This window comes from Piliocolobus tephrosceles, chromosome 1 (assembly GCF_002776525.5).
Source record: "Piliocolobus tephrosceles isolate RC106 chromosome 1, ASM277652v3, whole genome shotgun sequence".
In the NCBI taxonomy this organism is placed as follows: Eukaryota; Metazoa; Chordata; class Mammalia; order Primates; family Cercopithecidae; genus Piliocolobus; species Piliocolobus tephrosceles.
The window spans coordinates 180,989,652-181,060,477 of record NC_045434.1 but is presented as its reverse complement, the minus strand read 5'-3'; the positions used below and the strand labels follow the sequence as shown (position 1 = coordinate 181,060,477).

Sequence of the window (70,826 nt, the reverse complement as noted above, 5' to 3'; positions counted from 1 at the left end):
GTGTCTGTATGTAGGCAGGAGTCCATCGTGGGCGTGTGCTGATGGTACTGAGTGTAAACTGCGTGTGTCTGTGGGCAGGGAATCTGTGGTGGGTATGTGCTGATGGTATTGAGTGTGGGCTGTGTGTGTCTGTATGTGGGCAGGGAATCCATGGTGGGTGTGTGCTGATGGTATTGAGTGTGGGCTGTGTGTGTCTGTATGTGGGCAGGGAATCTGTGATGGACGTGTGCTGATGGTATAGAGTGTCTGTTGGAGCCCAGGCTCCCCTCCCTTCCCCCACTCTTCTGATGACCCAGGCTGCCAGTTTTGTTTATTTCCATATGTTGTCTGTCTCTTCCAGGCCTATGTCTAACTCTGACCAAGGGCTGTTATACGTGACCCTTGGAGGTGGAGATTGGGACAGGCAAAGTCCTTGCTCCCTTCCTCTCTAACCCTCCCAGGCTCTGGTCAGCCCTAGGCTACTAAGCCTCAGGATCCTACTTTCTGACCTGAGGAGGAAGAAGCCTTGTGGTTTAGGGATGGCCATTGCCAACCGATGCTCCCAGCTGACTTTGGTCCTGTAGAGGCTCTGCATGCCTCTCTGCATCCTTCCCATTCCCTGGCCCTGGCCAGCCTGTCTTTCAGCTTCCTCCTGGTCCCTGTCAGGAGGCTGGCATCAGCTTGTTTATCTCCAGCCTCCTCCATCATCCTTCCTGCCAGCCCCAGGCCCCTTCTCCAGCTTATTCAGATTTACAGATGTAAGTCTCTGGACCAGGCTGGCTCATGGGGAGCAAGTGTCTTCCCCAGTCCTGCCCTTGCCACAGGGGCCGCTTGTCCTCTGCCCAGGAGCCTGCTGAGGGAGTTCAATGGAGAAAAAGAAATGCGGTGGGGGTGAGATGGTGTGTATAATGTGAATAAGGGTTCTCCCGTGAGTGGGTGTTTGTGAGTCTCTGCAAGTTGGGGCATAAGGGGGGTGTCAGTGCTACCACCAGGGCTCATGCATGCAGCATGTGCAGACAGACTGGGTGGGGGTGGGGGCCTCACATTTATCCATTGCTCACTGCTCGCCTGTCAGGATGCTAAGTGCTTTACTCAGATTATCTCATTTAATAAGTGTGACAGTGTGTGAGAGGGTGACAGAGACCGGGCAGAGAAGGGCAGGTGGTCAGGAGGCGGCTGCTTGAAAGTCCCTGGCAGAGTATTTCCTTAATCCATCCCAACAGTGTGCCCCACTGGGTCTGACCCAGGCCTCAGGCTGGGGAGCAACCTGTTAGTCCCTCTCCATATGGAGACACAGAAGATGGGAGTAGGCTATGCCCCAAGTTCCCCCCACTCACCTCCCTGCCCTGCCCTCAGCCTGAGGCTGTACCCTCCCAGAACAGAGGGCTGCCTGCTCCTTCCCTTTTCTCCTGGGTGTGCTCAGTACAGGGCCCAGCACTGCAGGTGCCTAATCGGTCCCTACCCCTTAGCAGAGGCCAGGCTGACCCGAGGAGTTGTCTGTACATTCAATCAGCCCGGTCCCTACTCTGTAAATCTCACATGGAGGAAATAAGAACCCCCACAGTTCAGAGAAGCCAGGCCCCAGATATGAACGAAGCAAAGGGGTCCAAGCTAAGGCCAAGACAGCTGACGGGAGAGAGCAGGGCTGCAGCCCCACCAAGGTCTCAGAGTCCCACCTCTGACACCCACTGCTTTACCCATTCCAGTTCGTCACTGGCTTTTAGGTAAGCTAATATGTGCCTGAGGGTGCTTGGAAGTGAGGACTGGGGTCTCTTGTCACCCAGGTGGGATCGTCGCAGAGGTCTGATGGCAAGGATGCCATGGATTTCTAGAGGAAAAGGGACAAGGAAGGAAGGGAGGAGGGAGGGAGGGAGACCATGAACATGAATGGACTCCCTCCTATGCACAAACTACCCCAGGGGACCAAGCAGCTCCCCAGAGACACTCAGACAAGTATCAGAGGAGTAATCCTGAGCCGCAACAGAGGGAGGGCTTCCAGGAGGAAGTGGGCCTGGGACGGAAGCCTGGAGGGATTGCCATGGTGAGGAACACTGGGGGAGGAGCTCTGGGAGCGGCAAGCCCGGAGGAGAGCACAGCGCCCCCACCTTCTCCGGAGCTGCAATGATAACAGTAGCTATGAGCGCTGAATATTTTCAGGAAAACAAATATATTAGCCATTATTTCAGGAGTATTTTGGGAAAAATGCCATTATGATTCCCCCAAAGTCTGTGGCATCACCAGGTACTGAGGCTCAAAACCTCAGTCACTGTCCATGTCCCCCTCCACAACCCACTTCCACCCACTTCCAAGCAGTCACCAGATCCTGAGAATCCTCTTTCTCAGGGATTGGGTCAGACAGACCTGGGTTCCATCCCAACTCCATCACTAGTCTGCTGTGTGATCTTGGGCAAGTCACTTAACCTCTCTGTGCCCCAATTTTCTCTACTGTACTGGAAGGATAACAGTATTTACAGGATTGTTGTGAAAATTCAACAAGTTAATGCATGTAAAGAGCTTAGCACAATGTCTAGCAGAATAGACACTTAGGAAGTATGAGCTATTTTTATTTCCACTAAACTATATGTTTCCCCAGACCAAAACTGTGCTTATAACACTGTCCTGCTCAAGAACCTGCCAGTCCTGCCTTGTACCTTGCAGCCCAGTCAGGTGGAACAGCCAGGTCTTATTAAATGCATCATGCTACCTTTATTAATTAGTCTTCCATAATGAAATAACACAGGTTGAGTAGCTGACACAACAGAAATTTATTTTCTCACAATTCTGGAGAGGCTGGAAGGCCAAGATCAAGGTGTTGGCAGGTTTGGTTTCTCCTGAGGCCTCTCTCCTCGGCTTGCAGAGGGCTGCTTTCTCACTGTGTCCTCACATGATCTTCTTCTGTGCACACCGAGCCAGCCCTGGTATCTTTTTATGAGTCCACATTTCCTCCTTTTATAAAGACACTAGTCAAGGCCAGAGATGGTGGCTAATGCCTGTACTCCCAGCACTTTGGGAGACCAAGGTAGGTGGATCACCTGAGGCCAGGAATTTGAGGACCAGCCTGGCCAACATGGTGAAACCTTGTCTCTGCTAAAAATACAAAACTTAGCTGGGTATAGTGGTGCATGCCTGTAGTCTCAGCTACTTGGGAGGTTGAGGTACAAGAATCGCTTGAACCTGGGAGGTGGAGGTTGCAGTGAGCTGATATCGTGCCACTGCACTCCAGCCTGGGTAACAGAGCAAGACTCTGCCTCCTAAATAAATAAATAAATACACCAGTCAAACTGGATTGGGGCCCACCTTAGGGCTTAATTTAAATCAATCACCTCTTTAAATGCCGTATCTCCAAATATAGTCACATTCTGAGGAACTAGGGGTTAGGGCTTCAACAAATGATTTTTGGGGCTGGGCATGGCGGCTCACACCAGTAATCCCAGCACTTTGGGAGACCGAGGCAGGCAGATCACTTGAGGTCAGGAGTTCGAGACCAGCCTGGCCAACATGGTGAAACCCCACCTCTACAAAAAAATACAAAAATTAGCTGGGTGTGGTGGTGCACACCTGTAGTCCCAGCTACTGAGGAGGCTGAGGCAGAAGAATTGCTTGAACCTGGGAGATGGAAGTTGCAGTGAGCCAAGATTATGCCACTGCACTCCAGCCTGGGCAACAGAGCAAGACTCTGTCTCAAAAAAAAGATTTTTTGGGGAGTTACAATTCAGCCCATAATGCCACCTTCCTTCTCTGCATCTTTCTGCATGTTGCTGTTCTCTCTGCCTGAAACACTGTCCACATTTTCTCTTCTCCCATGAAGGTCTCCTACCCATCTCCTAAAACCTAGACAGCATCACTGCTTCCAGGAAGGCTTCCTGGCTAGACTGCTGCCTCCTCTGGGCTCCCACAGCCCACTGTGTTGACCTATATCATGGCATGTATCACACTCTAAGAACTGTCATTTGCTGGGGTGGATGCCTGTTGTTTTGATCTGTACAGCATTCCATCCCCCTCTGATAAGAGCATCTTCTTCTCTTTGAAGAAGTGACACCCCCTCACCTCCTCCACTCCTGTGGCTGTGGCTCAGATGACTCAGTAAATTACAGTTGCTGCTTCTTGCCACAGGAATGAGCATGTGATGAAGCAAAGCCAATCAGAGTCCTTCCTTGAGATTTTTATCTACAAACGCTGGGCAGGAAAATGCTAATCTTTCCTCTGGGGTCCAGAATGATGTAAGCTTAGAGCTTTGTGTGGTCATGGCCCAGTCTCATACTGCCATGAAGGACGTCTATCTTCAGGGGAAAGAATCAGGCCTGCGCCCAAGGGAGGCACCTATGAAGAGCTGGTCACTCTATGTAAATTTTAAGCTTTTAAAATTTAATATTTTTGTCGTTTTGGGTAATACATTTAAAAGGTTCAAAAATCAAAATAATACACAAAGATATACAATAAAATGTTTCAGTTTTATCCTTGTTCCTGTTAACTCACCTCCTATCACATGGGTAATCACTTTTTTAAATTTATTGTGAGTCCTTCCTATGGTTCTTTATGAAAATATAAGTGGCCGGGCATGGTGGCTCACACCTGTAATCTTAGCACTTTGGGAGGCTGAGGTGGGTGGATCACGAGGTTAGGAGATCGAGACCATCCTAGCCAACACAGTGAAACCCCGTCTCTGCTAAAATACAAAAAAAAAAAAAAAAAAAAAAAAAAAAAATTAGCCTGGTGTGGTGGTGCATGCCTGTAGTCCCAGCTACTCTGAAGGCTGAGGCAGGGGAATCACTTGAACCTGGAAAGTGGAGGTTGCAGTGAACCGAGATCACGCCACTACACTCTAGCCTGGTAACAGAGCTAGACTCCATCTCAAAAAGAAAAAAAAAAGCAAAGAAAATGTAAGCAAATAATAATACATTTTATTTTTCTCTCTTCTTAGAAAAAAGAATATTATACATTCTGTTCTACACCTTCCTTGTTTTTATTCATTTAGCAATATATTCTGGGGTACTTTCCATAAAGTACTCTGTGACCTTTCTCTCTCTTTTTCACAGCTGCATAATATTTCATCATATGGATAAACTACACAGTTTGCAGTGATGAAGACCAAGATTGTTCCCAATCTGTTCGCTATTACAAACAGTGTTGCAACAAACAGGCTTTGTATGTATCATTTAATATGAGTACAGGAGTTTCTGTAGACTTGACAATAAAAAGATAATCCAACTGAAAAATAGACAAAGGTTCAAAATGTTTTGAACAGACATTGCTCCAAAAAAGATATGATAAGCACACAAAAAAAGATGCTCACCATTGTTACCCATTAGGAAAATGCAAATCAAAACCACAGTGAGATACTGTACATTCACTAGGATGGCTATAATCAAAAAGACACGTAATAACAAGTGTCTTAGTTCATTTTAGCTGCTATAACAAAATATCACAGACCTGTTGGCTCAAACAACAGAAATGTTATTTCTCATGGTTCTGGAGGCTGAGAAGTCCTAGATCAAGGTGCTGGCTGATTTGGTTTCTGGTGAGGCCTCTCTTCCTGGCCTGTGGAAGACCACTATCACACTGAGTACCTGGGACCCTTTTTTCCTCTGCATGTGTAGAGAGAGAGGGAGACAGAGAGAGACAGAGAGAGAGCACATAAGTATATGCTGGTGTCTTTCTCTTTTATTTTTATCAACTTAATTTTTAGATTTCAAATTATGAAATATTTCAAGAATACAGTAAAGTACAGAAAAATATAATTGACCTCTATATAGCCCATTCACTTGATTTAACAAATGTGTGATATTTTGCCACATTAACTTCAGAACTCTCTCTTTTTGTAGAAAATAAAAACATTAAAAGCACAGCTAAAGCCCAATCTCATCCCTTCCTGCTCCTTCTCCTCAGGTTAACCACTAACCTGAAATTACGTTTTTATCCTTTTATTGTATATTTGAATGAGATCACAAATAATATATTGGCAGCTTTTTTCCAATATTTGTATTGTGCTAAAATACATACAACATAAAATTTACCATCTTAACCATTTTAAAGCATGTAATTCAGTGGCATTAAACACATTCATAATGTTGTATAACCATTACCCCCATTCATCTCCATAACTCTTTTCATCTTAAAAAATTGAAACTCCATTAAACAATAACTCCCCACTTCCACTTCCCCCTAGCCCCTGGAAACCACCATTATACTTTCTGTCATTATGATTTTGACCAGTCTAAGTACCTTATGTGAGTGGAATCATACAGAATTTGTCTTTTTGTGGCTGGCTTATTTCACTAGTATAATGTCCTCAGGGTTCATCCATGTTATAACATATTGCAGAATCACCTTCCTTTTTTAGGGCTGAGGAATATTCCATTGTATGGACATATCACCTTTTGCTTATCCATTCATCCACTGATGGACACCTGGGGTGCTTCCACACTGTAGCTATTGTGAGTAATACTGCTATGAACATGGGTTGATAAATATCTTCCTCTTCTTATAAGGGCACTTATAAGAGCCATATTACGGCCTTACCTTTATGATAAAGGTATAACCTTTATCACCTCCTTATAGGTCCCATCCCTAATACAATGACATAGAGCTTCAACATATACATTTTGAAGGGATACATACATTTAGTCCATGACAATGAATGAGAATATGGAGAAACTGGAACTCCAATACATTGCTGGTGGGAATGTAAAATGGTACAGCCACTTTGGAAAACAGTTTGGAAGTTCTTCAAAATGTTAACATGGAGTTATCATGTGACCCAGAAATTATCCTAGGTATACAACTAAGAGAATTAATAACATGTTCATAAAATTGCACGAAAGCTTGTACATTATTGTTCATAGCAGCATTATTCATAATAGCAAAAAAATAAAAATAATCGAAATGTCATCAACTGATGAATGGATAAACGTCATATATTCATACAATGAAATATTATTTGGCAATAAAAAGAAATGAGGTACTGATACATGCTACAACACAGACGAACCTTAAAAACATTACGCTAAGTGAAAGAAGCCAGTCATGAAGGATCGTGTATGATTCCATTTATATAACATGTCCAGAATAGGCAAATCTATATATAGAGAAAGTAGATTAGTGGTTGCCTAAGGCTGGAGAAAGTGATAGAAAATGGAAGTGACTCCTAATGGGTATGGAATTTTAGGGGAGAGATGAAAATGTTTTAAAATAAATTGTGGTAAAGGTTGCACAACTCTGAAAACAAACTAAAATTTGTTGACTTACACATTTTAAATGGGTGAGTTGTGTGGTACGGGAATTAGATCTTAGAAGAGCCGTTAAAGAAAAAAAGAGTTTCTTGCAGAATAAATTCCCAGAACTGGGACTGTTGGGTCAAAGGGAAAATGCATTTAAAATTTTTTACATTTTTACCCTCATCAGCAATGTATGAAATAGCAAGGCAGGTACATTTTATGCAGGAGGAAACCGAGGCATGGACAATCCAAAATCACATAATTAATAACACTCGAGCTGTAACTGAAATCTGGTCTGTTGGACTCCAAAACATGTGCTCTGCTACAGACAACTCACTTGGTATTTTTCCAATAGTCATTTGATCTTCTTTAAAAAAAAGAAAAGAAAAGAAAAGAAAATAAACCACATAGTTTTTGATTGCATTGATTTTCTTTATTGCTTTTTTGTTTTTCTATATCATTTATTTCTGCTTTGGTCTTTATTATTTCTGTTTTTCTGCTGATTTTGGTTAAATTCACTCTTCCTTTTTCTATTTCTTAAGATAGAAGCTGATAACACTATTTGAGACCTTTCTTCTTTTCTAATATAGGTGTTTAGTCCTATAAATTTCCCACTAAGTACTGCTTTAGTGGTATCCTACAAATTCTGATATGTTGCATTTTTATTTTCACTTGGATCAAAATACTTTCTAATGCCTCTTTTGATTTCTTTTATTTTTTTTAACTTGTAGGTTATTTAAAAGTATCTTATTTTATTCTCAACTATTTGGGGATTTTTCAGATACCTTTTTGTTATTGATTTGTAATTTAATTCCACTGTGGTCAGAGAACACACTTTGACTAATTTTAGATGTACTGAAATTTGTTTTATGGTCAGAATATGGTCTATCTTGATAAATGTTTTTACGTACACTGAAAACTTTGTATTCTTCAGTTGTTGGGCAAAGTGTTTTATAAATGTCAGTTAAGTTGGTTGATAGTGTTGTTCAAGTTTACTATACATTCTTGTTGATTTTCTGCCTGCTTGTTCTATCAATTATATCTCCAACTGTAATTGTAGATTTGTCCATCCATTTTTCCTTGTAATTATATCAGGTTTTACTTAATGTATTTTGAAACTCTGCTATTAGGTATATAAATGTTTGTTATATTTAGGAAAAAATATTTGTTATACATATTAGGTGTATAAATGTCTGTTATATTTTCTTGATGAACTAAACACTTTATCATTATGAAATGACTCTTTCATAATGACTGGTAATATTCTTTACTTGAAATCTACTTTGTATTACATTATATTAATATAGCCATTTCAGTTTTCTGTTGATTATTGTTAGCACAGTACATCTTTACTAATAATTTTTACTTTTAACTTATTTATTTCATTTTTAAAGTGGATTTCTTTCTTTCTTCTTCTTCTTCTTTTTTTTTTTTTTTGAGAGGGAGTCTCACTGTGTTGCCCAGGCTGAAGTGCAGTGGCACAATCTCGGCTCACTGCAACCTCTGCCTCATGGATTCAAGCGCTTCTCCTGCCTCAGCCTCACCACACCTGGCTAATTTTTGTATTTTTAGTAGAGACAGGGTTTTGCCATGTTGGCCAGGCTGGTCTTGAACTCCTGGCCTCAAGTGATCTGCCCAGCTCGGCCTCCCAAATTGCTGGAATCATAGGCATGAGCCGCTGTGCCCAGCCTAAAGTGGATTTCTTACACGCAACATAGAGTTAAATCTTGCTCGTATAAACAATCTGACAATTTGGTTTTTTAATTGTGGTATTTAGACCATTTATATGGAATGTGATTATTGATTTGATTAGGTTTAAATCTACCTTCTTGCTATTTGCTTGCTATTTGTCCCATATATTGTTTGTTCCCTTTTCCCTCTTTTTCTGCCTTTTTTGGATTGGATATTTTGTGATTTCATTTTATCTCCTTTATTAGCTTAATTAGATACAACTATTTTTTAGTGGTTACTTTTGGGTTTATAGTGTACATCCTCAATCCCAAACCACTTTGGGTAATATTATACCACTTCACACAGAGTACGAACCTTACAACAGCATGCTTCTCTTTCCTCCTTCACAACCTTTAGGCTATTATTGTCGTGTGCTTAATTTCTATATATGTTATAAACGCAGAATACTTATTGTTTTGCTTTAACCAATAAATTATCTTTTAAAGATACTTTTGAAATAAAAAAGTATTCGATGTTTTCTCACATAACTACTTTTCCACAGTCCCTTTGTTTCTTGGTGTAGATTAAAATTTCCATCTGGTGTCATTTTTCCTTCTGACTTGAGGACTTTCTTTAACATTTCTTGTAGATCAGGTCTGCCAGTGATGAACGTTTTCAACTTTTTATTTTGGAAAAAGTAATCATTTCTCCTCTGTTTTGAAATATATTTTCACAGGATACAGAATTCTGGGTTGACAGGTTTTTTTGTTATTTTTTTACCTTCTGTACTTTAATGATGTTATTCTACTGTCTTCTTGCTTGAAATATTTCCAATTAGAAGTCTGCTGTCATTCATTGTTCTTTTGTATAGAATGTGTCTCTTTCTCTGCTACTTTTCAGATTTTCTCTTTATTACTGGTTTTAAGCAATTTAATCATTACATTCCTTGGTGCTTGATGTTTGTTCGTACTTTTGAATCCATGGTTTATGGTTTGTATCAAATTTGGGAAATTATTGGTTATTTATTTAAATATTTTTATGCTCCTCTCCTCTTTGAGAGACTCTAACTACACATATGTTAGACTGCATAAAATTATACCACAGCTCATTGATGAGCTGTTCATTTTATATATATATATAGTATATATATCATTATATATATATTTCTGTATTTTATTTTAAATAGTTTCTATTGCTATGTCTTCAAATTTACTAGTCCTTTCTTCTGTGTTAATTCAAATCTGCTGTTAATGCCATCCAGTGTCATTTTTCATTGCAGACATTGTAATTTTTTTACATCTACACGTTTGATTTCAGTCTTTTCTCCCCTTTCTCTCTACTTAACAAGATCAGTCATTACTCTAGTTTTCTAAGCTTATGGAATATAGTTATTATAATTATTTTAATGTCTTGTATACTAATTCTATCTTCTGTGCTATTTGGGGGTTTCTTTCTTTTTTTTTTCTTTTTTTTAGATGAAGTCTTGCCCTCTAGCCCAGGCTGGAGTGCAGTGGCGTGATCAACCTTCACTGGGTTCAAGAGGAGGTTAAGCAATTCTGGGTTCAAGCAATTCTCCTGCATCAGCCTCCAGAATAGCTGGGATTACAGGCATGTGCCACTGCACCTGGCTAATTTTTTGTATTTTTAGTAGAGACAGGGTTTTACCCTGTTGTCCAGGCTGGTCTTGAACTCTCGACCTCAGGTAATCTGCTTGCCTCGGCCTCCCAAAGCGCTAGGATTACAGGCGTGAGCCACCACACCTGGCTGGGTATGTTTCTATTGCTTAATTTTTTTATCCTCATTATCAGTTATATTTTCCTGTTTCTTTGCATGCCTAGTAGTTTTTTGTTGGATGTTTTATGAACTTTACCTTGTGTGCTGACCATTTTAATATTCCTATAAATATTATTAAACTTTGTTCTGGGATGCAGTTAAGTTACTTGAAAAGTTTGATTTTTTGAGGCTCACTTCGCAGCGTTCTTAGGCAGGACCACTACGTTTCCTCCCACTGTTAAAGCAATGCCCTTTTAAGGAATCTACCTGATGCTTTGTGATTTATGAAGTTTTCCACTCTGGTTGATAGGGACGCAAACCACTCCAGGTCTTTGGAAACTGTTTCCTCTGCTCCTTTGGGATATTCTTTTCTTAAACCTAGGTATTTTTCTCACATACAAATACCGTTCAATATTCACCTGAAGGCTTGAAGAGGACTCTCTGCAGATCTTTGGAGCTCTCTCTCTGAGAAGCTCTCCTCTCCAGTTCTCTGCCCTGTGAACTCTAGTCACGTTGGCCTCTCAGCGTCTCTGTTCTGTCTCTTCCACTCAGGGAGCTATAATAGCTTGGATGCTACTCCTTGTGCTGCAGCCTGGAAACTCTCCCCAGGTAGAAGCTGGCAAGTGTAGGGCTTACCTCATTAGTTTCTTGTCTCGGAGGAATTGCTGTTTTGTACTGCCTTATGTTCAGTGTCTGAAAACTGTTGTTTCATATATTTTATCTAGGTTTTCAGTTGCTTTAGGAGAGAGGGTGAATCGACTCCCTGTTATTTCTTCTGTCCAGAAGCCCTGTAACTACATTTTCACACTTAATTATCACAAGTATTTTGTACATTAGGTATGATTATCCCCATTTTATAGATGAGGAAAGTTGAGTCTTAGGGATTAAGTTGTAGTATACTAGAGTTGAGAGGTAGAAGAATGCAACAGATAAAAAGATGGACTGTGTGGCCAATCAATCTGGGTTTAACTCTCAGATTTCCCACTTCTTAGTTATGTGACCTTGTGCAAATTAACCTCTCTGTGCCTCAGTTTCCCCACCTGTAAGAATTGAGATGCTAATGATAGAAATCACCTATAGGATTGCTGGGGGAATTAAATGAGTAAATATATAACTGGCTCATAATTACTATGTATTAGCTATTATTATCAGAGTGAGTAGTTAACAATCTTCAGCTGGGTGACAGAAACACCCATTTCGAACTCCAGCTCCATCACTATCTTACTCCGGAAACTTGGCCATGTGTATCAGTCAGGTTTCAATTAGAGAAACAGAACCACTAGGGGATTCTAACCTGAAACATACAGGAAAGGGAATTCTGGGAAACGTAGTTCAGCTGAGCCTAGTTGACACATTACAAAGACATCACACCATGCTACCTAGCTGCTCTGAGAGCCTACTTCCTCGTTGGTGAGATGGGACAGTAACACCCCTCTTTGGATTAAATGGGATAGAACACATGAAGCTTTTGGGTCTGGCACAGGGAAGTGTTCAGTAAATGGTTCTTAGCATAGCTGCTCGGGATCCCACAGATAATAACTGCCAGAGGAGAGATCTGAACTCACAGTTGTTGTCCCTAATGCCTAATGCTCCTCCCACTGCACCCTGCCACCTCCTGTGCTGGGTCTGAGAGTGTGGAAATGAGTAAGACAAGTCCCTGCTCACAGGATCCCATATTTCAGTAGGGGGTAAGCCAGGGACACAAATAGATACAGTATAGGTCAGGAAAAGGAAGGCAGATACCATGAATGGGGGATTTCTACAAGACTAGCTCTGAGCTGGATTCCCTATACAAGAGAAGGGAAGGATGCAAGGGTTGAGGGGTGAATGGTTTGCTGCATAAGTCCTCTGTGCCAGGCTCTGTAGTAGGTTTATGTGATGATCACATTTAGTCTTCACAATTAAAGAATGAGCTAGATATTATTATCCCCACAATACAGATAAGAGAACTGAGACCCTGAGAGATTAAATCATTTGCCCTAGGTCACAGAGTGACCAAATGACAGAATCCCTGCATCCCAGGAGATGGTTAGAATGCAGTGGAAGCTGCAGCTCAGAGTCTGTCCCCAGGTCACTGCCAAAGAAGGGTACTCCCGCTGAGCTCAGAAGTCAGGGCTGGCTCTTTAGCCCCCTCCCGGGTCTGCCCCTTGCACCTGTGTGTGCCCATGGGCGGTGGGCGTGGTGGTGGCTGCAGTGCCTTGATGGTGGCAGCAGCGGCGGGCGGCAGCAGGGAGACAGTCACACCTCGCTGTTTTGTAAACTGTTTCTCACAGCTTGTTTGTTCCGGGTTAGGGCTGGAGCGGCACCGTATGGAAGTGTGACTCATTGTTTAATGTGGCAGCTCATTAGCAGAGCTTGTTGCTGCCTCTGATTTCTCTGCTCTTGCTAATTGGAGAGCCCAGTGGGGCTCTGGCTTCCCATGAAGAACCAACCCAGCTTCCCCAGGGCTCTAGCTGGCCCTTGCCCCTCTAGGCTCCCTGAGGAGGTCACCCCATGCCTGTGGGCCCTGGGATCAGCCAGACTGGGTTCAAATCCCAGTTCATCCTGGCTGTGTAAGCTGGGATAAAGCATTCCTCCTCTCTGAGCCTCAGTTTCCTTCTCCACCTAATAATTGGAAAATAGTACCCACTTCCTCGGGGTAGGCAAGAGACACAGTAATCATATGTGTAAAGTCCCCTGGTATGTAATAGATGCTCAGTAAGCAGTTTTGTAGTGTTATTATTATTAGGCTGAAACCTCAGAGAGACCCTCTGTTTTGGCCTACCTGGGGCAGCCACCCAGCCCAGGGGTGCCCCAGAGGCCGAAGGTGTGAGGACGTTTTCCACTGCAGATAATCTAACACATTTCTTTCTTCCGTGCTTCACCCCTCCCAAGGCAAATCCGCCAAGGGACCCCAAATGCCATTCCCTCTCTGTGCCCCCAGAAAAGGAAGCACAGCCTGGCTTTGGAGGGCCCTGGGCCTTCCTTAGAGTGGAAGTCTGCTCCCTGGAGCTCTGCCTTGAATCTCAGCTCTCTTCTTTGAAGCCACACAGAACACATCTGTCCCCAGTGTCCCGTGACTGTCCTTTGCTATTTGAAGACAGTGATCACATCCCCTCTCCATGTCTTCTCTCCAGGTGGAACATGTCCAGTTTCTTCAACTGTCCCTTACATGACATAGCTCATATGCCTGCTGGACCATACCAAGGGTGGTGCCCTTAGAGCTGTGCAATACTGTGACCTCATTCTGAGTCCCTTCCCCACCCTCCTCATGCTCTGAATCTACTCCTCTTTGCCTAGGTGCCTCCTGAGATGTGCAGTCTAGAATTCAGCTCAGTCCTCTGAACAGGCGAGGACAGCCTCATCTCCTACTACAAGACCTGTGCTGTCCAATGATAATATAAGGTGAGCCACGTGTATAATTTTAAATTTTCTAGTGGCTGCCTTAATAAAAGGAGCTGGGCTTGGTGGCATGCGCCTATAATCCCAGTGCTTTGGGAGGTTGGGGTGGGAGGACTGCTGGCGCCCAGTAGTTCAAGGCTGCAGTGAGCTATGATTGTTCCACTGAACTCCAGCCTGGGCAACGGGGTGAGATCCCATCTCAATAAACAAATAATCAGTAAGCATCCATCTTTTTTAAAAAGTAAAAAGAAGTCGGTAACATTAACTTAAAAATATTTTCATTTAACCAAATACAGTCAAAATATTATTTCAGCATGTAATCAGGGTCAAAAATCATTCGTGAGATACTTGAAACCTTTTTTCCTACAAAATGTTCAAATCTGATGTGTTTTTATACTTAACAGAACATCTCACTTGGACTAGCCACGTTTCAAGTGCTCGAGGACTCTATGGAACTAGTGGCTCCAGTGCTGGGCAGTACAGTCCAGACTCTATGTTTGTTAACACGATCTGAACTGCTGTGGTGTTGCAACCACGTCCCTCTGGTTCAGGAGGAACGGTCATCAAGTGCCTAAGGGTTGGGGCCTGGGTAGCAGGCAGTCAGGATCCCAGTCTGGGTTTCATCACTAGTTCACTATGTATGTGATGTCACTCTTCCTTTCCAGGCCTCCGCCATCCTCATCTGACAAACACTAGGTGAGAAGAAGAAAGCAGCGCCTGCTCGGTACCAGGAACTCCCCAGGTCGTTCCCCATGTGCTGTTACATGCTTCTTGCAAAGCCCAGTGTTGCAGGTTTTCTTATCTCCGTTTCATTCCCACTTGACCCTGAGACTTCCTCCACGGCCTTGTGGACTCACAGCTGGTGTGTTGGTTGCTTCTGCTCTCCTGGCCACCATTGGATACCAGTGAGGCTCAATTTCAGGTACGCAGCCCTCAAACCTCTTCCCTTCCTTGTCGTGACTCCTTCACTAGGTCATAGAATAAGAACAGTAATGGCAGTGTTTTGATACGTGTCTGCAGGTGACGGGCTCCTGCTAGATGGAAACGCCTCTGCCTGCCCAGGTGTCTGGTCTGTCACTTGCAGAGCGGTCCCTTCATGGTGGTAGTCGTGAGGCCAGGTCCCAGCCCCTCCCTGTGTCTGGTACTGTTCTGCTAGAAAGTATTAAAGTGAAACCCAGACATCACGCTGCCCACAGCTTCCTCCCTCATTGGCTTCCTTCCCAGCTCCTCACATCCAGCTTACTTCTCCTTCCTGACCACAGGCACTCCTTCCCGTCCAAGAGCCACCTGTGTGACTTTGAGAATATCACTTCACTTGATAGACTCTCCGTGTCCATGTGTGAGATAGAGGAGAATTCCATCTTCCTCCTGAGGTTGGTGAGAGTGACAACTGAGACTGTGTGATATGTGATAGGTGACCGTGCCTGGCTCAGTACTTGGAGTAAATGTTAACTGTGACTGAATCTTTACCAGACATTTTAAGAACAACTTAGCCTGACTTTCCTAACCTGAACCCTCACTGGGGCTCCTCTGTGAGCTCTGCATGGCTTTCCTCTCATCCCCCAGCCATCTGGGTCTTTCTGGACTAGTGAGGAAAGCTCCCCATGACTTCCGAACAGGGAGCTAATCGGCAGATGCCCGTTTCCTTCTAGGAAAAGCCACTGAATCATGGTGCCTGGTGGTCATGCTGGGGGTACCCCATCACCAAGACCAACTATCTTCGAAAATAAGACAGATGTGACTTCTACTGTCAATCTTTCTAAAGTACATTACATCCTTCCCTGTGTTTCCAAAAGGAGGGCAATTGACCTGAATGTAACTTTTTCTTAGTGATTCAGGACCATCATTAGGGATCAATATTTTTATATTAAAATAGTAGAGAACACTAACCTTTGAGTGCCCATTGCATACTGGGTATCTTATGATGTCATCCAATTCTTATACAACCCTGATATAGTTTGGATATGATCTCCTTTTTACAGATGAGGAACCTGTCTCAGAGCTGCCTAGAGGTCTGCCAGGGTTTCACAGTCTCAGGCAGAGAGGTTGAGCCCCTCTCCTCCTCTACATTGCCTTTCAAGAGCCTTGAGGTTCCGTTTGGAGGGCCCCTGGCTGACTCACAGTTCTTACGTGAGCTTTACAGGTTGGCCTCACTTGGCTGGGAGCTGGTAGTGTATACTTAGGGCAGTCACTGCCTCACTCTTTGGCCTGCACTGGCCTGAGAAAGTATGTACTGTAACATGTGCTTTTAGGCCTTTGATTTCTTGGCCTGTCCATGACCTACGTGCTATTTACTAGTTCCTTCTTCTTTAACCACTCTCTTCCTGATTCTTTTGAGTTCACCCTTTCTGAGCTCACGGGCTGCTCCTTCCCAGAAGCTTCCAGTCTGCCCTGGCTCTGTTCCCCCTAACATCTTGGTGTTCCTCAGCAGCCCTCTTTGGCTCTCTGTTCTTTTCATATTCTGCTCCAGCATCACCCCTGGGGTCTTCACCCCCCACCAGTCATGGTTTCACCACCTCTGTGCCAAGGACTTCCAAATTTACATCTCCTGTCCAGACCTTTGCCCAGAGTTCCAGACTGTGGCCTCATGACCACCACTGTATCAACTGCCTGCCAAATGGACTTCTTCGCTGGCTGACCCACTGGCACACAAACTCAGCTCGCTCCAACTGAATCCATCATCTTTCTCTGAAACATCCACCCCTTCTTGTGATCTCTGTCTCATTAACCACCCCTCCCCTCTGCCTTATGCCTTATAATAATACGCGCTAATGTTTCTCAAGGGTTTATAAAAAGCAGCCTCCATGCTAAGTGATTCCATGGCTCTCACTTGATCCTTCATCAATCCGGAGAGGTTGGTATTATTTGATTGTCATTCCCATTTCACAGATGAAAAGAGGGAAACAGAAGTTCCAGGCACGTGGTAGGCACTTGGCAAGTGCTGGTTCTTTCTATGGCTTTTGGTTTCTCAACTATCTAAATTCATAAATTAAATCCACTATTCTCTTTTTTTTCCAGGTCTTTTTTTTTTTTTTAATTTTTATTTTTGGTTCTGGGGTACCTGTGTGGGATGTGCAGGTTTGTTACATGGGTAAACGTGTGCCACAGTGGTCTGCTGCACCTATCTAGGTATTAAGCCTGCATTAGCTGTTCTTCCTGATGCTCTCCTTCCTCCAACCCACCCCCCTACAGGCTCCAGTGTGTGTTGTTCCCCTCCCTGTGTCCATGTGTTCTCATTGTTCAGCTCCCACTTTTAAGTGAGAACATGCAGTGTTTGGTTTTCTGTTCCTGTGTTAGTTTGCTGAGGAAAATGACTTCCAGCTCCATCCATGTCCCTGCCAAGGAGATGATCTCATTCCCTTTTATGGCTGCATAGTATTCCATGGTGTATATGTACCACATTTTCTTTATCCAGTCTATCATTGATAGGCATTTGGGTTGATTCTATGTCTTTGCTATTGTAAATGGTGCTGCAGTGAACATATGCGTGCAAACATCTTTGTAACAGAATTATTTCTATTCCTTTGGGCATATACCCCATAATGGGATTGCTGTGTCAAATGGTATTTCTGGTTCCAGATCTCTGAGGAATCACCACACCATCTCCCACAATGGGTGAACTAATTTACATTCCCACCAACTATACACGGCAGCTGTTCCTACCTGGGACGTCTCTAGGTGTCCAGCTTGCTCAGTCACTCTAGCTTGGCAAACAGATCACCCAGGCTGGCTTCTTGTTCTGACATACCTCATCCAAAGACCTTTCCCAGCTGAACTGTGACTCTGCTTCAGGAGGCAGCCGCTGTCGGTGAAGACAGACAATGTGCAGAGGGTTACACAGGAACCCAGTTTTAGGCTGCAGCCCCTAAGCCTGCCCTTCCTTACTGCCACTCCTCCCTCAGGTAACACCCTCAGGCAGGTGACAGCAGCTTTCGAGGTGTTTTTTTCAGGTGGTGACCTGCTAGATGAAGACCCTTCTACCTGCCCAGGTGTCTGATCTGTCACTCCACAGCTGTCCCACCCTGATAGTGGTTGCGAAGCCAGTTCTCAGCCCCTCCCCTGTTATTATTACCACTATTGTCATTGTCATCCTCACAACAATCCTGTGAAGTAGGTTTTTTTGTTTTGTTTTGTTTTTTGAGACAGAGTCTCACTCTGTCACCCTGACTGGGGTGCAGTGGTGTGATCTTGGCTCACTGCAACCTCTGCCTCCTGGGTTCAAGTGATTCTTGTGCCTCAGCCTCCAGAGTAGCTGGGACTACAGGCACTCGCCACCATGCTGGGCTGATTTTTTTTTTTTTTTTGTATTTTTAGTAGATACAGGGTTTCACCATGTTGGTCAGGCTCATCTCAAACTCCTGACCTCAAGTGATCCGCCCGCCTCAGCCTCCCAAAGTGCTGGGATTACAGGTGTGAGCCACTGTGCCCCCCCCCCGAAATAGATACTATCACTGCCACCTTATAGCTAAGAAAATTAGGACTCAGAGAGGCAAAGTGACTTGGCCAGGGACACAGAGCTAGAGCTAGGATCTAAACCAGGCCCATCAGACTCAGAGTATGTATGCTTTCCACATTTCAGGGTGTTCATTTTGTCAAGGAGAGTAAAGCTAAGTTGTTCTTAAACTGACTGTAAAATGTAGGCATCCAAATAATAATAATAATAAAGGCTTGTGAAGAAAAAGTCACAATGAACATTTAACCCTAAGATGAGCGTTCTGCAGACATTGGGCAAGGCATGTTCACACATAGTGCCTCACTTGTCACTCCCACCAGCCCTGTGAATAAGGAGGAATTCTCCGTTATCCCAGACATGGAAATGGAGAGTCTGTCAAGTGCAGAGATTTGTTCAAAATCCCACAGGTGACGGGGATGCCCTGGGATTGAAAGGTGAGTCTTTGAGACTCCAAGTCCAGTGCTCACTCCTCCCATGAGACTGTGATCAGAAATAAGGAGCTATGGCAAATAAAGATGAAGGGGGGAGCTTTGGGTGATGTGGTATCTGGAGTTTGACTTTATTATTTTTTAATTTTTTATTGAAACAGGGTCTCACTCTGTTGCCCAGGCTGAAGTGCAGTGGCACAATCATGGCTCACTGCAGCCTCGACCTTCTAGGCTCAGGTTATCCTCTCACTTCAGCCTCCTGAGTAGCTGGGACCACAAGTATGTGCCACCATGCTCAGCTAATTTTTTAAAGACAGGGTTTTGCTATGTTGCCCAGGCTGGTCTCAAACTCCTGAGCTCAAGCGATCCACCTGCCTCAGCCTCCCAAAGCACTGGGATTATAGGTATAAGCCTTTATATATATACTTTATATACTTTATATATATACTTTAATATATCTGGTAGAGCAGGAACAGGCACAAAAATCAACTTTTTTTAGTTAGGGAAACTGAGGCTTAGACAAGTACAGCTGGAAAGTAGAGACGCTGGTATTTGGCTTGCATCTGTCTGACTTTTAGGCCTTTGCTCTCTTCACCACTCCGCACCGTGGCTGCCAAAGTCACACACCTCCTCCTTCTGACAGTCTCTTCTCTAAGCCACAGCCTGAGGTCCACTGGGAACTCTGGGTCCTTTTCTCTCAGGTGGAAAAGATTTGAGCCTCTTTGCCTTACAACCCCTAATAGTGTCAGGCACTGTACTAGGTAATTTACAAGAATTTATTCATTTAAGTCTCATAACAAACCTGCGAGGTAGAAACTACTATTATCTCCATTTTTATGATGAAGGATCTCAGGCCTGGAGAGGCCATATGATTAGAAGTGAGGAAATGGAATTTGCACTGGAGACTGACTCCAGACCAAGTTCTTAACTGCTGAGACTGAGTGTAGATTTCACTCTCTGAGGTATATCATGCATGAGACCTAAAGACCAGAGTCCAAAGCCCCAGCTACCCTGTTCCTATCCATGAATTCCCACCCCCTCCTAAAGACACCCCTCATACCCATCTTAACACCATGGATTAAGTCCTACTTCAGTTAGGGGCTTCCTTTGGCCACTTTCGTACCTAATCCAACTCTCACAATTACCCTCAAGAGAGGCATTATTGCTTCCATTTTCCTGAGGAGGCAGTTGAGGCCCTAGGGTCTCACAGGGTGTGTGTCAAGCTCCAAAACCACCTGTGTCTCTCTCTAAGACTCATGCTCTCCCTACTCATCAGGCCCTCCCTGCTGGGGAGCCATGTGGGAGCCTGGGAAATCAGCTACTCCACATCATGATTCCTGAATTCTGCCCCTGCCCATGTGCCTGACCCCCTCCCCACACTGGGAGGAGGGGCAATGGCTCAGTGATGTCCAAGGCTCCCTCTTTATCTCAGAGCATTGGGTCCTGTCTTCATGACTCCATCAGGGCCCAGCTCTGGCAGAGGACCAGCCTCCTGAGCACAGCATTCACCTTCAGGCAGCTCTGGCCACCCCTGTGACTCCACAGGGGTCCCAAGTCACATCCCTTCTCAAGGGAGGCCAATTCCCCTACCTCTGATTTGTATGGGACCCTGGGACCTTCTCCAAGGCCCTCCCCATCAGACTCCATGTCTTCCTATCCCTTGCACTCATCAGGCCTGTCCTGGGGCGGTGGAAGTCACAAGGCCAGGCTGCTGGACCACACACTTCACCAAGTCACTGGGCTTTTCACTGAGGCTCTGGTTGGAGCACTTATTCATTAATTAAAGTATTCACTCAAGTACATGCCTCCTCTAGCAACTCTTCTTTTTCCCTTCACTATTTTTACATTTATGATAAAAATATTCAACAATATAAAACCATATAAAGTAAAAGGGGAGGCTTTCCCCAATCCCCAATATCACTCTTGATTGGAACTAACTACTCTTAACAGATTTGGGGAATCCTTCCAGAAATATCTATATATGCGCATATATACATGCAAGTATAATGCACATGTGTAATATTTACAGACATGTAATCATATGACACATGGCACCTAGCATGCAATAGACACTGTGACTTTTCCTTCACTTCCTTTCTTCCTGAGTGTTGTGTTAGAACCACCTTTCTGTGTTAGTCCATAGAAGTCTACCTTATTACTTTTGAGGGCTGTGTAGTTTTTCTCTGTGTAATTGTGCCAATAGCACAATCTCCTTCAGATGACCTTCAGTGTTTTCCTATTACAACTATGGCTGTCACGTCTTGAGTTCCTATCATGTGCCTGTCACTATGGGAGGCCCTTTATGTACTCTTTTTTTTGAGACAGGATCTCACTCTGTTGTCCAGCATGGAGTGTGCAGTGGCTTACTGCATCCTTGACCTCCTAGGCTCAAGTGATCCTCCCACTTCAGCCTTCCAAGTAGCTGGGACCACAGGTGCGCATCATTAAGCCTGGCTAATTTTTGTATTTTTTTTGTAGAGACAGGGTTTTGCCATGTTGTCCAGGCTGGTCTCGAGCTCCTGAGCTCAAGGGATCCACCTGCTTCAGTTTCCCAAAGTGCTGGTATTCCAGGTGTGAGCCACCGTGCCTGGCCTACATACATTTTTTAATGGAAATGGCATTCTTATTCTTGGACACTTCATGCCCAGCATATAATAGGTGCTCAGGAAATTACTGGAAGACCTAGCTCAAATGTTTCACCTCTGTGAAGCCTCTTATATTCCCTTTCCCTGTTCCTTCCCATCTTCCATTCAGGTCCTGCACTGGGCCTGACAGAGGAACGAGTGAGGCAAAGACCCTGGCTACAGAAACTCACAGACTGTAAACAGGCCTGGTAACAGGTAATTACAACAGAGAGTGAGAATGAGAAGCATGCACCGGGAACATGACTGATACATTTGTGATGGTTTCTTGTATGTGTTAGCTTGACTGGGCCAAGGGGTGCCCAGATGAGATGTTATTTCTGGGTGTATCTGTGAGGGTGTTTCCAGATGAGATTAGCCTCTAAGTTAGTGGACTCAGTAAAGTAGATTGAGCTCCCGAATGTAGGTGGGCATCATCCAAACTGTTGCAGGCCTGATTAGAACAAAGAGGAGGGAAGGAGAGGATTTGTCTCCTTCCCACCTGCCTGCTGCTTGAGCTGGGACATTGGTCTTCTCCTGCCCTTGGACTGGCATTTATACCAGCAGTTCCCCTGGTTCTCAGGCATTTGGGGTTGGGCTGGAAACAATACCACTGGCTCTCCTGGATCTCCAGCTTGCAAGGACAGACTGTGGAACTTCTTAGCCTCCATAATTGTGTGAGCCAGTTTCCTCATTATCTATCTATCTATCTATCTATCTATCTATCTATCTATCTATCTATCTATTCATCAATCTGTCTAATCTATCTCCAATTGGCTCTGTTTCTCTGGAGAAACCTAAGTCATATCCAAAGTGATCCAAGGAGGCTTCTTAGAAGAGGTGACAGGCAAGCTGACTTTCAAAGGCATTTGCCAGGGATGCGAGGAAGCTGAGTTCTGTCTCACCCTATATGTGGATTGACTTCCTGTATCTGTGCTACTTTTCCTCTCATCATTTATGCCTCTATTTCCAAAAAAAAAAAAAAAAAAAAAAAAAAAAAAGGGGGGGGGGGGGGTTTGGGTAGATTCTGATTTTTATGAAATAAGAATACAACCATTAAGTAAGGAAAAGAAGTAAGAGCTTTGTAATCCAATGGGAAAAGAGAATGAACTACAAACCTACACTTAGAATAGTTCCTGTGGTTGATACAAGATTTAACTCTGTGCTTCCCAGCAGGCAAGAAGGTAGCATATCTGTACACATTGCAATGTGTGGATGGAGGGCCCATCCAGTGACATCAGGAGAGCACTTGCTCGCCCACCCCCTCTCTATTGATTTGTTCACTGTGTTTATAGCTCCCTTGTGTGTTTGGCTGGTCAGTGTTTTGAATTGGTCTTTAATTATATCTCATTCAAATGACTAAGGCATATGGAGAGGTTGTCGAGCCAAAAGTTTATTATGCACCTATTATGTGCCACTCCTACTACTCTTCTCTGCAACATTAATAGAGGAAACTGAGGCTCAGAGGAGTTAAGTAAACCACTGATCAAGTTGGCCCAGGGGCCCACATCTCCTGACTCCAGCATAGGCTCTTTATGAGTTTGGATGGGTGAGATCTTTGGATGAGGTATCTCAGAACAAGGAGCCAGCCTGGGTGATCCGTTTGCCCAGCTAGAGTCACTGAGCAAGCCGGACACCTACAGATGCCACAGGTAGGAACAACTGCTGTGTACTCTGGCTCAGCTTGAGAATAGTTGGTTTAATTTATGAATTTAGATGGTTGAAAAACCAAAAGCCATAGAAAGAAGCAGCACTTGTCAAGTGCCTACTATGTGCTGGGAACTTCTGTTTCCCTTTTTTCATCTGTGAAATGGGGATGACAGTAAAATAATCTCCTGATTGATGAAGGATCAAGTGAGAGCCATGGAATTACTTAGCATGGAGGCTGTACTTAATACGTTCTTAAGAAATATTGTTATTTTCTTTTGTCTCTTTTTTTTTTTTTTTTTTTTTTTTTGAGACAGAGTCTTGCTCTGTCACCCAGGCTGGAGTGCAGTGGTACGATCTCAGCTCGCTGTAACCTCTGCCTTCCAGGTTCAAGTGATTCTCCTGCCTCAGCTTTCCAAGTAGCTGGGATTATAGGTGCCCACCACCACGCCTGCCTAATTTTTGTATTTTTACTAGAGACGGGGTTTCACCTAAAGTGCTGGGATTACAGGCTTGAGCCACGGCGCCCGGCCCATCTCAGCCTTCTGAGTAGCTAGGACCACAGGCACAGGCCACCGCGTCCGGCTAATTTTTTTGATATTTTTGTAGAGACGTTGCCTGGGCTGGTCTGGAGTTCCTGAGCTCAAAAGCGATCCTGCCACCTCGAGCTCCCAAAGTGCTGGGATTACAGGCGTGAGCATGTTGGCCAGGCTGGTCTCGAACTCCTGACCTCAAGTGATCCACCTACCTCAGCCTCCCAAAGTGCTGGGATTATAGGCGTAAGCCACTGCATCCAGGCTGTCATTATTATTATTATTATCATCCTCACAATAGTCCTGTGCTATTGCTGCCAATGCCAATGCTGCGTTACTGCTAAGGAACTGAGGCTCAGGGAGATGAAATGTCCAAGGTCACCGAGTTATAGCCAGTTTCTAACCCAAGCCTTTTGGGCTCAATTCCTGTATTCTCCATGTTAAGGGACAGAGGCCAGGACATCAGGAGATAAAAACGAAGGTTCAGGAACAGCATGTTAGGCAGGTAGGCTTAGGATAAGCATGCATGGCATGAGGTCTTTCTACTGGGTGAGAGGGCCTCTGAACGGCAGCTGCAAGGAGAATGTGGGCAGCACACGTGGCTGGCCTGGGCCCTGCGGGGAAGAGCTGTGGTCATTGTGGTGGGGTCCAGATCAGGTCATGTCTAGCACCCAGAGGAGCAGCAGAGAAGTGACTGCAAAGCAGCCTGGGGCCGGAACCAGGTCCCAGGGTGGTCAGGCCAGCTGAGGGACCATCGGCTGGTTGATGAGAGTTTACAAAGGGTAGGATGACAGCATTGGTGGGGAACACATTTTTGGCTTGTCCTCACTTACTCTAACCCAAGTATTAAATTGCAGTCATTAAAAGTAGAAGTTAAGGGTGTGGGCTAAGCATGTTTCACATAACACAAAGGGGAGAAGAGGGCATGCCCCCTCCCTGCCACCCTGTCTGCTCCATTTGGCCTGGGAAGTCTGTGCCCCACTTATTTGGCATCACCCACCTGTGCAGGCAGCAACCAGGTGAGAGAAAGCAGCTGCAGCCATGAAAGTGTTGGCTTTGGGGCTGGAAAATCGGGACTGAGGTTCTGGCTCTGTGACCTGGGGAAATTTATTTTACTTCTCTGAGCTTCTGCCATCCCTTCTGAAATAATCCCAGGCTCTAGGGTTAATTTAGGATCAAGTGAGAGCCAGGGACTCATTTAGCGTAAAGGGTGCACTTACTAAGTGCTTTGATACATTGTTTTCTTCATCATTGTCTTAGTCACTTGAGCTGCTATAACTGGGTAGCTTATAATCAACAGAAATGTGTCTCTCACCTTTCTGGAGCCTGAGAAGTCCAAGATCCAGGCACTGGCAGATTCAGTCTAGTGAGGGCCTGTATTCTAGTTCATAGACTTCAACTTTCTGCCACAACCTCACATGGCAGAAGGGGAAGGGGGTCTCTCTAGGGCCTCTTTATAAGGGCACAAATCCCATTCTGGATTAAGTCCAGCCCCATGACTTAATCACCACCCAAAGGCCCCACCTTCTAATACCATCATCTTTCGGGTAAGGATTTTAACATATTAATTTTGGGGGGGACTTAAACATTTTGACCATAGCAGTCAATAGCAGTCATTATTATTATCATTCTCACAATGGCACTGTGAAGTTTCCTCAGGAGTCCTGCCTCAGTTTCCCCATCTGCAATGAGAATGGCTCTGCTACTCCAGAGTGTGGCTTTCAGGATTAAATAAGAGGGAGCACACAACACAGTGCCTGGCACACAGGAGGCCTTTCCTCCCTCCCTTCCTCCGCCAGCCACTTCTGCAGGACTGGTGGTTCTAATTATCTTAATTCACCAGGAGGCGCCAGCCTCTCTACCAGGGTTCCCTGTACAGTGGGACCCTGAGACCAAGAGTCAAGCTGAGGAGGTGGTGACGCTGGCCACACATCTAGAGGACACGGGGCGAGGCCAAACTATCAGCCAGAGAGAGAAATATTTACAATTCTTCAGAGGCCACATGGCTCCTTCCCTACCTCATTATCTCCTCTCATTCTTGTACCTCCTCTGGGGGAGTGGGATAGATGTGATCTTCATTTTGCAGATGGGGAAACTGAGGTAAGTAACCATTCCATGGCCACACAGCGGATCCTTAATGGAGCTGGTACTAGCTACCTCCTTCCACAGTCACCTACCAGCGCTGGGGCTATGGCCGCGAAGGGGAGAGCAGTAAGTGTGGAGGGTCCTCACAGGCAGAGGCTCACTGACTTGGGAAAGTCCACTGCCTCTATGACCTGGTGGGGATTGGGAGGGCCTGGTGGGAGGAGAGAAGCTGGAAGGGGTAACTTTCTCCTAGAAAGCTCACTCCCTTTTCAGTGACTTATTATAGTGACGGTTGTGTCTTTAGAGTTCCAAACTAGTATTTTGCGAGGAGGTCTCAAGACTCTGAACATCACCCTCAGATGGAAGCTTCGAGAGTATCTGCCTAGGTCCTCCACCCATTTGATCAGGAAACAGAGCTCCAGAGAGAAGTGACTTAGCCAAGAGCAGGGCCAATAGCGGAATACTGCAGCCCAGTGTTTTCACGCCACTGTTGGAGGCCCTGGGGACAGGGAGGACATTTGGGCAGGACATGGCTGGCAGTGAGGCCACGGTGAGATGCTAGGTCTTATTCTGCCGGGCACTGCCATCAAATCATCACTTATGTTTTCCCTGCAACAACCCTGGGAGGTCAAGGTTGTTGTCCTCACGTTACGGGATAAGAAACAAGACTCAGAGAAGGCCAAAGTCAAATGGCTTCTTTGTGAAGAGGCAGAATTCAAATCTGGACCTGCCTGTCTCCAAATCCTACATGTTTTCTATTACATCTCTTGCACTGGGTTCTGTAGTGGCCCCCCAAAATTCATGCTTTTCCAGGAACCTCAGAATATAGCCTTGTTTGAAAATAAAGTATCTGCAGATATAATTAGCTAAGTTAAAATGAGGTCACTCTAGAAAGGAATGGCCCTAAATCCAATATGGCGGATGTCATTATAAGAAGAGGAAAGACAGAGACGGACAGGAGATTGCCATGTGAAGGCACAGGCAGGGAAGAACACCACGTTGAGACAGAGGTAGAGACTCGAGTGATGCGTCTACAAGACAAGAAACATGCAGGATGGCCAGCAACTGCCTGAAGCTAGAAGAGGCAAGGAAGGATTCTCCCCCAGAGCCTTCAGAGACAGTGTGGTCCTGCCAATACCTTGATTTCAGACTTCTAGCTTCCAGAACTGTGAGACAATACATTTCTATTGTTTTAAGCCACCCAGTTTGTGGTACTTAATCACAGCAGTCCTAACAAATTAATCTACCTCCTTCCCATGGTACAGAAAGGGGGTGACGTACAGGCACTGTAGATCCCAGGTGTGGTCCTGCCGAAATTTAGACTATCAGGACAAACCCAAGGCAGAGGAGGAAGACGAAGGACATGGGATGTTTGACATTTACTCTTTGCAGGGCTTTGTGCTTGGCACTTCACATATGGGATCTTGATGTAAGTACAGCCATTCCCATTTCACAGATGAGGAAACTGAGACTTAGAAAAGGGAAGTTATTTGCCCCTAAGCTCATGTTTTCCCTGCTCCTCAGTGCTACGCAAGGAGCAAACCTAGACTCTAGTTTGACTTCCAGGGAAGTAAGTTACTCACTTCCCTTCTCTCAGTCTCACTTTCCTCATCCAGAAAATGGGAATAATAGTTTCTGCTTCTCAGGTGGTTGTGATTTCTTCTCACATCCCTTCACTCAACAAATATATACAGAAGGTCTCCTCTGTGTCAGCCTCTGCTCTAGGCCCCAGAGACACAACAATGAATGAGATGTGCCCAGTTCTTGCTCCTAGGAGTCTGATTCTTTTGGGTAATGCCTGTCAGGTGCTTCACAGGGGCCAGCACTTAGTGAGTGCTTGGGGAACCTTATGGGGATAAGAATATAGGATTGAACGCGATGGTGTGCAGAATGGGTTTGGTCTGTAAGAGGAGCTCACTTTGGCATTCATTCTCTACCCTGCCAGTACAGTGGTGGTACAGCCTCCTGGACAAGGAAGGTACAAGGTCTTCTGGGCCTGGGCTCCATGTTCTTGGGCACCCAGCACTTGCTGCTGTAAGCTGCCTCCCAGGGCCAGCAGAACTCTCTGCCCAGGCCTGGTCTGTGGTCTGTGCAGGCCGCGTAAGGGGCCTTGGGTCTTCTCATAGGGACTGCATTGCTGCACTGTGCCCTCAGCAGAGCCTCCTCAGCTCAGCCCCACCCACTCCCTGACACCGTCCCTGCAGGGGCCAGGCCTGAGCCTGTCCTGGAGGCGCTCCCAGCTGTCCTGATATCCCCTCTGGCTTCTGCAGACACTCCCCCTTTCTGCCCTGGAGGCCTCCTCTGGTCACCAGCCCCTTCCCTTCCCCTCCAGAGGTATCCCCAGACATCACTCCTGTGCTATTCTTTTTACCTGGCAATGGTGGCATTAAATATCAACCAGCCTCGGCTCAGTGCTGGCAGGGTGTGGGTTCTTGATAACCATGTGGTTTAGGGGAGGGTCTTCTCAAGCCCCCGCATGATGGGCTAGGAATGACTGGGTTGATTGTGGTCTGGCTCTGTTCCTAACTCACTGCGCTTCCTTGAGCAAACCTCTTCCTTCCCAGACCTGGGTTTCTCTGAGAGGCAGCCCTCTCTGCTTTCACCAGGGGTATGAGGACCAGGGCACACAGGTGAAACCTGAGCAAGTGGCAGCAGCCAATCCCAGGAGGCTGACTTCTTCCAGGTGGGCTCTGGAAGGGGCTGTTAGGGATGCAGTGCAGCTATGCCCATCAGGCCTCACAGAAACTCATCCTCCTGTCCTCACTTGCCCTGAGTGAGCCGGGAGAGCTGGCAGCAAGCACTGAGAAGCGGGCTCTGGCGGGCCCTGATGGCTCAGCGGTGGCAGCAGCAGTGGTGGCAGGGGCTATTCTGAGCTCTGGGAGGGGCTGGGGAGCTGAGACTGGAGGAGGGGAAGTGACAGGGAGGAGACAGTCTCTTGAGGGCGAGGGGAGTGCCACTGTAGCCCCGGGTCAGGGGGTGTCTGCTGATGGCAGTATGTGTTAGGAGAATTGTGTGATGTGCGCTCCTCACTGGGAATGGGCAAGCCAGCTGAGGTATTGAGGCATGCACTAGGATTGTTTGAGTGTATGTGTACAAGTTTTGTGATCCAAGCACGAGTTGAGTGGGTAACACGCACATCCATCTGCCTGTGGGCAAGTGAGTGTGCGTGCACTGGAATGTGAGCATGTTCCAGTGTCCAGGGAGGTGTGAGTGAAGAGTGCCTGCGTGTGGAAAAAGGAGGACTGAAAGGGGAAGCAAGTGGGGGCTTGTTTGTGAACAGAAATGAATGTGGGCGTGGTAGGGAGGGTGGATGGGAGGTTGGGAGCCAGCCTGGGGGAGCAGGGAAGGGTGACAGCTGGTGGTCAAAGGAACTCGAGGTAGAAACCATGGGTCTGTGTAATTGGGACACAAGTGTGAGGCACGTGGCGAGTGTGCTTGTTAGAGAGCCTATGTGAGTGAGCGGCTGTGAGTGTGTGCATGGTAAGAGCAGGTGGTACTGTATGAGCTGGGCAAAGTAGGAAGGGAAGATATGTACACACAACAGCAGCAATAAAAACAGCTAGCATTTATTGCACGCTTATTCTGAGCCTGGTGCTCACATTCATAAACGTATTTAATTTTTCAAATATCCTGTGAAGGTAGTGCTATTAGGGTGGTCATTTGTAGAGTAGGAAAGCGTGACTTTGAGCAGTTATGTAACTTGCCCATGCTCTTACTCTTAATCGCTACATTATACTGCCTCAAAATGAATGTGTGAGTAGGGGCCAAGTTGTGAGTGAAGAAGAATGTGAGTGTGTGCTATTGGGTGTGAGTCTGAGTGTGTGTGTGTGTGTGTGTGTGTGTGTGTGTAGGAGCTGAGTGTATGAGACATGGGCCTTAGAGGAGAGTCCAGGCAGCAGCTGTGGACACTGGGCAGAGTAGGGCCCTGAACAGAGCCTGAGTCAGCCTCTAGTGCATCTCTGCCAACCTGGCTTCCCAGACCCACGGTGGCAGCCTGTGCCAGGGCCCCCAGCAAAGGATCCTCCCAGCACTGGCATGGCCCTCAGCAGGCCCCTGTCTCACAGCTCAGAGCTGGGCCAGGGCTGCAGACTGCCAGGAGGCTTGCTCGGTGTCCAGGGTCCCTTAGGCGGGCAGCTCCCAGTGTGGACTCCCTAGGCATAGAGGGCATATGAGTGATGTGGTGGTGGGGAGGTGGATTCAGCAATGATTTCAGGCTCCTTGTGACTCTAAGCAGAACTACCTGCAGGATGTGTGTATGTGTATGGATGGTGGCGGGGGTGTCATCAGCCAGCACTTGCCATGTCCAGCCTTGCCTTGTGATGTGACTCAGGCAGATGCCATGCCAGACATCTGCAAGCGAGACCTGCTTCCACCTTGGGGGATGAGGCCCCACCCATCCTCCAGCCCCACTCCTACCCTCACCCTTGGCCCTGCTCCTCATGTCCTAAACTGGAAGGAAGAAATTTTTGAGAAAGGGGGCCATCTCCCATGGCCTGGGCTCAGCCCTCCCACTGCCCAGAGACCTTTGCATCTCCGGCCTCCCCAGGAGCAAGGTACTGGCTGGTAAAGAAGTCAGGAGCTTGAGATTCCAGTCCTGACCATGCCACTAGGGCAAGTCACCTGCCCATTCTGGGCCTCAGTTTCCTGATTGGCGTAATAGGAATATTGTGCTACAGGGGCACAAGGTGTTGCTGGCAGCTCAATCAGCGGTCTGGGCAAGCAGAGAACAAAAAGTGTTTGGAATTGAGGCTAGAGAAGGTGTCAGGGTTAAGTTGACGTTTGCACGGAGCTTTGAAGAGTGGGAGAATCTCTGATGAGGGCCTTGCGGAGGGGAAATGATGTTCTAGGCAGAGGGGATAAATACCCTGAGCAAAGGCCAGCAGGTGCAGTGGTGACTGGGAAACCTAGCTCAGCAGCCTGTAGGATGAGGCCACGGACTGATCAACCTCTCAGCTAGCCTCGCCCTTCTGAGCTCATGTGATGATCTGATTAGCATCTGACTCCTGAGTAGTCTATGCAGCAGGGGACTTCATTTGTTTCAGTTGCTGCTCTCACTGTAGCGCCCTGGACAGTGCCTGGTGCGTCAGAGGTGCTCAATAAATATCCAGGAACTGAATAAGAAGCTACTCCCCAAACACTGTGAACTTTAGACAAGTACTTGTTCCAACAACCGTAGTAAGAACCTCCCACAGACTCTAAAAGAATGGTTTGCAAAGTGTGGTCTCTCATGCACCACTCGGGAGCTGGTTAGAAATACAAAGTCTGGGGCCCCAACCCATTCCTGCTGAATCAGAAACTCTGGAGCTGGGGTCCAACAGTGTTAACAAGCTCTAGGGGATGATTCTGCTCTGTGTTAAACTTTGAGAACTGGAGCTCTAAAACTATGCCCACAGGCACCATGAAGAACATGTTTGCGGAGGGAGGAGCGAGAATTGTGGCAAAGCCTGGTCTAGAACCCAAGTATTCTTGACCCATTCTTTTTCACCAGCCCAGTCCAGGGCACAAAGAAGAGTAGAGTTCGAGCATCCTCCCTGTCAGGTTCCTGGAACGGAGACTTGAGAACGTCAGGGGTCTAGAAACAAAGGGCGGGGCAGTCCTCTCCGGAGTAGAAGGCGGGGCCAGTGCCCTGAGCCCCGCCCATCCCGTTGCCCCGGGAAACCCCGGGTTGTAACAATAACCGGTGACGCGCTTCTGGGAGGGATCCTGTTGAGTCCATGGGCGGGACAGTCCAGTCGCGGACCAATGGGAGGGTTAAGGCCCCGCCCCCTAGGCCCCCCTCCGCGCCGAGCAGGGGGCGGGGTCGCGCCAGCAGCTCCGCCCCTGCTCCGTAGGCGGCGCTGTTGCTTGTAGGGGCTGCGGCGGGGTCGCCCCGAGCTGGGAGCTCCGCGCCCGGTCTCCCAGCCCGCGGGCGGGGCACCTGGGCTGGCTGAGGATTCCGCGGCCGCAGGCGAAACGCCCCGCCCCCTCCCGCGCCGGGCCCGCCCCCTCCCCGTCCCCCGCCCATCCCGAGGTGCAGCCGGCGCTGAGCGCGGCAGGCGCGGGAGCTGGCGCTGGAGCCGGAGCGGCGGCGGCGGCGGCATTCACCGGGCGGCGGCGGCGCGGGCTCCGGCACCGGCTCGGGCTCCGGCATGGTGCAATCCGGCCTCGTCCCGGGAGAGCGGGGCCCGTGTGCAGGGCCGGCGCCCGGGGAGCGGCAGCAGCGGCTGTGGCGGTGGTGGCTGCAGGCGCAGGCAGGCGGCAGGTGCTAGAAACGGGGCTGGGCGAGGTGTGTGCCCGCTGGGCTCCCGGGCCGCCGCCCCCTCACTGCCCCGGTCTTTCCCTCCCTTCGTGCTCCCCAGCGCGTCCAGCCCCCTGCCTCCGCGCCTCGGCCCATGGCGCCCCGCGGCTGAGACAGCGCCGCCAGGGACCCCTCCCGCGGGCCTCCCCGGGGCGTGCAGATCCCAGAGCCGCCCGCCCACCCTCCGCGAAGCCTCCCTCCCCTCCTCGCCCGAGCCGGGCGGGACCATGGCTGCGAAGCTGCGAGCGCATCAGGTGGACGTGGACCCGGACTTCGCGCCGCAGAGCCGGCCGCGCTCGTGTACCTGGCCCCTGCCGCAGCCTGACTTGGCCGGCGACGAGGACGGAGCGCTGGGCGCAGGGGTGGCCGAGGGCGCCGAGGACTGCGGGCCGGAGCGCCGGGCTACGGCCCCGGCGATGGCCCCAGCGCCGCCCCTGGGCGCGGAGGTCGGACCGCTGCGGAAAGCGAAGAGCTCTCGGCGGAACGCGTGGGGGAACCTGTCCTACGCCGACCTCATCACCAAAGCCATCGAGAGCGCCCCGGACAAGCGGCTCACGCTCTCGCAGATCTACGACTGGATGGTCCGTTACGTGCCCTACTTCAAGGATAAAGGCGACAGCAACAGCTCGGCCGGCTGGAAGGTGGGGGCGTCCGACTGGGGAGGGGGCTGGGGACGCCGACTGGGGCTTCCAGGGGCTGCTAGGTGTGCTGGGCTGCAGGCGGGCAGTCAGGAGGAGGGCTCTTTGGCACCCCCCGGGGTCACAGAGTGTGCGCCCAGGGCGTGGGGCCGGCCAGCGGACGGGCGGGGGCGTACTGGGAGCAGCTGTGTGTGTGCTCCATTGCGGGGAGGGATGCGGGGTGGGAGGTCTGGTGGGGTGACAAGGGACTGCCACTTTGAGGTGTCCCCGAGGAATGTCCCCACCCTGTCCTTGGGGGCACAGCAGAGGAACCCATTCCCAGTCCGTGGACATTGGGGACCCTCCTCCTCCCCCGAGTCTGCTTTGTGTGACTCTTGTTTTACCCTTTTCACCAGGGCACCCTTCTGAGAGCGCTGGAATAATGACTTGGGGCCAATGCCGGCTTTCCCTCCCAAATCTCTATCATTGCCCTTCCTGGAGCTGTCCCCAGGGTGAGGAGTGTGACCATGGGCCCACAGTTCTTCTTGTGGTGCCAGAGTTTACCCTAGGGCACCAGCCAGCCCGGAGTGGGGAACTCGGCAGGTGACCTGAGATCTGAGTTCTCCATGGGGTGGCTGCTGCCCCCCCTTACCTAGATCAGGATGGGTGTCACTGGTGATGGCCCCTGCTGGTGTGAGGGCAGGGTGTTGCGAGCTGGGGATCTGTCCATACCCACCCAGGATGCTTTTTTCCACTTCCCTGGCTGTCGGAGCCCAGATCCATTTAGGGGCTGGGGGAGGGGCAGGGTACCCCAGGGAGGCCTCAGTGCCAGCCAGTGGAAAGCGGGGAGCCATCTTAGGAGGGGACAGGGGCTTGTTTGGATTGTGGCCTCTCGACCCAGCTCCTCCCCTGGCCATCTTGTTGGAGAGTGGGGATAGTCTATGCCTTTGGGGGAGAAGAGGCTGGAGGGGTACCTGTGCCTAGGAGGTGAGCTGTCAGCCTCCCTATGGAAGGGGTGGCCTCTGTGAGGGAGGCATGCCTATATCAAGGGAGGGGCTGTGCCCTGTGGTGCCTGCAAGCTGGGTCAGAGGAAGGAGGTGTGCCAGTGGAGGAGGGGAGACTTGTGGGCATGAACAGCTCTAGATCTCTAGATACCCAGGGGCAGCATTGTAGAGCCAGGGTATCCTGACCTGGGAGCCCACAGCTCTCAGGGTTAGTGCTGGCAGCTTCTGTCCCTCACTAGCCACTATGGAGTAGGAACACAGGCAGGAGGAGTAGACCTGGGTCTCTTTCTGCATCTCCTCTCCCATCCCCTTGGGCTCAGCCCCCACCAGAACACATTTCTCCCAAGTGTGTCCTGCACTTGGGAATTGTTCCTACCTCCTTGCTCCCCTTGCCTGGCCTACTCCTCCCTGGAGATGTATTCAGTGTCCTCAAGGGTACAGAGTTCAGATGCCTCCTCCAGGAAGCCTTCCCTAACCCTTTTTAGCTAGCTTAGGACTCCCCGTTCTCTGGCCCTCTCCCTGCTGGTAGCGGGTTTTAGTCATTTGTGTTCTGTCTCATTTCCCCTCTCTACCCTGCTTTTGGAAGACAGTGGCAGTGTCAGAGCCATTCTGTGCCCACAGCACCCAGCATACAGTCATGACACCAAGAAGCCATGAGTGTGTGTCTAGTGAAAGAGCAGGGAACTGAGTGGATGGCGCAGGATGCTGAGGCAGAGGACAGTACATTGGGTCAGAGTGGTCGGGAGGGCTTCTTGCAGGAGGTGTAGCTCCAGCTCAGCTTGCGCATCAGGCAGCATGGGGAAAGATGGGAAGAGGAAACATGAGGCTAGAAGTCAGGAGAGAACTGCAGTTCATTGAAGGTCCTGGGGCCAAGCACTGTGAGAGGCACCTTTACACATCTGCCTTTAATGCTCTCAACAGTCCCTGAGGTGGTTTTACTGTGACCAAATGGTCTCCCTCCAGGGTCCCCAAAGCCAGCATTGGCCCCAAGTACAAGGAAGGCCCTGAGGCCTGTATTTAGGAGTGAACTGGTCACACAGTTAGTAGATGGGAAAGCTGGAATCCAGCCTACATGTTTCTCCCTCCAGGGTCCCCAAGCACCTCTGGAACACTGTTCTGCTGGCAGCTGGGGGTGGGAGGGGCACATTGAAGGCTTTTGAATATAGGGAGGTATAAATCCTAAAACATGATTGAGAATATGCTTCGAGATAGTTTAGACCCATGAGTTCATTTCTCAGACTGTGAGACTGAAGCCCTGGAAGGGGATAGGAGTCTTTCCAGGGCATCACTGAGCAGCAGGCTTTGGATGAGGGCCCAGGCCTCCTGCCTGCCCATTGGATGCGGTTTCCACTGCACCACACTGCTAGGGACACACCGATTGTCCCTGTGCCTGGGCTCCCAGTCGTGGGCTGGGCATTGGAGAGGGAGCCTCAGACGTGGGCTCCTGACCTAGGTTTTGGCAGAGACCACCCAGGCACTGGAAAGGGGCCTGCCCCATGCTGTGCCCTTCTATCTCACCCTTTACTCAGCTCCCCACGGAGCCTACTTCCCCACTTATTCCTGGAGCTTCCTGCACGGTGCCCTTCCCCATTCCCAGTCATTTACTCCAGAGGCCTGGTGAAAAAGCCATCCCAACTCCCAGCCAGGCTCAGGTTGACAGACAGATTCACCTCAGGTGCCAGGCCTGGGACCAGGGCCCACTATTCTCTCCTTATTCCCCTCCCCTACAAACATACTGCAGTTGAATCCCTGGGGTGTACCAAACCCTGTGTTAGATGGGGCGGGGACCAAAGGAGAAGGCATTAATTGGATCTATTTCAGAATAATCAGGACTTAGCCAGTTCCACACCCAGGCCTTGTGTTTTGTAGATAGGAAAGGCTGGGGATGGGGGTAGGGGTTCAGGGAAGGGGAGTTAGATACCCTGGGGGAGCCAGGGAGGTCCTTACAGAGGAGGTGGCACTTGGTCTGCACTGCCTTCATTGGGGAGGGGAGAATTTGGGAGATAGTCTTCCAGGAAGTATTGACTGCATTCCCAAAGGCAGGGAGGTGAAATTGTGCATGTCTGATTTGGGGACAGTTTGGGTGTGCCAGGCTCAAACCAAGGGTGTCCGGGCACGACAGGAAGGTGGCATGGGAATGGTGGAATGGACCAGATCAGGAAGGGATGACATGCTTGGCCTTTTCCCTGTGGTCATATCTATGATGCAGGGAGGTAGCTGAGTGGTGCAGGACAGGAATTGGAGAAGACAAGACCAGCAGCAGGCTTGGGACACCCAGACCATGCTGAGGCCTAGAGAGGCTGGGCTCATTGCTGGGGACCCAACCAAAGGGGCTAGTTGTGTTCCCCACCAGGCCTAGGATGAGGGCTTGGATAGGCGGTCCCTCTACAGTGTCCCAACACTGTGAATATCCAGGTAGAGCCTCCCACTTTCTCTCAGATACTCCAGTCTCACTTTCCCTTGGCCCTGGACTCCTCTGGGAAGCCTTTCAGGCTGCTCTGAGTTCTGGCACACCTTCCACTTAGCGCCCCTGGAGTTGTTCTGCCTGCTTTTGTGTTTCCTGGCTGCCAGCTCCATTGGGAGCTCCCAGGCCAGGCCTGGGCACCTCCCATTCCTGTCCCCAGAAGGAGCACACTGGATGGGAACTTCCCTTCTCTCCCAGGGGCTGGGGCAGCCTGGCTGATGAGAGGTGGGATTAGGAGGGGTGGCACCACCCCCATCTGGCCCAGTAAGTTCCAGGTGGGGTGGGGCTGGAAGAGAGGGACTGATCTGAGAGGCTGGGGGCAGGATCCTGCTACAGCCCAAGCAGTGGCTGTCAGCTGAAGCCACCCCCTACTCTCCCCCCAGCCTGCTCCAGCAGGGCTCCCTCCTCCTCCTTTGTCCTCCGGGGATCCCCAGCCCCAAGGGCTGATGGGGGTGCGGGAGGAGGCGGTGTGAGCCCCGGTTGGGGGGTGTCCTCACCCCCCTCACTGCATGAGCGGGGGGCTGGCAGCTGCCCGCCTCCTGGGCACGAGCCCGTGCCAGCCGCTCCTGGCACAGTTGCTGGCACGCCCGGCAGACTCCCACGGCCACCTGCTCACACCCACCCACGAGCGCTGGCGCGCTTCGGGCCCTTCCGGCTTCCCGGGCCTCCCGGCGCCCCTCCCCCGCCGCCGTGCCCAGCCCCCCCACCCCACTCTGCTCCCCGCGGACCCCCTCTCTCCCTTCCGGCCCCACAGCGGCAGCCCCCGCCACACCCCGCGCAACTTAGGGAGCTGAGGAGGCGGGGCTCAGGGAGGCCCCTGGGGCAGCCACGCGGCGGGAGAGGAGGGGGCCGGGAGGCAGACAGACCGACAGACAGGGTGAGGGCCCCGCCTGCCACCTGGCGCCGCTCCAGCGGGACGATGGCGGGCAGCGCCGTGCCAGGCGGTAATTGCAGACAGACTAATTTAAAGAGATGAGACGGTTATTTTTAACTCGCGTTAAGGTAATGAACGGCGCGGGGGGTTTGCGGGTTCGAAAGTTCAGCGCCCCCAACCCCCACTTTCTGCGGGTCTGGGGGGGGGCCCCTCTTTGCAAGCCCTGAGGGCTCCAGCCAAGGGATTGACTAAAGGGAGCTGACTAGCCAAGGGACTGACTAGGTTGAGGAACTGGAGAGGCCCTGCCAGAGGGGCGGGGGGCTAAGGGGCCGGGACAGAGGCACCCGCTGGTCCAGAGCACTCCCATCAGACCCTCACCACCACCCAGGCGGGCTGGCATCCCTGTGTTCCAGGTGGGGAAGTGACTTGCCCTGAGGTCGCTACCTGCGAAGTGGTGGGCCTGGGAACTGGACCCCAAGCTCACGCTTTTTCTGTGCCATTGGGTAGGATTGAGGTGGGGTAGGGGCTGGAGGGAAGGGCGTGTTTTGGACTCTGAAAGGACCTTCCCTGTCTGAGTGGCAGCTAGTGGTGACCACCACATGGGGTGTAAGAGTTGAGGGGTAGTCAAGTACTGAGTGGGATGTGGGTGTATCAGCTACAGCAGGGGGAGCCCCTTCCTCACCTCAGTTTCCCTTACCTCCTAGCAGACTCACTAGATCCCCTTCCCAACCCTAGTTTACCAGGAGTGGGGGGTGCCTGGGAAACAGGAGAGGGTGGGGCTGGACTTGCCTATGCATTGGTGCCTCCTCCCTCACCTTCCAATCAGACTTGAGTTCTCCAAAGAGCTGCAGAGTCCTGGAACCCAGTCTCTGCACCCCTGACTCCTCCCCAACTCAACCCCCTCTGACACACTCCCAGCAACTAGAAACTCACCATCTCTGGGATTGCCCATTTTGTTGCTAGACAAGTCTTTCTTTTTTTTTTTTTTTTTTTTTCCTGAGACAAGGTCTCTCTCTGTCACCCAGGCTGGGGTGCAGTGGCAGAGATCACTGCAGCCTCGACCTCCTGGGCTCAAGTGATCCTCCCACCTCCACCTCCTGAGTAGCTGGACCATGGGCACAGGCCATGCCACCTAGGCTAATTAAAAAAAAGTGTTTTGTAGAGACAGGGGTCTTCCCTATGTTGTCCGGGCTGGTCCTGAACTTCTGGGTTCAAGGGATCCACCTGCCTCAGCCTCCCAAAGTGCTGGGATTACATGGTGGTGTGAGCCACCATGCCTGGCTGCTAGATGAGTCTTAAAAGCTTTTAGGACTTATTTCCTTCTCCCCAGCAGTGCCCCATCCCCTTTCAGCGTCACACAGAGTGTCCTAGTCCAGCCCTTTGGTGTCATTTGGAGTCAGCTGTGGAGTGAGGAGTAGGTGAGGGGCTGGACAGAACCTCTACCTGTAGGGAACCTGATTCATTGCATGTGTGAGTTGGAGCAAACCCCTCTCCCATTCTGGTTCTCAGTGTTCTCATCTGTGTCCAAAGGGCCTTAACACAGTCTTTTTCGGTTCAGTGCCATAACTTACAAGCTCACTGGTTCTTGGAGCCATGAGGGGTTCATTGGACAGAGGGCACATAGTACTGAGAGGACTTCTCCCAGGTGGACACATGTGAGTACAGGTGTGGGACTTGGGACTCCTGTTTAAAGATGCCTGTCCTGTCTGTGGCAGTACCCAGGTGGCAAATATGCTCTGGGTACAATGAAAGGAGTGTTTATGGCAGTTCCAGCTGGCCCCCAAAGCAGGCAGATGGGGGTTCAGGGTGTTGGATGGGCATGAGCTCAGGCTCTGGGGCCTGGGTAGGGTTCTTAGGGGGACAGCTGGATCTGGAGCACCCCCCTTCTCCTGGCACCCTGGTTACCATAGAAACCAACTCCTGTTTGGGAGGGTTTGGCTGTTTGCTGCCTCTCCCCACCCCCCAACCCATATGTGGAGGTGGGAGGGGGGCCAGGTGGCGTGTGGGGGAGGGGCCTCCCACACCCTCCCCCAAGGGCCTCCCTCTTTGCAGAGAGAAACCTTTCTGGTCTGTAAGTGGGGGTGCTTCTTATGGAAAGGAGAAAGAGAGGTAAGATAATTAATATCTGGGTGCTAGGCAGTCAGCTGGGCAGTTCACATACATTCTCTCATTTCATCCTCCCTGGATCCCGCTAGGTACACATTAATAACCCCATTGTGCAGTTGAGGAAATGGAGGCCCAGAAAAATGAGGTCATTTGGCCAAGGCAGCATAGCGGAGCCTGGATTTAGCTGCAGACTCGTCTGTCTCTGCCACATTTCTGCATCTCCCCATGCTGGTGCTGTCAGCTCTACACGCCAGCCAGCCCTCCTGCCCCCAGGCTCTCCTGCTCCAGAACCCTCCTGGGCTCCTTGGTTCACCTGAAAGTCAACCAAATCCAAACTGCTCTGCTGGGACCCATAGGCCCTCAGCCTACCTTGTCCAGGCCCTGCCCTTTCTCCCACTTTTCCTGCTTCCTCTGATCTCAGGTCGCCCTGGCATCTCCACCTTCACACATGACACTGGAATTCTCAACCCACGCCCACTGCCATTGTCACACAGTCACCAAGACACCTATTGATTCTCCTTGGCTGACCCCTCGGGATACCCCTCAGAAACTAAGTAGGGTCTTGGGTGGTTTGAACAAAGCCCTACCTTCCAGGTGATTCTGGAACCCAAGACTTCTGATTGAGAATTCCTGCCTCAAGTCCTTAGTTGTTTGCAAACCTAGCTGATGATCAGAGTCACCTAGAAGCTTTCTGACAACACAGGCTTCCAGTCCCCAGCTCAGATCCTCTATATTGGGGTGAGCTCTGGAATCTGTGTATGGCTGGTGACAGGTCATTCTGAACCAATACCTTAGAGGGTGGCTTCTTGGCCTCCTGTCTGTCCCCCTGTCTCTTCCTCCCAGCATGGACCAGCTTCTTCTTCAAGCAGGCTGCCCAGGTTGAGGCTACACCCCTCTTCCTCACTCCTTTTGGGTCCTCCAGAGATCTGAACCCCATGTAGTCAGCACCCAGGGACTGGACCACCACATCACCATCATGCAGCCACCCCATGGCTTAGAAATCACACTGTATAGGACATGGATGAAGAGAATGGAGCCACAGCCAGGGCTGATATGCTTTGCTACTAGGAGCCTTTGCTGCAAGAGAGAGGGAGGGCTGCCCTGGGCTCCTGCAGTCCCTTGGCAAGGGGACAGAGAGCCCAGGGCAGCCCCCGGGGGCAAGGCCAGAGTCGGTGTGGTTGTAAATACTCAGGAAGCCTCTCTGGAACTGGAATGGTGAATAAACTAAACGTCACAGCCCCTGCTGTCAGAGAGCAGAGAAGAGGGAGAGAAGAGGAGAGAAGAGGGGCATGTGTATAGCTGCTTAATCCAGTCCCCGGGCCTTAGTAGGACACTCAAGGCCTGGCCATCAGCCCTAGTCTACCTCTCCAGCCACCCTCCCATCTTCTGACCCTTGCCTTAGCCATACTAAACTATTCTAGCTCAGGATTCAACTTGCCGTATGCCATTATGTACATTCTTTCATTTAATTTCCCAGCAACCCTGTGAAGCTGGTAGAGTTACTTTCCCCATTTTGCAGGTAAGGGAACAAGAATGAGAAAAGTAAGCAGCTTGAACAGGACCCTACTCTAAGTGGCAGAAACGAAACTCTCCAGAGCTAACTCCACCCTAGCCCAGGGCTCTGACCTTCCTCCCCTCTGCCCCTTCCCCTCCCAGTCATTGTCTCTCTGCTATCCCTTGGAGTTTAGCCCTCAGGCTTTTGGCCTGGGGAATGGCCCTGGGGTCCCTGGCTCCCTGGCTCCCATTCCCAGATAGAGAGCTCCCTGAAGGTGGGGGCAGACGAGCCTGATGTTCCCCTCGTCTGCAGACCCCAGGGCTGAGGCAGCTCCCTCCATTCCCTGTGATCCAGGGCTACATCCACTGGGTACCTATTATGCAGGGCTGCTGGATGGGGACTGGACTGGCTCCTTGACCTTGAGATCCCAGCCTGCAGGGGTCAAGCTAGGGAGATAAAATGAGGACACTGACTCTGATGCAGGGTAAGATCTGCTCAGGGTCATGATGGAAGGCCAGATAATGAGCTGAGTGTTTGGAGGTAGAAGAGAGGAAGGGAGACAAAGCAGACAAAGAAGGTCAAGGCCTCAGGACTGTGTGGGGAGCCCTTGAGGGTCTGGCTGTGCTTATGTGGGGCCCAGCAGGCGTTGAAGATGGGAAAGCAAGTGAGTGGCCTTGAAGAGCATCCCAGGCTCTGGGCTTCTCAATGTGATTTCTCCATGGGAATGACATGGGCAGAGGTCACTCAAGGGTGCTGTGGGGAGTGAACAGGAGAGAGAGGCTGGCCCAGGCACCCAGTGTGGGCCTGCTACTGGGGTCCTGGGGAGAAAATGAGCCTGAGATAGGGCAGAGGCCCAAAGAGTCCCAGATGCCAGGCCTAACATAGGCAGCACCCCTTGGTGCCTTGAGAATCCCTTAGGTGAGGCCAAGCCATGTGGTTAGGAGTCTTGGAGGCAAACAGGCAGGCAGAGCCTAGCTCTACTTACCCTCTGTGTAGCCTTGGGCAACTGAGCCTCAGTTTCTTCCTCTACAAAATAGGATAATAATAGGGTCCTTCCTCTAATGCCTCCCTTTCCTGTCCCTGAGACCGAGGTGTCAGATATTCAGATGTCCAAGCTCCCTCCTGCCCTTAGTTGGGCCTGTTGCTTTCTAGCCTCCTGAGCCTTCCCCATAGCCTTGGACGACAAGCAGGGCAGGTTTTAGGCACCCCATTTCCTTTTTTTTTTTTTTTGAGACGGAGTCTCACACTCTGTCCCCCAGGTTGGAGTGCAGTAGCACCTGATCTCGGCTCACTGCAACCTCCACCTCCCGGGTTCATGCCATTCTCCTGCCTCAGCCTCCGGAGTAGCTGGGACTATAGGTGTGCGCCACCACGCCCGAGTAATGTTTTGTATTTTTAGTAGAGACGGGGTTTCACCTTGTTAGCCAGAAGAGTCTCGATCTCCCGACCTCGTAATCGGCCTGCCTCAGCCTCCCAAAGTGCTAGGATTACAGGCATGAGCCACTGTGCCCGGCAGGCACCCCATTTTCACAGATGAAGGAAATGTATTGTTCAAAGTCACCCTTGAACCCAGGACTGCCCTCCCCTGGACATTGGCTCCTCTTTGCCCCACTGGCAAGCTGTGTGACCTTGGGCATGGCCCTTCTCTCTTCAGCTCTGAGTTCCCCTCCCCCAACACTCTGGGAAGCTGTGAAGCCTCTTGCTTCTCTCTCCTGTCCCCTCCCTCTGTCCTCAGCTGGCCTCCTCCTCCTCCTCCTCTTGTAACCTGAGCTGGGGCCCTGGGGGAAGGGGCTTGCCCTCTTCCTGAGGCACCTGCCAGCTGAACAGATGTGCAGAGATGGAGGGCCCCGGGAAGGGATTGAGGGCTCTTAGCCTGACAAGGCTGGGGCTGGGGCTGGGGCTGGGGGAGGCAGTGCTCAGCACACCCTACCCTGGCCTCTGGCCTCTGCCCCTAGGGCTTACTCTGAGCACTTGTTCATTTTCCAGTGGACATTTGAGTGCTCCAACATGTCCTGCAAGGACCTCTCAGTCTCTAAGAGAAGACAAATGGCAGATGAGGGCTGGTGCCCCGGTCTGGGTGGGCCACCCTGGGCTCCTGGAGCCCCTTGGCATGGGGACAGAGGGCCAAGGGCGGCCCCTGGGGGCAAGGCTAGTGTCTGTGCGGGTGGCCGTGCCCCTGGGAGAGCAGATGGTTCTCTTGGCACCATGCCCACTCTTCCTTTTTCTCCCCCAGGAGCCAGCCTGCAGGGCTGGGGCACAGCTGCTGGGCCCTCCCCAGAGCTGGGCTCAGGGCAGGGCTGGGTGAGGTCACTGCAGCTGCTCCCAGGGCCTGGGGCAGGGGAGTGGGGAAGTGCTGCCTGCAGAGGGAGGGAGGGGCTGAGACTGAGAGGGGAGATGGAAAAGTCTGAATGCTTTGCATTTAGGAGTTCTTTTTAATCCTGAATGAAGGAGGGTCTGTGAAGGGGTTGCTGAACTAGTATGGACAGTCCCCTTGCCCCTACCCCAGGCTCACCCTGGAGCTTCTGCTTGGCTTTGGCTCCTCTCTGGAGGTCTCTCAGGGCAGGAGAAAGAGCAAGCGCCCTGGGTGTAAATTCCTGCACCACCACTTACACTGTGCGACCCTGGACAAGTCAGTTTGTCTCTTGGAGCCTCAGTTTCTCATCTGTAAAATGGGGACAATAAACCAACTAGAGGGTTATTACAAAAATTCAATGAGATAATTTTCAAGCGGCAGCACAGGGCATGGCATGTGGTCAATGTCTTGGAAGCAGTAGTCCTTCCCCCCTCACTGCCTCACTTTCCCAAGGAGGCAGGAAGTACTGAGGACAAAAGGGAGGTGGCAGAGGCAGCAGGAGCTGCAGGAGAAAGCAGCGGGGAGGAGGGTCAGACAGGACCCTGGTAGAGGGTGGGCAAGCCTTGGAGCTCTGGCCTGAGATTTTGCTGAACAGAAACTACACAGAAAAGTCAGGCCTGAGCAGCTCGTGGCTACTGACTTCTCGTGAGCCAAGGATTGCCCCACAGAGTTCGAGTAGGGAGGCCGGCTCAGACACCACTTTACTCTGGTTTGCTGTTAGATCTCTGCAGGAGCACCGAGGTGGGAGCATCTGTCTTTGGGGCTTGCATAGGGGATGAGGAAGGTGCCACAGAGCTGGCCTTGATGGAGGAACAGGAACTGGTAGAGCAGAGAGAGGGACAAGAGTAAAGGGAATAGTGTGCAAAGGCACAGGGATGGGGATATCCAAGGTGGCTGGAGGACATCAGAGGGCTCTTTAGTACCAGCCTGGGACTGGACCCAAGCCCACAGGTGAAAGGAAGAATGGGCATTGGAGCAGTGTGAGGTTGGACTTCCGTTGGTTTATTTGCTGCCCAGCCTGGGTGTGTGGGCTCTGCTTTCTCTGGGGGGGTGCCAGAGCCTCATGCCTTGCTTTGGATATTGGTTCCTCCTGGCCCCAGGCTGCCCACTCTGGGATCCACTGCTGATCCTGAGCCCACTCACCTGGAGACATCTGTGCCCCCATGGCCCCCACCTGCCCTTCTATCCCTTCTCCACTGCAGACTCTAGTGCCGAGGATTTGCACATGGCCTCAGGTCCCTGGCATTGTCCAGGTCACCTCTTTTGCCAGGAAGAGGCCTGGACTGAGAACCTGAACTTCATCCCAGATGGCAGGGCAAGTGACTCTTAGGGAGTCTGTGGCTCTGTCTGACCCAGGTGTGTGTTCCTAGGCCAGGCTGGGGCCCCAGAGTTGGGTGGGGGCAAGGGGTGGGATGGGGAGGCTCCTGGGGCTCTGAGACAGGGATGGGATGACATTCTTGACATGTGGGGTCTCATCCAGGCCCCATGTGTCCCTGTGGGTGGTGGGATTGTTATTCCCATTATAGTGGAGGCCACTATCACATGGATGAAGTTAGGATTCTGTCCCCTGTCTTTCACCTCTCCATAGGCAGGAAGGAAGGCCAGGAGGGAAGGAGGAAATGGGAATCATAGAGGGGATCAGAGCCCTCACCACAGCCCCACAGGTGGTCACTGCAGTAACAGGTACTGGGTCATTGTCCCCATCAGGTAGTCGGGATCAGTCTCCTGCGGGAGGGGCTGGGCTGAGCCTTTGACTGTGATACAATCTGGACAGGCATCCACACCTGACCTTGAGCTTGGGCTGCGATGGGTGGACACAAGACCCAGGGCCGCATTTGGAGGATCCTGAAAGACCCCAGGTACCAGGGAGGCCAGGAGGTAGCACAGAGTCAGTGGTAGGTGGGGGCACGGTCCTTGTCTCCTGTCTCTGATGAAAGCTAGGAGAGCCTGGGCTTGAGTGTCAAGGTGGAGGTGGCCACTGGGGTCGATAGCAGAGCAGAGTGTCCCCTGCCACATTAGGGGTAGGTGTGGGAAGCGCCCTGGCTTTGGAATCCAGCAGCCCTAAGACCCAAGCCTGGCTTCATGATTTCCCAGCTTTGTGGCCTCAGGAGTCATTTAACCCACCTGAGCTTCCGTTTACCCCCTTTGTAAAATCGCAGTACCTACTCACAGGATGGTTATCAGGATTAAAGGGGCCTAGCCTATGTTGGGCATGTAGTAGGTGGGTGCCCTTCTCTGGCTTCAGCATTTGAAGCACATGCCAGTGGTGTGTGAGAGCTGGCTTGCACTGGTTCATGAGGGCTGATCATACACACTTCTTCCCAATTCTGCACTCAGTGACGTCATGTGGCAGCTTAAAATTGGCCATGATGTGAGTATCCATACCACAGAAAGCAGCAAAAGCTACAAATCAAATCAGGTGGGGTTTTTGGTTTTTTTTTTTAACTTCCAGAAGAACTGGTGGTTAAACATTTGCCAGCACACCACTAAATGTGCCCCAGAAAAGGTAACTTCCCCCAGTCCCACTGCCCAGGATCAGAAGAAGATGGCACAGAGATGGCCAGGCGAGTTGGCTCACACTATAATCCCAGCACTTTGGGAGACCGAGGCGGGAAGATCACCTGAGGTCGGGAGTTCGAGACCAATGTGGGCAACATAAGAAAACCTCCTCTCTACAAAAAATATAAAAATTTAGCCGAGTGTGGTGGCGCACACCTGTGGTCCTGGCTAGTTGGGAGGGTAGGGTGGGAGGATCACTTGAGCCCAGGAGGTCAAGGGTACTGTGAGCTATAATTGTGCCACTGCACTCCAGCCTGGGTGACAGAGGGAGACCCTGGCTCTAAATACATAAATAAATAAATACCCTGGCAAGAAAGAAAGAAAAGAAAAGAAAAAAAAGAACCTGGCTCAAAGTAAAATAAATAAAGAAGGAAGAAGATGGTACAGCAACCATGAGTCCAGGTCCCAGAATCCAACCTGTGGGCCCTCGGTAGCCACAGTGGGGACAGAACAGGAAGCAGGGCAATAGTGGAGCTCTGGCTTGGCCAAGCAGCCTAGAATTCACAGTCCATGGCCCCTTCTGGGCCTCAAGAAATTGGATGGTTATAGCACCAGGCAGCCCTGGTAGGCGGGGGACAGCAAATGAGGGGACCTCTCTTTTCTCTACACTCTCCTTTGGCCCCCGGAGATCTGGCAGGCCCTGGCTGGAGACATAAGATTAGATGAGGTTGAGCTGTCGGAGAATGAAGCTGTGTTGGGAGGAGAAATGAGGTTGTACCGGAAGATAAACGAGGTTGTACTGTCAGGGAATGAGGTGGTACTTGGAGGCAAGGTGAGGCTGCATTATTAGATAAATGAGGTTGTACTGTCAGGGGATGAAGTGTACTTGTAGTAGAGATGACGTTCTGCTGGATCAGTCGGCTTGCTCCGTCAGAGAACACAGCCACACCACAGGAGGAAGGAAAGTGTCCGACTCAGAGGATAAATGAGGGTGTCTTGCTGGATAAATGAGGGGGCCCGTCAGGTGAATGGAGTGGTGTTAGCAAATGAGGTTGTACTTGCTGGATAAATGGGACTGGTGTGCTGGATAAATGGGGTTGTGCTGTCAGGTGAATGCATTACTGCTCGTGGGTGAAGGGCATCCTGGGAATAGATGAGGGTGTCCTGCTGGATAGATGAGCTGCCACCACCAAATGGATCAGACCCTGTCCATGAGGGAGGCACTGTCAGCAAGGACGAGGTTATTCTGTTCCCAATGGGGCTCCTGGAGTGTCTTCTGACCCAGGGGAGACCTTGATGTGTGCCAGCCCTGGGTTATCCAAGTCTCTCTGGGGAGCAGGATGGGGGGCCTGGGAAGGGCAGGCAGCTGCATTGTGCATCCTGGGACCTCTCCTTCACCCCCAACGGATGCCCTACCCCTCTCCCTGGCACCCCTCAGTGGGTCAGACTGCTGCGGACATTCTCACCCCACTGCCTGCTTCTCATCCTGCCTGTGTCTTCTTTCTGCCCAGTTTGGAAAAGCCCCTATTCTGTGCCAGTCACTCTGCCCAGTCTCATTTAATCTCCCTACAACACAGTATTACTCCGCCTTGCACACACTTTCTCTTATTCATTCATCCATTTATTCATCTGACAAACATTTAAGTGTCTAGTATGTACCAAACACAGGAAGTACAGTTAAAAAAAAAAAAAAGGATAAAAATCACCGCCCTCATGAAGCTTACATTCTAATATAAAGACAGGATAAATAATGTATTTAGAATGTGAAAATGCTTTAGAAAAACGTACGGCAGGATCAGGGGGCCAAGAAATTCCAGGGAAGAGGAACAGTTTTTAAGAGAGGTGAGGATGGGCCCCGTTCCAAAAGGTGACATCTGAACAAAGACTGGAAGGAGAGGAGAGATCTCTGTGGAATCTGGGGGCAGGCGGGACCATGCCTGGCAGGTTTGAGGATGGGAGGGAGGGATGGAGCGGGGCACCTGCATGGTCACTGTGGGTCTTATGGGCCATGGCAAGGCCTTTGTTCCTCACTCTGAGTGAGATGGAGGGTGTCGGACGGATCTGGGCAGGAATGGACGTGATCTTGGTTATTTGAAGGGTCACCCTGGCTGCTGTGTAGCGTGCTATAGGGAGGTGAGAGAGGGAGCAGGGAGCCATTTGAGGAATGGAGCATGAAAGCATCTTGCCCCAGGGTCATAGCACTCATGGGTGATGGGGCTGAAACTGGAATCCAGTTCCAATGCTACAGCTGATGTGCTTTGCCCTACTCTAGCCTCCTCCCTGGTGGGAGAATCCTTGGGGTGCTGGGCTCCCTGGCCCAGGTTCTGAGGGAGAACAGGGTAGGCATGAGATATAACCCACTGTCCCTTCCCTCTGCCCCCAGATGGTCTCCCTTGGGCCCTGAATCAGGTAGGTCCTGACTCCCCTAGCAACATGCTCCAGGTCTGGATGTAGATGTGGGAGGCATGAGGCCCCAGAAGCTGTGCCCAGCTCTGGGCACCAGGGGAGCCCAGGCATGCCAGGGCTGTGGCTATGGTGGTGGGTTGCTAGGCGACTCTAAGAGGGAGCCCTGGTTACTGCTGCCTGGCAGAGGCATCTCCCTCCTCTGTCTCTTTCACCTCCTCCATGGCCTCTGGCCTCCCAGGAGGCCTTGTGGTGTGAGCCAGAGCTGTGATCAGTGCTTGCCACTGGATCTGGCAGGGAGCTCTGATTGGTACCAGGTGGCTGGGCCCTGAGGAGCCAGACTGGGCTGCAGGGCCTGAGCTTCTCTCATGGGGCACAGCCCTGGAGCACACCTGGTTCAGAGCCCAGCTCAGCAGTCAGAGGCCTAGGTCCTCACTCAGCTCTGAGCCACCTTGTCTGACCCTGAGCAAGGCATGGCATCCCTCTGTGCCTTGACGACCCCATCCATCTGGCCTGCAGAATCCTCCCCAGGAGCTTCATTTTCTGTGAAGAAGGGTGCTGAGTGTGCGGGGATCCAAGTACTCCTGTCCCCACCCCCGATGGCTTGAGTGTGTAATGCTCAAGTTTTACACTAAATCTCATTTACAGAAAGAGTTCCACTATTTAAGAAAAATGTTTGAAAACCTCTGGACTGAATGATTCTAAGGATTTTCAGTGCCAAACTGAAAAGGTCCCCAGAGTACAACTTGCCCATCTCCTTAGTTTATAGTTCAGGACACTGAGGCCCCCAAAGAAGGAGAAACTTCGTCTAGGTCAGGTTTGGTAGTGGGAAGAACACTGGGTTGGGGGTCAGGAGGCCTGGGCTCACATCCCTGCTCTGCCACCAGGTCTTGGACAGCCTTGGGCAAGTCCTTTCTTTCCCCTGGGATGGGCCAGCCATGGTTTCAGGCTGAGGCCTGAGCTCCAGGGGTACCTGGCTGGATATGGGACAGAGCAGGGAAGGATGCAAACCTTCAGAGGCCTGGAGCTTGTCTTGGTGGTAATTCTAAAACATGTGAATAACGTGTATAAAGAAAATGTGAATGGATTATGAAGTATATGCAAAATTTCCTTGAATTCTAAAAAGGAAGCTTAGACTTGCAGGAAATTTTGGCCTGTGCAGCATGCCCCCAGACTTCCCCTGCTGCCAGCTTCTAGGGACGGTTTACATGGAAAGTTTGAGGAGCACTGGAATACTGGCTTCCTAAGATTCTTTGGGATTCTCAGATGTGTTTCTGTCTTCCATGGCAGAATGTGATGTCCTTTAGACTTAGAATAAGACCAACCTGTAATTCCAGCACTTTGGGAGGCCGAGGCAGGGGGATCATCTGAGGTCAGGAGTTCAAGACCAGTCTGGTCAACATGGTGAAACCGCGCCTCTACTAAAAATACAAAAATCAGCCGGGCAGCAGTGGCACGTACCTGTACTTCCAGCTACTTGGGATGCTGAGGCTGGAGAATCACTTGAGTCTGGGAGGCAGAGGTTGCAGTGAGCTGAGATCACGCCACTGTACTCCAGTCTGGGCTATGGAATGAAACCCTGTCTCAACAAAACAAAACAAAAGACCAACCTGAAATCAATACCTGGCACAGCACTTAAGCTGTGTGACCTTGGCAACTCACTTAACATCTCTGAGCTTCACTCTCCGGTTATGAGATAGGGATCACAATCCCTGACTTGTATGGAGTTCAACTAATGATTACATTAGATAAAGTACTTAGAGTACCCAGGGCTGAATGGGCAAGTGCTGGCTAGGTGCTGGTACCTGGTACTGTCCTTCCTCCAGGACATAATGACATTGATAAAGAGGTGTTGCCTGAGTGACCTCCAGATGGAGAAATGGGGAGGTGGGAGATGGAGCCTCTTGTAAGCCAGACAGTCCTATGGGGGAGGAGAACTGAGGCCTCCTAGGAGCCTGAACACAGGTATGGGGGAGGGGCTCAGGAGCCAGGTGCTGGGGTGGGAACAGGAAGGGGGTATCTACTTGAGGGAGCACTGCTCCCTAGGGGCCCAGCTCCCCTCCCCTCAGGGTCTCAGGAGAAGCAGGCAGGGCAAGGCTGGCAAGTCCCAGCTGTTGCCTTCAAAGGCCAGAAAGTGCCAGAGACAGGGAGCCTGGGGCCCTGAGGAGTCAGGTCAGTGCCTGGAGCTGGGGGTGAGGGGTTGGAGGGTACCCTGGGCAGCAGGAAGGACCCCTCCTCCCGGAGACTGGTGGGAATGAGGCAGGAGGGAGAGCCTCACAGAGCAGTAGCTGGAGGTGTGAGTGTGGCTGGGTGGATTCACAGGTTAAGAGCAGGTCCATGAGTTGGGCAGAGCTGGAGTGGTACCTGGCATCGTTGCCTAGCTGTGGGGCCATGGGAAGTTACATCATGCCTCTGGGCCTCCGGTCCCCAGTGTATGAAATTGGAGAATGCCATCTTCCCAGAGTTGGTGCCCAGCACAGTTGCATACAAGATATGATGTTAAAGAGATGGAAACAGCAGGTCTGTTGGGGGAACTAAGGAGTGAGATCTTCTGGCCAGAGTGAGGATATAACCTACGTTTATCAGCACCTGGTGTGCAAACCGAGACTGCGCCACTGCACTCCAGCCTGGGTGACAGAGTGAGACTCCATCTCAAAAAAAAAAAAAAAAAAAAAAGAAAGAAAAGGAAAAGAAGACACAGGAAGAGAGTGTATGTAATGTGCATTACATTCATGCACATGTAATGATCATACAGCCTTACGCGGTAGTTACTGAATGTAGCTCACTTTTTCAGAGTAGTTCACTGAGGCTCACAGAAACTGAGTAAACATCCCATGGTCACATAGCTAGGCAGCCAAAGAGCCAGGCATCCTGTCCCGCCCTCTGATACCCAAGCCCCTGCTGTTTCCATAGCAGTACCTAGACCAGGAGGTTGAGGCCACCAGGTGGGAGGCCCCAGAGGTGGGGTGCGGCAGGCCCAGCAGAAGTTCTACTCCAGATTCCAGTGGGGCCAGTGGACTCCCTGCCTTCTTCTGTCCTCACAACAGGCCTGGCAAAAGCAGGCAGTGACATGGGAAGCACTGGAGACTGGCACAGCAGAATTAAAAAGAGGATGTATGCAGAGATGGCAGAGGTGAAGCCCACGGAGGAACTGAGGGACAGCAGAAAAGGCCACCTTGGGCAAGCCACTTCCTCTCTGTGAGCCTAGGTCTTCTGGTGTGTGAACAGGGACTTTGCCACACACTTTGTGGGGATTTTTTGAAGGCTCCACCAGGAAGGGACTTGGAGGGCAGGCAGGTGGGTCAGGAGAAGAGGGCAGGATGCAGTCCAAAGGGCAGGCAGGAGAGCCGGGCTGGCCTGAAGGTGAGCACTGAAGAGGCTGCGGTCTCTGTGGCAAAAGGATGTCTTTTGAGGGACCTGCTGGAATCCAAGCCCTCTGGAGTTCACAGCAGCTCAGAGGAGTTGGGGTGATACCTCTGAAAAGTCTCAGGCCTGGACCCACCTTGGGGACCCCCAGCCTACTCTGTTTCCCCTGGCCAGGCCCTCCCAGCAAAGGGTTAACAGTCTTCTCTACCTGCAGTTGCATTTTAAAGACACGAAATTAAAGCAGGTAATTTATTCTCCCCACACACGAAAGAGCAATTAGTTCTAAACAGGGCTTAATCAGTCACCGCGAGATTGATTTCTGGAGCCCTGGGTTTTCGGGCTCCTGGCGCCATGCCAGGCTGGGGAGGGAGGGGGGCGGACAAATGAGCCGCAGCGGCATAAGCCCTTACGTAATCTGCTGGGGGCCCTGGCAGCCTGGTTAGCCCCGCGTGGGTCTTGGCTGAGCTGGTGAGAGGGGGTCCTGCTCCCTGCTGCAGGCCCCCTGCAGGCTCAGAGTAGCCCACAGGGTTGGTCATGCCCCCAGGGAAAGGCTAAGACCAAAGCTCTGGCCCCACCTTCTGGGCAGTCTCTGTGTGGGAGTGGGGAGGGATGGCGGTGTGGCTCTGGGGCAGAGGCTGGGTACTCTGGGTTTGTCCAACCCGGTACTTACACCTGTCCCCTCCCTCTCCCAACCCCCTTACCTCATCTTCATCCCTGGCTCCCCCCTCCTTCTACACTCTCTTATCTTCCCCCTCTTCTTTCCATCACGTCCTCTCTTCCCCATGGCCTCCTCACCCCCCACTCCCACCCGCGTCCTTGTCTCTGGCCACAGAACTCCATCCGACACAACCTGTCGCTGCACACCCGCTTCATCCGCGTGCAGAACGAGGGCACGGGCAAGAGTTCGTGGTGGATGCTGAACCCCGAGGGCGGAAAGACAGGCAAGACCCCGCGGCGCAGGGCCGTGTCCATGGACAACGGGGCCAAGTTCCTGCGCATCAAGGGCAAGGCGAGCAAGAAGAAGCAGCTGCAGGCGCCGGAGCGAAGCCCGGACGACAGCTCTCCGGGCGCGCCCGCCCCGGGGCCGGTGCCTGCCGCAGCCAAGTGGGCCGCCAGCCCCGCCTCGCACGCCAGCGACGACTACGAGGCTTGGGCCGACTTCCGCGGCAGCGGGAGACCCCTGCTCGGGGAGGCGGCCGAACTGGAGGACGACGAGGCCCTGGAGGCCCTGGCGCCATCGTCGCCGCTCATGTACCCGAGTCCCGCCAGCGCGCTGTCGCCGGCGCTAGGCGCGCGCTGTCCGGGTGAGCTGCCCCGCCTGGCCGAGCTGGGAGGCCCGCTGGGCCTGCACGGCGGCGGCGGCGGCGGCGGCGGCGCGGGGCTGCCCGAGGGTCTGCTGGACGGCGCGCAGGACGCGTACGGGCCGCGGGCCCGCACCGGGACGCCAGCCTACTTCGGCGGCTGCAAGGGCGGCGCTTACGGCGGGGGCGGGGGATTCGGGCCGCCGGCGATGGGTGCACTGCGCCGCCTGCCCATGCAGACCATCCAGGAGAACAAGCAGGCCAGCTTCGCGCCGGCCGCCGCGCCCTTCCGCTCCGGGGCGCTGCCCGCGCTGCTGCCGCCGCCGCCGCCCGCGCCCAGGCCCGGCCCGGTGCTGGGCGCGCCCGGGGAGCTGGCGCTGGCTGGCGCGGCCGCCGCCTACCCTGGCAAGGGGACGGCCCCATACGCGCCGCCCGCGCCCTCGCGCAGTGCCTTAGCCCACCCCATCAGCCTTATGACGCTGCCCGGCGAGGCGGGCGCCGCGGGTCTGGCACCGCCCGGCCACCCCGCCGCCTTCGGGGGCCCGCCCGGCGGCCTCCTGCTGGACGCGCTACCCGGGCCCTACGCGGCCGCCGCCGCCGGGCCGCTGGGCGCCGCGCCCGACCGCTTCCCGGCCGACCTGGACCTCGACATGTTCAGCGGGAGCCTCGAGTGCGACGTGGAGTCCATCATTCTCAACGACTTCATGGACAGCGACGAAATGGACTTCAACTTCGATTCGGCCCTGCCTCCGCCGCCGCCTGGCCTGGCCGGGGCCCCGCCCCCCAACCAGAGCTGGGTGCCGGGCTGAGGGCCGCCTCCCAACCCCGGGCGCCCCGTCCCATCCCCAAGGGGCCTCTGTCTTCCCATCCCGATTCCCGGGTCCCCGCCCCCGACTCCAGCTCCCCAGGAGGCGGCCCCAGCCCAGCTAGAGACCCCTCTCGGAGGCCGGCCGCCGGGGAAGGGGAGGGAGGGGCCGGGGCACCCCACTGCTCCTGCCCACACTCCTGAGATCCACCCCCTCCTCCTGGGCAGGAAGCCTGGGAGAGGAGGCTGAATTCCAGGCTGGCCGGGAGTAGGGAGGAGCGGGGTGGGCCGCCTAGTGTGGACGGTGGTCGGGAAAGTCAACTAGGAGATGGGCCAGGGAGCGTTTACAAATCTTCAGTTTCATTTGCGGAGCCCTAGCCGTGACCCCGCGCCCACCCCAAACATGAATCTGATTCCCACTTGACACACTTTCCCACTGGTCTTAGTCTCACCCACCCGAAGCCAGCAACCCTCTGCTGAAAACTCACACCTACCTAAATCCATCCACCCTGAGCAGCCCTCCACCCCCAAATCGCCCTCCAACGACCGCCACCCCCACAGTTCAGTCTCCCCCTCCCATCCCCGCCGGCCCTCTCTTCTCCCCTCCCCTGTCGGAGTCAGTCCCTCTCTTCAACCGCCCCCACCCCTCAGTACCGGTCTCAGCTTCTCCAGCGGGCCTCAGCCCCGTCCACCCCCAACCCCGACGCCCCTTTCTCCGCGCCAGTTCTGGCCCTTCTCCCATATTTATAAGTGTCCGGCCGGGGCGGGCGGTGGGCGCGGCGTCCCCGGCGCGTATCGTAGGCAGTGTACTGTGGCCGTGCCGTCAGAGTGTGCGTGTGCGTGTGTGCCGTGTCGAGGCTGTGTAGAGTGCATTGTACAGCATATTTTCATGAATAAAATTGTTTTAAATATTTCCCGCGCCTTGGGTTAGCGGGAGGGGAGTGGTGGCAGAGGATAATTGACAGGGAACTTGGGGCAGGAGGAGGGTTCCTGTGCCTGAGTCACTATTGTGGCTTTGTGTCTGGGTACTCGTCAGCCTTTGCTAAACTAATGCTCCTCTGCCCAGCGCATATTGGTTAGGCGCCTACCGAGTCCCCCGTGCTGAAGATGTGCTTCGTCGAGCTCTGCACCTGTTTCTGTGAACATGTGCATGCACGAAGTTTTGGCCCAGGAAAATGCGTCCTACATAAGCCTCAGAGATTGGGAGAGGGTGCACAAATATTTACTGAGAACCTTTAGTGCCAGGCTCTGTGTTGGGCACGATTTTTGTTCCCGTTGTACAGATGAGAAAACAAGGTCAGAGAAAATAACTTGGGAAGGAGGGTAGAGATGGTGAAAAGAACCTTTTGAGGCGCACAGACTGCTCTTAGAATCCATTTCCTACAATTTGCCAGCTGTGTGACCCTGGGCAAATTTTCAACCTCTGAAGCCTTTCTTCCTGTACTACACCATGGAGTAGTACCATCCATCTCATGACCGTCTGTGAGGCATAAGGAAAGGTATGTAAAGTGTTCAGCACAGGTCCTGTACTCCTTCATTTTAGGAAGATTTGGTGAGCACCGGTTAAGTTCTTATACCAAACACTGGGGCTGCCCTAGAGCCACACAGACAGAGTTTCTACCCTTAAGGAACTTAGAGGCTCCTGAGGAGAACAGGCCAGCAAATAGGCGATTATAGATGAAAGCTGTGATGATCGGAGAGGAGCCAGGCAGCTGTCCTGGGAATGGATGATGGGGCAGCACTCATCTTGGACTTGAGTCAGGGAAGGTGCCTGGACTGGTGCTGCCTCAGCTAAGCTTGGTAGGAGGAATTGGCATTGGGAAGGGGATTCAGATGAAATGGCATGTTCAAAGGCCCAGAGTGAAGAGATGTGTAGATTCCAGAACCAAAAGCAGTTGAGTGTGGCTAAAGTTCAGAGAGGGACAGATTACTGATGGCAGGGAGGCTAATGGGCCAGAGGGTTCAACAGTGGAAGAGGGACAATGTGGTCCAGCCAGAGGTGCTGATGTGGCTCAAACCAAGGGATGGGGGAGGACAGTGGGGTTGGAAGGGAAAGGATGAGTTCACATGTACTTTGGATATGGAGTCACTGGGGACTTGGTTGTAGATTGGACCTGGGGGATGAAGGAGAGGGAAGCATCAATTGATGGTTTTTGTTTGGGTATCTGGGGAGACGGCCATTCCTTGAGATGGGGCACACCAAAGCAGGAGGAGCCCTAGGGAAATTGATGTGCTCATCTGAGCTATAGTCCATGAGAATCTTTGGGATTTGGAGCAGAGGGAGAGATGTTCAGGAGCATACACACTAGGTGAAATGGCATTCTCTGGCACTGGGCAACATAGTGGCCCTGACGTGTCCACATGTCTAGTGGGGTCAGAGCCCAGAAGGTGTCTGGGCTGGAAAGGGAGGTCAAGAATCAGGAGCACAGAAGTTGTCACTGCGGTGTTGGAAGTGGCTTGGGAGGGGAAGGATTGCAGAGTTGGAAGAGCAGGAAGTCCAAGTCTGCTTTGATGAACACCTTGGCGCAGGAGGGACTCACTGGCTGAGAGGGAGAAGAGAAGGAAAACCAGGACCCCGGGGAACTGGGGGCGGCGTCCTAGAAAGGAATACCCAATGTTCTTACCTTCTGGACCCTTCCTTTCTCAGTCTGGAAGATGGGGCAGGAGCACCTGTTTCACACATTTGTTTTGAGGAGCAAATAAGATAGGAATTATTGTCTGAGGTCACTCTGTTGGCAAGGCGCAGAGCCCCTGAGTGTGTACCTCCAACGCCCAGGCTCTCGGGCAGCCCCCACTGCCTCTAAGGAAGTGGTTGAGAGCAGAGGAGCAGAGGAACTCGGAGCCAGTAGAATCCGCACAGGTTCTGGGCTCTGAGTTGGGGCTGAGACCCAACCTGGTATGGTGAGTGTCCCTGCCAAGTGGGGAGCACATAGAGGCTGATGGCCCCTCTCCCCTGGGACAGATGCCCCAGCCCAACCCCACAGCCAGCCTCTGAGACAGTCCAGCTGGGTGTGGGCTCCATATGGGCTGCAGAACTGCCCCCACCCTAGGCTGACGGAGGGTGGGCCGCTGGTGTGTGTGTGCAGGGCTGTGTGTTTCCATGTAGTCCCATATGTGTCTGTCTGTGTGGGCCTGTGTGTGTGTGTGTCTGTGTGTGTGTTAGGGGTCAGTGAGTGTGCTGGGGGGCAGGTGGGGTGGGGCTTGAGGTTCTCTCTGCTGAGTGTGCGCGTCACTGGGGGTGTGTGTGTGTGTGGTGGGAATGACAGTGGATCTGCCTCTGAGTGTGCCCACACAAGTGCCGGGGCGTGCAGTCCATGCCCGTGTGAGGTGCTGTCTCTGTCCCCACATGTGCCATGCACACCCTCCTCTCTGGGCATGTCTGCCTGTCTTGGCACAAGACTCTCTCCGGGAGCACCAACACTGGTGTTCCCCTGCCAGGAGCATCTTCTAGACTGCTCTGCTGTCTGTCAGAGCGGAGGGGAGCAGAGGGACACTCCAGCCCAGCTTATGAGCAGGCAGGAGTGGGACCACCTCAGAGCTCTGACTGAGCTCTTCCTGGCTCAGGCCAGGGATCATTCCAGACACAGCAAAGCGGGCAACACCCCTGTGGCTGGGGGGCTGCAACTGGCCCTTCCCCATCAACTTTGGAGCCCAGCAGACACGCTCCCCTCTTTGCCCACTCCCTGGGAGGCGTCTGACACATGATTTATTCATAAAAAGCCATTATTTGTGCCAAAGAAGAACTGAGCCGCTGGCTGGCTTGTTAAGTGCTGATAATGCTTTCAGCCTCCCTGCCTCTCCTTCTCTCCCTTCCCCTCCCATCTTCTCTCTCACTTCCTATCCTTTCTCCTCCTCCCCTTCCTTCCCCTTCCCCTTCCCCTCTGTTCTTCCTCTCGATATTCCTTTATTGTTCTCCCCACACCTCCTCTCCTCCCTATTTCTTTATAGACCTCCCCTCTCACACCACTCGGCTCCTCTTCTCTATGGTGAGGCTGGGTCCGGGAGGCTCAGAATCAATGATCCCAAACTGGGTAAGGCCTGCGCTAGCCTGGAGCCCCAAGGACCCCACCCCTCCACCTCATCCTTCACCTCCAAAGGACCAGAGGAAGGTTGGGAAGAGGGAGGCCAGGCCGAGAAAGGTGGCGGGGTGAGGGGGGTCTTTGGAGGCTGTCCTGACCAGCTCCTCCTATGCTAAAGGGTGTGACTTCAGCACTCTTATTAGCACCAGTACCCCAGACTCCCAAGTAAACATTCAGTCTTGGTAAAAACAATGCACTTGCTATACAGGTTCAAGGTAAGCCCTCTAGAATGCCTTTCCCCCCAAAGAATGCCCCCATATAGAAATTCTGGAGCCATCATTATTGAGGTGGTGCCAGGAGAGGATGGCATCAAGGGAGGCACTTGGGCCCCATGATAGAGCATTCCCTGTTCTCAGAGAGGAGGCAGCAGAATGAGTGTGTTCACAGAGCTTGAACATGAACCCAGGAAAGGGTCTTAGAAGCAGACATCATAGACCTACGTGTGTGGCTTCGAACGTGCACATGCACACACAGACCAGCATGTGCATAGCTGCATACTTACTCATGCAGACGCAGAGCCATTCCTCGCCCCTTTCCAAAGCTTTCCTCCCCTGAGCACCTGCAGCAGGGGCTGGAACACTTTCCCCATTCAGACACCTGCTCATGCATTAATCCATTCATTCATTCACTCTGTGAACTTTGGTTTTATGCCCCCTCTGTGCCAGCCTTTGTGCTGGGCACTGGGGAGGCAGAAATGAACATTATTGGGCCCTAGAGAGGGGGACTGGAGCAAAGAGGGCACTACAGGCCCTCCCCTGCAGCCTTGGACTGGGGGTTGGGGGCCCAGCAGGCGAGGGGTTAAGTCATTTGGCATCCAGAGCTGGAGCCATTAGGCCTCCTAATTATGAAATTATCGAGGTCCTCAGGTGACTGCTAATTTCACACACACTGTTCCTCTCACGGCTAATGAATGCCCGCAAAACCCACACCTTGTCTTTCCTGCTGAACGGTGACCTGCAGTTAATGAGCTCAGGAAGGCAGACAGGCCGCCGGCTGGGTGGGTGGGGCACCAAGCCTGAGGAGGGGCCACTCACCCCTCCTTCCGCTCCCGGCTCCCTTTGCTGGCTGCCTGCCCTAGTGAAGACTCCAGGACCAAAGCCCAGCCCGCACTTTCTGCAGGACAGGCTAGGCCCAGTGCTCTTGGGAACAGGGAGGGATAAGGATTTGGGGAGGGCTTCAGCTCATATGATCCTGGAATGAGCACGGGCATAGTGAGGGAGGGATGAGCGGGAAGTGAGAAATGAAATGTGGATGGTGGAAGAGGGCCATTTCTGCTTGATTCTTGGGCCATGTCAGGGACATTTATGAAGGGTTGGGGGTAGTGACAGTTGAAGGGGTGGGGATTGGCGAGCAGGGTACATTCATACCCTGATGCTAGAGATGACGATGACTCTGGGGGATGGTGGTGCTAATGAGACTGGGAATGTCAACTGGTGAGGCTGCCATGCTACTGCTGCTAGTTGTGATTTGTAAAGTTTAAATTTTTTAAATTAGAAAAGTAACATAGAATATGTACCCTGCTAAATAGGAAGGAAAAACAAGGGACACATACTAGTTGCAATCTTAGGTGGGGCAGTGTGGGAGCCCAGGTCTAGAGGCTGTGTTCCCCCAGACGGAGGCGCGTGGACCCTCTGGGCTGACCACCAGGTGGGTTTGAAGGTCCTGTGGCCCATGGGGAAAGCCCTGCCCCAGCCATGTCCCACCAGCCAGGTCAATACCGTTGAGTGGTGGCATGGTGAACGAGGACAGCAAGAGAGTGAGAACCCCAGTCTGGGACATAAACAGCCTTTGTTCTAGCTTTCTCCTGCCCTGTGGCCTTCAGCCAACTCCATTCCTTCTCTGGCCCTCTGTTTCTTGGTGAGTAAATGATAGGGTTAGACTAGAGCTGTGTTTTTCAATCTGTGTTTGCAGAGGGGCAGTGCTGGGCTCCTTGAGGTCCACACTCAGCCTGAGGCAGGCACCCCGGGCCAGGGTCAGTGGAAGAATCCCAGGTTTAGGATTTGTGCACGGGGCACATGAGAAAGGTCAAGCTGCCCCTTCTCCCTCAGGACTCAGAAGGACATCCTGGATTCCCACCAGCCTGGTTGTAGGCTGTGTCCACTGACAGCAAGTTTCCACTGTGCCACGACCTTGCATCTACTTCTGCACCTCAGTTTCCCACCTGTCAAAGGTAGGTAATAAAGTGAGAACTCACTTTGGATGTGACAAAAATCTCAGAGGTCCTGGCTGTCACTCTGTGACCTGGGTCCAACCAGGCTCTTCTCACGATTCTTCCAGTTCTCTCCCCAGGTGCCCACAGGGTCTCTTTCGGGCAGCCAGCAACATGATGAGGCCAGGAAAAGTGCCTGCACCGTGGGTGTTCCCAGGGAAGGGGGAAGCATAAGGAGAGAGGAGAGTCTGCCTGTCTGCCCACAGGCTCGCCCCTGCATCCTGCCAGCCCTTAAGATGTATTATCTCATTTGACCTGCACACCAATCAGAGGAAGATGCTTTTATTATCTCCATTACAGATGAGAAAACTGGAGATTAGAGAGGTTACGTGACTAGCTCAAAGTCACAGAGCCAGAAAATGGTAGAGCTAGGTCTTAGACCCAAAGCTGATGGGCCACTGACTAGGTCAAACCTTTTCTCACCATGCCAGACACAAATGGCCAGGCACACATATGCTTGTATATACACTCACACAAAGATACAGAGAGACACAGAACTTCACTCATCGCCACATCTTCCCTGTATGTACACAAACAAGTTTGTTCTCCCCTGTGCTAAGGCAGGCAAACCCACTTACCCAAAGGTGCAATCAGGCATGAATATATTCCTCATTCTCAGACTTGTAACAATTCACTATGTACATGCCCCCAGGCAGATGTTTGCACGCAAACATACAAAGCACTTCTGCACATGCCTAAACACACGAAAGTACTATTGCATGTGCATGCAAACACTACCTAGGAAAGTGTGCACACACACAAGTTCACACTCCCACGTGCACAGATGTTAGTGTTCACCCATACACATGCACTGACATGCAAACACAGAGGTGCACAAGAAATATCCTCAAGGGAGCATTTATACACATAGGTGCACATAGGTGTGCCTGTACAGGCACATATTCTGCACCTATGAAGGAAGGCATATGAGTAGTCTCACATGTGCATGTAGGCATGCACACATTTGCACACATGCACAGAGCACACGGGCCTGGGTACTCTGGTACAGCAAGGTGAGCAGCCTCCCTGTACCCTGGATGTGATGGATGGACCCACATTCTAAGTGACTATCAAAGTGTCGTGGTGTGTGAGGTGCAAACACCAATTAGTGGGGCCTTTGAAAGCATCGGCTTGTTAGAGAGGAAGCAGAGGAGGCTGGAACTGGCATAAAACACGGAGCTATTTAACTCTCACAGGGCGGGGGTGTGTGCACTGTGGAAAGGCCTTTGGGCAGAACTCCCCCCACCATTCTGCACTTGTTACTGGAGAAGGACCCTCACGAGAGGCCTTGGCAGCCGGCTTTGATGCTCCTTGAAAGTGGGGGGTGGTGGGGGAGCCTCCTGCCAGCACTGGGCTGGCACTGAGTGAGCGGGGGCTGCGCCAACTGGCGATCAATTTCATGCACATCGTAAACCTAAGTGCTTTCTGGAGAGTCGGGCAGATTGCACATAAAGTCCCCCTTCTGTCCCTAGCACACGGGTGGGCGGGTGAGGCAGAGGCTCACCCTAGCAGACAGACCTCCACGAGGCTGCAGGAGACCTGGGTAACCTCGTCCCCAGTAGGAGGTGTCCTTGGGGATGTGAGGAGCTCTCTTAGGAGGGCTGGCACTCTGTGGACAGCTGGAGATGTGGACAGTGCATGACGTGAGTCTATAGGATTCTACTACTTGTTGGCTGAATGACCCTGGGCAATTAGCTTATCTGACCCTTAGTTTCTTCATCTGTAAAATGGGTTTGTGTAGGAATTAAATGAGCTCATGTCCTTGGCATGAGGTGCCACAGAGCTGTAGAACGGATGAGCACAAGTAAGGTCACATTTACATTTATTCTTATGCCCAGATGACCCAGGATCAGAGTCCCCCCATGCTCACTGCAGGGCCTTTGACCACCACCATTCCGGGCAGGCTTTGGGCAGTATGGGTGGGGATCTCCCAGGGGGGCCATAAACCTGTCTTTCATTAGAGGAACCCACCCATTCTTCCATTCTGTTCCTGCCCAAACTCCTAACCGCTATCCTTGAACATGTCTGGAGAAGCCATCTCTCCCATCATGAAGTACTAATGCCAGCATGTTCTCCAAATTCCCTGCCCTTTGTTCTCCAAATTCCCTGCCCTTTGGATGCCAAAGAGTGGTTCTGGGCTCTGCATCAAGGCCAGGGTGGCAAGGATGGAGCAGGACCCAGTCCAGAGCTTGGATCCTCCCCCAAACCCAACTACTGCCAGCCCAGGGGTCAACCTGAATATAGCCATGCAGATGCCTGGGCCCTGTGCTTTCTGTGGCCTGAGGAGGAAAGAGAGGTCTGCCGGGCCTTTCCTGTACTTCAGAGGCACCAGTCACACCCCTCAAAGCAGGGTCTAGGCAGAGGGAAGCCTGGTTTTCGCTGGGCAGTCCAGGCCTCTGGTCACACAAGCACTGGAACCCCAGCATAAACTGGCCCCAAAGGAGACCAGGATTGCAGCCAGGTCCCCAAGCCCACCCCTCACAGTCCCAGCTCCAGGCCCTAGGGGCCCCTGCGGGGACTAGGCCACCCTGACATTCACCTAATTGTCTTCCTGCTTTGATGAGTGGCTCCGCAGAGGCGCCGCCACGGATCAAATTAAATGTGAGCCAAGCCGGCAGCCCCGATGATGGGAGGGAAATACCACATTTACATAGCCCAGCACGGGGGGCGGGGAGACCCAGGCCCAGAGTGATAGAGACCATGGACCCAGGAGGAGGCAGGGGAGGGAGACAGAGGTGGGGCTGAGGGAGGGTGGACAGAGGCATCCTCCCCAGGGTCGCTGTCACTGCTGAGTAAAGGGCAGGTGAGGAGGGAGGATCAATACAGAAAGAGGCTCTTCCCACCTCCAGGTAGGTGACTGCCTCCCTGCCAAGCCCAGTCCATTGGCCTAGTGGTGGGAAGGTGGGGCCCAGGATGCAGCCTTGCACCCCTCCTACACCAGCTCCCATCTGGGTTTCCACACAGCTCCCTTCACCCCAGCCCAGACCCCACAGCTGGGCTGCAGCTGCCTCCCTCAGCACAGCCCCGGTGGGTGCGGCCTTGAGCTTCTCTTCGGTTCACTTGGGGACATCCTGGCTGCCTGTCCTGGGTGTGTGAGAAGGAACAGGCCCAGGAAGGGTGCGTGGGTGTTTCTGTGTGTGTGTGTGGAGCGGGGGGGGCGTTTGTGTGTGTGTGTAAGAATGTGACAGAGTGATCACGTGTGGCACCTGCATGAGACCTTCTTTGTGCAGGTGTGTTGCCTGTCACTAGGCCTGGGCACCTGTTGGACATTAGTGAGCTAGGTCTTCCCTTTCCTCGATGTGGAGTCAGGCCTGAAGGCCACAGGTGGTCTGGAGGCATCCACCTGTGGACACTGAGTCTGTGTGTGGGACGTGTGTGGCGCTGGTATCCAAGTCAGAGTGATTGTGCCAATGGCCCCTCTACCCCAAAAGCGTGTTCCCAGGTGCAAAGCACTGTCACAGCCTGCAAACTACCCCATGAGGTAGGTATTATCCCCACTTTACAGAGAGGAAAACTGAGGCTCAGAGAGGGGAAGCGGAAGCATCCTGATTCGTACCAAGGGCATAGCCCCGACACAAACCCAGGACTGTCCCACTGAAACCCAGTTGGTCCTTGCCTGCTCTGCTGCTGCCTGTCTTTCTGAGTATGAAGGTTGGGCCTGGTGGGTCCAGAGCACGCAACGCAGCACAGAGGGCTTGTGCTTAGTAGAAACTGACAAATGCTTATTCATCCCTTCCTTCAACTTCCTAAACCTATTGCCTCCAGAAACACCCTCTACCTTTCTCCTTTAGCCTGGCAGGCATGGGCTGGACACCTCATAGAGTATTTTCATCATTAACAGCATTTACTGAATCATGCCATGCACCAGGCAGGAGCCATGCCCTTTTCACATGTGTCCTTGAACCCTATGCAATAGGCATCTTCATCAGCCTCCTTAACAGATATGGAAATGGAGGCTCACACAGATCAAGGAAAAGCTTTTTTTATTATTTTTTTATTTTTTGAGATGGAGTCTTACTTTGTCACCCAGGCTGGAATGCAGTGGCATGATCTCAGCTCACTGCAACCTCTGCCTCCCCGGTTCGGGCGATTCTCCTGCCTCAGCTTCCCAAGTAGCTGAGATTACAGGTGCTCACCACCACGCCTGGTTAATTTTTGTATTTTTAGTAGAGACGGGGTTTTGCCATGTTGGCCAGGCTGGTCTCCAACTCCTGACCTCAAGTGATCCACCTGCCTTGGCCTCCCAAAGTGCTAGGATTACAGGCGTGAGCCACCATGCCTGGCCCATTTTGTTAAGAGTTTGGCTGTGCACCCAGATGTGCAGAGGCATACGTGAATGTGTGTGGGCTTACACATTCACGCAGTTGTGTGTGAGCGCGTGCACCAGGGTGTGAGAGTGAGGCCAGGGCAGGAGCAGGCAGTCGCTGTGAGATGCTCCCACCAGCTCGCATCATTGGCTCCTCACAACAACTCCACTACCTGAGAATTCTTAGTCCCCCATCTTTGGAATGAGCAAACTGAGGGTTGAAAATGGGAGGAGACGGTAGGTAGTGCCAGGGCTGGTCCTGAGACCCAGTAGCAGCCTCTAGATGCTGGTTCTTTCCGGAACCCCAAGGCTCAGCAAGGTGTGCCCTTTCCTTCCTGCCATCTTGGTGGTGCTGAGCGCTGGGGTGGGGTGCATTCCTCTGTCTCCACCACCTGCTACTTGGCGCTCCCCCTACCCCAGCTTCAGGGGAGCTAGGCCCACAAAAGCGCCTGTTGGCTCTACTGAGAAGCCCTTCCCCCTCACCCACGGGGTCCAGGGCGGCTTTTACTGGGAAAATAATTAGAAATCTAATTCTTATTTCTCCCACTCTGCTAATTGTCTGTGGACAATTTGATTGTAACAGTCGTCACTGAAGCAGAAAAACCACCTTATTTCTGCCAGACATCCTCCCTGCAATTAACACCAGCAACTGCCTCACTCTCTTCTCACCTGCAGAGACCCAGGGCCCTGAGGTGTCCTCAGCTTTCTGCCTCGCAGCTCTGGTGAGCACATCTGGGGACCAGGCGTAGCCACAGGGTGGGGGGCAGGGGCAGGGCCAGGGGTGGGTGTCCAGGGACCAAGAGTCAAGACGACAGAGAAAGACAGAGAAAGATTGAGAGAGGAGAGAGAGAAGATGAATAAATATGGATATTTGAGCGTTTGGATAAAAGAGGGAGAGATGGAGGCCTAGGCCCAGGGGGAAGACAGAGAGCACTGGGCGAGACCCAGGTCAAGAGAGATGGGGGAAGGGAAGGCAAAGGAGCAAAGAAAGTGCCTAGTAGGGGCCAGGGTGACAGGGCAGGAGCCAGGGCCGGAGCCCAGACTGTCCCTCTGCCAAGGCAGGGGACACACCTTCTCCAAGATAAAACCAGACAGTGTGTTTAGGAGCTGGCTGTGGAGGGCTCCCCAGAGAGCCCAGCCCCCTGTGGGATGTGGCTGATTAGGAAAGGAAGGAGCTCTGGAGGAGGAGATGGGGCACACAGGCGATGGTGGGATGGGAAGGGGGAGGGATCCGGGGCCCAGACAGGGCTGCGAATGGCAAGGGCACTGAGAATGAAACAGCACAATCCTGGACTGACCTGTTGATCAAACCTGTGACGCTCCACTCTGCGGCCGCCACCGCCCTTCCCTCCCTGGGAACACAGCCCCTCTGGGGAGAGGGTGGTGCGTGCCCTCCACTATCATGACCCCACTGTTACTCCTCACACAACATTATCTTCAGGGCCCCCAGCCCCATCCCGGTCCCGCACTCTGCCTCATATCTCCCCTCCTGGCCGGGCTCTGGCAGGGGGTCCCACATGGGTTGATTCTTCCCTCTTAGGACACAGGCCAGGCTGAGAGCTCAGTGGTCCCCTCAGCCTCTGCTGAAGCCTGGTGCAGAGGGCAGGAGAGCGCCTGCTGACTGCGTTGGCACCAACCCGGGCACACTAATGCCTGCTGCTCTCAGATGCCTGGCTCAAGGCATCTGCCCCAGGGCACCTGCAGGTGCCTGTGGGGTGACTTGTTGCATGTTCTGTGAAGGGGGCAGGTGTGGGCAGCTCAGCTCAGCCCATGAGGAGCCCTGAGCAGTGTCCCCTGCCTTCACCCCAGGGCTGCCCATGCCTGATGAGGGCTCTGACCCAGCCTTTTCTCCCTTAGCTCAGAGTCTAGTGGGCAGAGTGGAGGGGGAGTGTGGGGGCTGGCAGCTAAGTGGAGGGACCTGGGGCCTGCAGAGGGGTGGGGGAGTGAGAGAAAGAGAAAGGGGAGCTTCATCCCAGAGCCTTCTCTGTCTCTTCTTCCCTCTGCCGGCTCTCAGCCCTCCCCACTCCCCGCTCCCAGTCTTGTCAGGGGAGGATGGGGGTGCCGGGGGCTCCTGTCAGTCTGGAGCTGGAGAGCTCCCCGGGCTTCATTAACATGCAAATTAGCAAGTTCTGACTGGCTGTGGCAGCGACAGGCAGCCACCCCTCCCAGTCCCAGGAGTGTGTGTGTGTGTGTGTGTGTGTGTGTGTGTGTGTGTGTGTGTCTCCTCTGCGGCAGGGCTGGATGGAAGTGGGGGAGCAGCTCTCATTGCCCTGGTCTCCACAGACAGCAGTGCATGTGTGTCTAACACACATACACATACTTATACACACATACCTACAGAAAAACACACACATAATACACAGCCACATACAGTCACACATCACACAGTCTTACGGACACTCATGGACACGCAGTTACACATATAGCATCACACATGCAACTTCACACACAGTGGTCACACCCTAAACTGTCTCAAACAGGCATACCCTTTCCAAACTCACACTATTTCACACCCTCGCCACAACCCTGCTGAGGGACAAACCCACAAACACACCACCCCCCACACGGCCACACACATACACACATAATCTCAATCACGCAAAATGACACACAGGCACAATCCAGGTAGAGAGTGGGGCCGAGGCTCCACACTCAGCCCCGGAGAGCAACTGCCTCCACCTGGATGCCCTCCATGCCCACCTCACCCACCTTTCCTCCACCTGAACTGGCCAAGATCAGCCTGTGTCTCCCCCGGTCAGCTCTCAAGGTTGAGTACTGTCTGGCCCCTCTGCCTGGATGCACCCTGAACTCCCTCACCTGGTCCACTTGCACTGTCCTCCAGCCATCACCTCTCCTGGCTGCCAGCCCTGACCCTGTCTCCATGTGGCTGGGCCCCTACTCTGGCTGCTCAGGCTTCCCTTGAGAGTGGCCCTGGTCACACTGCTTTGAAATTGCCTGTTGATGTGTCTGCCTCCATCAGGATGGGAGCTCCAGGAGGACAGGGCCGGCGTCAGTCAGTCTTATTTATGGCTCTGTCCCAGCGCGCAGCTCACTCTGACCTGTCCGTGCTGTTTCCGTAGCAGATGGAGTGGGGGCCAGCAGCGTTAACAACAGGAATGGCTAAGACTTTTACATGGCATTTGCTCTGTGCTGGGCCATATACACAACAACCCTACAAGAGAGTTTCTACTATTCTCCACCCCATTGTCACAGTCAAGGAAACTACGGCACAGAGGGCTTAAGGTGCCTGAGCGAGATCATCCAGCCAGAACTGCGGTCTGAGCTCTGGTTGCCCAGCTCAGAATAGCCCTGCACATTCTCTTCCCAGGACACTAGCCAGAGATGTGGGGTGTTGAGGGCGGTCACAGGGGGCTGGAAATATTTGTTGGAGAGGGGAAGAGCAGCAGGAGGAGATCTCAGTTCTTAGGAATAGATGGGGGACACTAGATCTCTGAGAGGAAGGTCTGTGCTTACTCACCACCTGCATGGAGGCCCTGGGCCACGGGGTCCTGGGACATCAGGGTTGGAGAGATCGAGCAGGACACCCATTTTAGAGAGGGGTTTACTGAGGCCAGAGGGGTCCTAAATCACACTTGCCTCCCATTTCCCTAATATCTGCTAAAGTGTGCCAAGCACACTTGTTTCTCTACTTTAACCCTCGAGACAGCCCAGTGAGATTTGGCACTATAGTTAGCTCCATTTTACAGGTCAGAAAAGTGAGGCTCCATGTATCTCTATATGCTCAAGGTTGGTGTGGATATCTGTGGTTTTGTCTACAGGGAACCATTTTCAACCCATGTTAACCCTGATTTTTGAATGGGAGCTGCCATCTTTTACAGAGCCCGCCCTCCTGGGCAATGTTGATTGGCTCAGTGAAGGACATATGATTCACACTGGGCCAATCAGAAGCCCTGGCTTGAGTTTTGTTTTAGTTTTTTTTTTAGACAGAGTCTTACTAGGTCCCCCAGGCTGGAGTGCAGTGGTGCCTTCTCAGCTCACTGCAAGCTCCGCCTCCTGGGTTCAAGCAATTCTCCCACCTCAGTCTCCCAAGTAGCTGAGATTACAGGCATGTGCCACTGTGCCCGACTAATTTTTGTATTTTTAGTAGAGACAGGGTTTTGCCATGTTGGCCAGGTTGGTCTCCACCTCCTGTGATCTACCTGCCTCGGTCTCCCAAAGCGTTGGGATTACAGACGTGAACCACTGCACCCAGCCCTGGCTTGAGTTTTGAATTTAGGGCCAAGGCCAGCCTCTGGAGTTTTCAGCAGACTGGATCCTCCTCTGCAGTAGGAAAAGGGAAACGCAAACACGCTGAGAGCAAGGCAGGGAGGCCCAGGTATCCCCTGACTGTACTGGGGCACCTTAGGGTACTTCAGCACACGTTTTGTTTACTGGGCAGTCTCCCAACTAGCTCCACCTTCCCACATCTCTCCCCCACCCCTCCTTGTCATTCCTCTGCTTTTCTAGGGCCCCACACTTACCCAGTGGGCTCACAAGAAGTGTCCTAGGGTGCTGAAGAGGGGCAGGAGGGGGCTCTGCCCATTGGATAATCCCAGTGGGCACTGAGCCAGGATTCAGGGCACAGACCACCTCTCTCCTGCTGGATGACTGGCGAATAGCCAGCTTCAGTCACTGAGTGGTCCTCATCCTCACACTGCCCAAGGCCCAGGCCCTTGTCTGCTTGTTCACTCTGCCCAGAATAGTGTCTGAAATACAGTAGGCACTCACTGTCCATTTTTGCAATGAATGGATGGATGGATGAATGGATGGACTGACATATATCCCTGTCCCAGGCCCTGGCTGGGTCACAGAGCTCACTCAGCTGTGTGGAGTGAGCCTTGTCATTGGGCACACTTGGTTCCCATGTGGCTCCCTGGCTTTGGAAACCCCTGGAGCTTGTGGGTGCAGCTCAGCAGGTGGTCCTCCCTCTGACCTGTCTGTTCCGTCCCTTTCTTCACCTTCTTTCAAACTTTGGAGCCTTTTATCCAGTCTAGAGTGCAGGGATGTGGAATCTGTGGGTAGCACTCTCAATGCAAGCTGCATCCAATTTTTTTTTCAGTCTTAACTTAGAAGAGTACCTTTTGAATGTAAAAGGCCAACAGTAGACACTTTTGTTTCTTTTGTTCCATGCAGGGGCGACCCCAGTGTCACTGTGTATGGTGGAGCAGGCTATGAAATGCCCCCCCTGTGCTGTGTAATGTAGCAGGCTCAAGATGATGGCCTTACTTCCAAGGCTGGGAAAGACCCTTGGGGAGTAAGTAAAGTCGTTTGGTAAGAGTTGGTGGGAGAAAGAGTGGCCTATTAATTAATAACTCAAAATGTCATAAGGCCGTATCAGCTATTGAGTTAGGGACTCCAACCTAGGGGTCCTGGCAACCCAGGACTTCCAGGCCCTCACAATTGCCTTTCTGAATTCCCCAGAGAGCATTCTTAGCAAATTTGACCGTTTGCTTCTGAAGTTGGAATTGTCAGGGCTTTCTGAACGTGGCTGGATGCATCCTGCCCTGTGCCCTGGGCCCTTATCGTTCCCAGATCCAGTGCGAGGCCCATGTAGGGCTCGGCTGTGACCTACCCTCCTGGTCTGAAGGCTGCTGTTAGGCCTGTCTCTTCTGTTCAGAGCTTTTTGAGCCAGGAGAGGATCCCAGGTCTCTAGAGAGAGAAGAAAGGTCCAGGCCTGCCTGTGGGCCAGAGTCCTGAGTATTCTTCGAGACTGACCCCAAATTCCGCCGAGGTGGAGTGGAGGTGCTTGTGTTTCTGGCTCTGGTTCCTCAGCTTGGCAGCTGCCATGGACAGCTGGCACAGACAAGACAGAAGCCAGCATGGCCGGCACACCAGGGCAGCCCTCCTCAGCCCTGGAAGCAAAGGGTTAACAGGCTGGGGAAGGAGGGAGCAGCAGTCCTTTGGCTAAGGAGCCTTGTTAATTGATTCCCTCATTCCCATTTGTTCCTGCTAAAGAGAGACAGATGAGAGGGAGCCCGCCAGGCCTGTCTTGGCACCCGGCAGCTTGGCTGGGCACAGCTGTGCTCATGGCTCTGGTGTCTCTGTGGGGGAGGGGCCGGTCGTAGCAGAGGTGAGGAGGTGGGGCAGTCCCATCGCAGACCCTGTGCCCCTCTGCTCACTTCCCTACAGGCAGAGATGATCTCAGAGCTCTTTGGAGAGAACAGATCTTTTACTTCACCTTGTGGCACCTCTTTGATCTTTCCGCCTGCGCTGTCACCACCATGGGCTGGAAGCCCAGCAGCCAACACCGGAGGCAGCTCCCTCACCATGGGCTCCTGATGGGACCCTGCCAGCCTGAGGCCCAGGCAAGGTTTCTGCCAGGAAAAGGGTCAGCTCTGGCCCATGCAGTTTAGTTCTGTGCCTTTGTGAGGCAGGCTAAGGTCCGTGTCACTGAACCTCGCCATGGCTGCAGGCTCTGTCTGAGCCCCCTGGTCCTGACCTGCCTGAGACCCAACTTTTTGTCTGTTCTTGCCTCGTCTTCATCTCAGCCAAACTCGCTGATGCCTATAAAATTGGGCTGTTTTGGATTGTGACAGACGAGAGCCTGCCAGCTTCCCCTGAGAGAATTAAGTTTGAATGTCATGCTGTAGTCAAGCCTGAGACCCTCGGGTTCACATGTCTGCCACTCTCTAGATGCATAACTTGGGCAGGCCATTTTTACTTCTGTGAGTCTCGATTTTCTCACACGTAAATGGCAGTGATATTAGTACCTTTCAGTGGTAGATTGCAAAAGTGGCCCCAATCCCCATCCCTCCCTGAGTGCACCTCATGGCAGTAAAATTTGGCAATTTCTCCCATCACCTTAAATCTGGCATGGTCTTGGACTTACTTTGGCCACCAGAATGTGGTGGAAGTGACAGAGCCAGTTCTGAGCCCAAGCCTA

General features: G+C 51.9%; 1 protein-coding gene across 1 annotated transcript; it reads left to right on the top strand.

Annotated features, from left to right (window-relative positions):
• Positions 1 to 31,798: 31,798 nt before the first annotated feature.
• Positions 31,799 to 54,262, top strand: FOXO6 (forkhead box O6). The gene is made up of 2 exons (XM_023221195.3): positions 31,799 to 32,703; positions 52,076 to 54,262. Exons 1-2 carry the CDS (start codon positions 32,290 to 32,292, stop codon positions 53,351 to 53,353), a joined length of 1,692 nt encoding a protein of 563 aa, XP_023076963.2. The 5' UTR covers positions 31,799 to 32,289; the 3' UTR covers positions 53,354 to 54,262.
• Positions 54,263 to 70,826: the final 16,564 nt, after the last annotated feature.

Bases quoted from the DNA above. Each gene is read 5' to 3' on its own strand.
- FOXO6 (XM_023221195.3), top strand. From the start codon at position 32,290: ATGGCTGCGAAGCTGCGAGCGCATCAGGTGGACGTGGACCCGGACTTC. The intron at 32,704-52,075 runs GTGGGGGCGTCC...CTCTGGCCACAG, and splicing joins ACAGCTCGGCCGGCTGGAAG to AACTCCATCCGACACAACCT.